Source organism: Nicotiana sylvestris, chromosome 10, assembly GCF_000393655.2.
Source record: "Nicotiana sylvestris chromosome 10, ASM39365v2, whole genome shotgun sequence".
Classification (NCBI taxonomy): Eukaryota; Viridiplantae; Streptophyta; class Magnoliopsida; order Solanales; family Solanaceae; genus Nicotiana; species Nicotiana sylvestris.
Window position 1 is genome coordinate 37,122,083 of NC_091066.1, and position 72,089 is coordinate 37,194,171.

Consider the following 72,089-nt stretch of genomic DNA (forward strand, 5'->3'; position numbering starts at 1 on the left):
AATGAGCTCGAGTCCAAACCCGACTCGGAGACTGAACCCAAAATAGTTAACTAAATATGCCTAAGGGCAAGACGTAAGAGCCATTATCGCCATCCCACATAAAAGGTCGCTTCAACTCAAGGCGAAAGAGCCATTGTCGCTAGCCCACATAAAAGTTCGCTTTGACCCAAGGAGTAAGAGCTATTGTCGCAGCCCACTCAAATCTAAAAACTTGAGGGTCGAATGACCTCGAGTCGAAACCCGACTCGGAGACTAAACCCAAAATAGTTAACTAAATATGCCTAAGGGCAAGGCGTAAGAGCCATTGTCACCAGCCCATGTATAAGGTCACTTCGACCCAACGCGTAAGAGCCTAAGGGCCAGCTCGAAATCTTAAAACTTGAAGGTCAAATGAACCCAAGTCAAAAACTGACTCAGAAACTGAGCCCAAACTATTGAAAATACCTAAGAGCAAAAGCATAAGAGCTCAAATGCCAGCTTACACTAAAAGGGCATACCGACCCAATATGTACGAATCGCTGTCACCAGCGCTAAGATCAAAGGCTATGCCGGCCGAATACATAAAAGCCAGGTCGTTCGACAATAGCAAAGCCCGAGGGTCTAACCCGAGGTCTGGGACCTTGGGTTGAAAGTCAAAATACATCACATAGTATTTCCACAAAACAAAAGGGAAAGAAGGGATAGGAAATAAAAAGCCTTCTTATGGCCCCTAGGGGGATGTTTACAAGTCTTGAAAAAACCCTTACAAAGAGAGGACCGAACAGAATCCTAATCTATCATCGAGCCTACGTCTTCTATATCTCCATCAAAGGTTGCACCCTAACAACTATGGGTCCTTTAGAGACCCCTCTTCGACGGCCTCTTCCCCCCTGGGAGCTTTGCCTTCATTTTAATCACCTTTTGAGCCACTGCCCGGCGCACCTCCGAAAGCAAGCAAGACAACATCTCTCTTCTCTAGGGTCTTCACCCTCTCGAGCTCGGTAGGCAAAATGACATCTCCCGCATTATGTCCCCAAAAGTCTGCCTCTGAGATCCCAATCGAGCATGCTCCATAGCCCGAGTCATTTTGGCTTGGCCCCCTCAGGCGCCCTCCCGTATTGAGCGCTTGTCGCAATGACATCCTCCCCATGCAAAGAAAAAAACGTCTCGACTTCAGTTTTGATCCCGGATAATGCAGCTACCAACTCAAAATAGAGACCTTTGTACTTGTCACCATCCTCCCTCACGTCACAAAGCTGACGCTCAACTAAGGTCACCTTCTCCTGGAGGGCATCCCTCTCGGAAGTTATCTCTCTCTCACGCCGTTTGAGTTCGGACACTTCGGAGTCCCTGGCCCGGAGCTCCTCCCTCAGCAGGGCACCTTCCTTCTCAAACTGCACAAATCAGATCCAAGATGTTAAAACACTGGGATATGGCAAATCATGCAGATAATGACAGACGAGGACTAGATAACTTGTTCAGTAAGAAGAGCCTTCTCGCGCTCATGACGGGTCACCTCGGCCTGATACCGAGAGAAAGTCTGATTGTAAAGCACCTTGGCCTAAAGCCATGAAAAAAGACAAGTTAGAAAGGCAAATGTCAGAGCAACCGAAGCCTAAGCAAAATGCAGGGTTCGAAAAGATTACCTTCTCGCAAAGCCTGATCATCTCGCCAAAGACGAGGGAAGCATTGATCTCAGGGGTTCCCTTAGGAACGGTTGGAATCCTTTCGAGCACATCTCCACCTTTGATAGGCATCCATACATTGAAAGATTCTTCGTGCGGGGCATCTTGCACTCCCTTGGGAGGTAGGGTTGTTCCCTGAGGGGAATCAACCACGACCACGGCACTAGCAGGGTTAGTCAGGACCATTCCTTGTCCATTTGGGGCCCAGGACTAGGCCCCTCCGAACCACCTAACAAAGGCACCCCCCAGATAGAGGGGAACTCTGGCCACCAGCCAGCTTAGGGGTAGATCTCGGTACTCCCTCAGTTGTTTTTCCGCTATGAAGTTGGACCGTAATGATGTCAGGCTCCGACTCGGAAGCCACCATCTCTACGGCCCAAGGATCGGTCAGGTTTATCCCTCCCTCGAGCACTGTAAAGAAGCTATTTTCCCCCTCACCTTTAACTCGAGGGTTTCCCGCCATTTTTGGAGTTAGGCCTGCCGGGTCGGCCTTAGTTCCTCCGCCTTAACCTTCTTGGACTTCGAAGGTCTGTCCGACGGATCCCTTTGTTTTTTCTTCCCTTCATCGGGTGACAAATCATTCTCCTCGCCGGGTAATGCTCCTTTCAACAAGGGGACCTCCCCCAGACCTACATAAATACAAGAGGTAAGCATAGGAAACGAGAGCTCTACCATTAGCGATTTAGGTCAAAAAGGATGACTACAGCAGGGGTAGAGGCTCACCATGATCCTTCCCTTCCCACCGAGCTCGGGATAAATCACGCCACACTCGCTCAACATACGGACAAATCGAGTCCAGACGGCCGATCCAACTCGGGAGGTCCACAATCGTGCCAGGATAAATTGCTGCGACTGCATTAGCAAGAAAAATTAAGGAGAAGAATGTACTCAAAGAGAAGCAAGGGGATGCTAAATAACGTGTCTACTTACGTTCCACATTCCACCTCTCGGAAAACGACATCCTTTTTGCCGGGATCAGGTCAGAAGTCTTTACTCGGACAAAGTGGCTTATCCATCCCCCATTCCTAAGCTCCTCGGTATAGGCGAAGAGGGCCCTCGAGGCTCAATAGCGGAGTTTGATTAGACCTCCGCGAAAGAGACGGGGGCTGTACATCCTGATCAGATGATCGAGGGTGAAGGGCATCTCCTCGATTATGTTCGCGTAGTATCTGATCATGTAAATAACACGCCAGAATGAAGGATGAATTTTGCTAAGGGTCACTTGATACTGTTGGCAGAAGTCAAGAATCACGGGGTCGATCGGGGGGCGAAGATGGCCCTACCGGCCCAAAGGTAAATGGATAAGTATACACATTGAGAAAATCGGCTTTATATGTCATAATATCCTCCTCCCAAGAAGGGATCTCCACAAGCACCACGTCCCCCCAGTGACAATCAGCTCTCACTCTTCCGACATCTGTTATCGAGCTAATATACTGAGTCATGCGCCCCGACTTCGAAGAAGGCCTCTTGACCTTAAAATCAGAATCCATCGCGAAAAATCCTGGAACATATTCCTCAACACGAGGAGGCATTGCCGATTCACCTTGAGATAAAAGAGAAGAGGATGAGGCCACATTCTCCTAAGAAACAGAGGCGGAAGTTTTTGCCATTACTGGAAAATTGCGGAAGAAAAAGGGGAGTCACGTTCCTAGGAAATAACAAGGGTAAAGGTAGAAGGAACCTTTTTTGGGGTTTGGAAATGTAGTAAGTTGGAAAGAACGAGAAGTTGAGTATTTATGGAAGCCCCGCATGCCCGTTGAAGGAGGCCAAGGGGTAGCTAACTGCCATAATCAATGCGGAAGCCTTCAAGGGCTACGTGTGCGTCGCCTTTTGGCACCTTATGACTGCCATCGTTACGAGAATATCGGAGGGGGAAAAGATTTAAGGGCGTTTCTTATCACTTTCACTCTAAGAAACGCGGAAACTATCTGTGCACTGTCAAAATCAAAGGGTCCAATTTCCTCGTCATTATGATGCCCCGCGAACATACTTCCCAAGGCTCAAGACTAGGATCGAGGTTCACCTTCGAGGGTTGTCGATGCTCGATCTCGGGGCAACGCAGACCAACGACTATATTGGAAAAGAGGGGAGTTCCAAAGGGTACAGCTAGAGCCGACAAAGTCTGTCAGGCTAGTCTGAGCCCGCATCATGACGTCGACTAGCTGTCCCATCTCCATATCTTTATAATAAATGCGTTTGTACTATGATAAGATCTTCATTTTCTATATAAAGGGGGTCCTTACCGCATTGTAAGGATGGTTTTTGCTCCATATTAAATAAACTAAAACATTTTGCTCTCTAACACATTCTTTGATATTATTGCTTCCATTTATTATCTTCATTATTGTTCTTCATTTATTGCTTATCATTGGCCATAAAGAGCCTTTGTTGATTTTATTATAACTGCTAGCCATATCTCGATCACCTTCAATAGCTCACAGCTGGGCTCCAGAATCGACCTCGAGGCCCCCGAATCGACAAGCTCGAGACCCTGATAATTAACCTACTGGTTTGGTTATCACCCTATCCTTAACTCTCATTCCGTTTCTAAGTCTCGCGTACATAGCATCATCTGCCTAACAACTAGCATAAAAATAGATCACGTATTTTTAGAGTCTCATAATTAAATTTAATTGTTGTTACCGTTTTCATGGTAAACAAGTAACAAAAATATTCTAGATAAGGGTGTGTTTGGTAACGAAGGAAAATATTTTTTTGAAAAATAAGTAGTTTTCTTACTTATTTTCGGTGAAAATATTTATGAAAAATATATTATTTAGGCAAATACTATATGAGACGAAATGAGTAAGGGCGAGGGAAGGTAGTAGGTTGGGTTCTAAGGGTCGGAGTGGAGGTGGTGATGTTTGGGGGTCGGGGGAAGGGGTTGGGTGGTGGGTGGGGGTGGAGATAGGAAATATTGTGGAGAATGTTGAGAAATAATTTTAAAAAATATTTTATCTACTTTTGATAGGAAAGTTATTTTATTTCCATTGGAGTAAAATAGTTCATGAGAAAAATATTTTCTTAATATTTGCAATTTATGTACAAAGGAAAAAACTCAAAAATAAGACAAAACTAAATAAATCAATACAAAAAACATGGTTTATTTTAAAAAATGAAATCAAATAAAAAAGAATATAGTGCTGTATGGGAAGAACAGGAGAGGAAAGCCCGAAAAGGAGGGGACGAAGAAGAAAAAAAGCGAGAAAAAAACAAAAGGCGTGTCCGAGATTTGGCGGACTGGATTCTCTCTTTTTGGTTTCATCTGACCTAAAAGTAAAACACAGTCCGTCCACATGGACTTTTTTCACTATTTCCTGCCCTAAATTAATTAAATTTTCCCTGTCACTGCACGCAGTAGCTGCGTCTACGCGGTTACTCCTCCATCCTTACATTTAATTTTCTCCATTAATGTTCCATTCTCTACAATTTGAAATTTGAAAATTGAAATAGCTATATGTCAGTGTAGATATTACTCATATTTCAGAAGTGAATTTACTTACTGAAAAAAACAATGGGCGGCTATCGAGCTGTTGCTGCCGCAGTCAGCGGCGATTCTTCTAAATCCTCGGCTGAATCTAGCTTCCGAGAACTTGATGATGTCTTTTTGCAGGTCAAATTCACTAGATTATAGAGAAGCTGCTGTCATTTTTTTCCTTTTTTAAAAAAAAAATTTCTTTGTGAAATTCAATTCTCACATGTCAGCGTGTGTGTTATGTTGATAATAATGATGTATATTTCAGACTCAAACAAGAATATGGCTTGGCGAAGTTCTGAAGATGAGGTTTGATGAGCACCTACATATTTCTGATTTGCTTGCCGATGGGGATCTTCTGTAAGTTTGACTAGTTGTTGTTCTAGTTCTTGCACCTTCACACTGTTACATTTCCTTTCCAACTTGTTGGCTTACATTTGATGTTTACTTGTATCCTCTTTGGCTCCGAAGAATATTGTAGCTTACTAGATGGTCAAGGGGATATGACCTTGTATATGTTATGACCTCAATATTTCAATTCAACCAAGCTGGTAATTTCACTTCAATTTAACTAGACAAAAAAATCAAAATTATGATGGAATTATGTAAATAACAAGGAAACAGATTAACGGCTACTAGAATTAAGGAAACTAGATAACAATTACTGAAATATCAACTTATCTACTGCGAATCGCAGCTTCAGCTTAGCAACTCCAATTCCTCAAAACTTCAGTCACCAACATCAATTGCATTCGTTATTTCAATAACCCTGCAATAAGAACTTGAGTGAGAAATTAATGGAGATACACTTTCAGAGAAGAAGAGGAGAGAATAACCGAGAAGGGGAAGGATTCAGAGAGAAGAGAGAGAGGGAGAGCTAAGAGAGAAATGCACGAGGAAGGAGAGTGATTTTTCCAGAATTCATTATGCCCAATCCCACATCGATTAGAGTTATTTATATCCTTTCTGGGGATCTTCTGTAAGTTTGACTAGTTGTTGTTCTAGTTCTTGCACCTTCACACTGTTACATTTCCTTTCCAACTTGTTGGCTTACATTTGATGTTTACTTGTATCCTCTTTGGCTCCGAAGAATATTGTAGCTTACTAGATGGTCAAGGGGATATGACCTTGTATATGTTATGACCTCAATATTTCAATTCAACCAAGCTGGTAATTTCACTTCAATTTAACTAGACAAAAAAATCAAAATTACGATGGAATTATGTAAATAACAAGGAAACAGATTAACGGCTACTAGAATTAAGGAAACTAGATAACAATTACTGAAATATCAACTTATCTACTGCGAATCGCAGCTTCAGCTTAGCAACTCCAATTCCTCAAAACTTCAGTCACCAACATCAATTGCATTCGTTATTTCAATAACCCTGCAATAAGAACTTGAGTGAGAAATTAATGGAGATACACTTTCAGAGAAGAAGAGGAGAGAATAACCGAGAAGGGGAAGGATTCAGAGAGAAGAGAGAGAGGGAGAGCTAAGAGAGAAATGCACGAGGAAGGAAAGTGATTTTTCCAGAATTCATTATGCCCAATCCCACATCGATTAGAGTTATTTATATCCTTTCTGAGAGTCGATCTAGGCCGTAGGTTGCAATGAATCCTAGCCATCCACGTCAGATTAACTAATTTTTGAATTAGCTGTTAATCTTGTTTAGCTGCTAGCCTTTCCAACTGAATCGTTTCTCTTTTCCTTTCCGTCTCTTTATTTCACGAATATAACAGTATTAACATTTGGAAGTGATAACCTGTGTAGGTTTGAAGTCTCCAAAGTATTATGGAATATGCTATTGGCAAAGTGTGGCGAGCTAAGACATTTGAAGTATGAACCACTTAGTTCACGGAGATGCAGTGGGAGATATATGCCTTACTCTAATGTTGACTCATTCTTGAAGGTAAGTCATAGCTGCATTCTTATCTGATTTGGCACTATTTCAATGGCCGATAATGCTACTTAAGAGGGGAAAAACCCTTAATGAGACCCGACAAAAGGGGATAGCCTTGTAATCCCTTGTTTTGGCAGATCTGCAAAATACTGGGATTAAATGGTATCGATCTCTTCTCCCCATCAGATGTTGTTGAGAAAAAGAACATTCGTAAAGTTTGTATTTGCATTAGGGCACTTTCAAATAAGGCCCGTTCCAAACAATTGAAGGTAAGAATCTTTTCCCAGAGGCTATTCACTTCCTTCTGAAGAAGTTCTGCTTCTTTGTCTAGTTCTTATGTTCTCTGGGTTGCTAGTTATACTTCCTTACAGAAACCTGTTTGTATCCATCCCTTAGGTTCCTGACTTTGACTTGGTGACCTATACGGTAGTCATGCCAAAAGATATGGTAGGTGGCATTCGAAGAAGCTTAGAGACATCAAGCAGCCTTTCAAGTTCTTCTGGTTATTACTCGTATAAAGAACCAAGATCAAAACATATGGAGGTAGGGTTAAATGCACCATTAGTAGAAAATATTGTACGCTATTTTGTTTCTTCTTTTGTTCTACTTATAACAGAAATGCTTAAACCCTTGTTGTAGAGATGCTAATGTATCCATATGTATGATATAGAGAAATAAAACCAGAGAATCTGAAGGAAACTATGATTCCTTATCTGAAGAGTCTGATGAGGCTGAGAGCAAGTTTGTGGGAGAAGAGTCTTGTTGCTCATTTATGAATCAGCTTGAAGATGATAACACCACAGATTCAGATGCAGACAATTCTATTGACGAACATTCAGCTGTTAGAAAGAATGGCAGAGAGAAAATTGGTGTACTCTCATGTTCTCATGGCCACCATGTTTATAAATGTGATTTCTGCAAGTACGGATCAAAATTATCTAAAACTCTTCCATCTCAGTGTGCTAGGAATGACCGTACAGAAGATAGCTGTTCATCAATTTGCACCAATTCTCAATCAAGATCACTAACTTCTCGAGGAAATGGAGGGAAATATAGTACTGCCAATGATAGTATACACTTTGATTATAGGGACCTTAATGTGGTAAATGACGAGTCAGTTGTTGGAGATTCTATGTTTGACAATGAAGTGGAAAGTAGTTATATATCTAACTACTTAGCATTCTCAGATTCAGTTATTGGTGGCACTGATGGAAGTACTCCTGTACCGCGGAAAGGTGAAGATAATATTTTGAACCTTTTTATGGATATTGATTCTCATGAACCAAATTTAAGTGAAAGGACTTCCCAAAACGGACTTCAGAATAAATTTTCTGATACTGAAGATGCAGAAGTTTCATCAACCACTAGCATGAGCTCTGTATTATGTCGGGTGCGTGCTTTGGATTTCGATGATCAATTTGATGCAGATGATTGTTTAACAGCAGAAACTCCTTGTGCCTTGCTGGAAAATGATGCTGATAGGCAGTATAAGTATGCATCTGCAGGTCATAACGCATTGAATGTTGCAACCAACGAGCTCATGTTTCATGATACTAAAGAACCTTCTATAGTAAAACCTAAAATTTCTGCTAGTCTCAGTGAACTGACATATTCCTGTCCAGATGAATTGCAGCCTCTTACTGATAAAATTGTCTCATCGCACGGAAATAGCTCAAATTATTTTGATGAAGAACTGGAGGCTGCAAGAAGTAAAGATAAGTTTGTTGATACTGCATGCAGAAATAATCTTAAGAATGTGTCTTTAGTTAACACTAGTGAAGGATGTGATGGCGATTCACAGTATCTGAAATTTGTTTCTGATGAAGTCAGTAGTACATGTGAACCATCCATGACTTTGGATGGTGTTAACATGGATCAGAATTCTGTTATTTCTGCAAATTGTTGTGAGCATATTGAAAAAGAGCATTCCTGTCCCTGCTCCTCTGTCTACGATTTAGGAGATGCAAGTGAAGTATGTGAACCAACAGTTCCAGGAGATGATGTAAGTATTCCTCATTGCAAATTTTCTTGAACTAACTCTTTTTAATTACAATTTCAAGGCTTTGCCTTTCAATCACATTAGTAATTTCTGTTTTCTTTTTGTTAAATAGGATGATACAAAACATAAAGTTTCATATGTGTTGGAAGAAAATGCTTCACAGAGGCGGCAAGAAACAGATTCTGGTCAATTAAATGACAAACATAGACAGAGGCCATTACTGAAAACAGTTGCCAGAGGCACTGCACTTGTTGGTGTATTGTGTCTGTTGCTGCATTTCAGGTTTGTATTTCACTAATTCTTAAGATTTCTGGTCCTATTTCATTTATTATTTTCTTTCCTCTCTCGATTAGTCGCAATCTTCTCTATTTGGTCAATCACCATAAATCTTGTGCCATTTACATTGACAGTCGTAGGAGAAACAAACAGGAAAGCAGTGAAGCCGGCAGTAGACCAACTCAAAGTAAGAAGTTCCGTGGCAGAGATTTCTCATATGGGGATGGACAAAATGGACGTCGAGTAGATAGAGTTTATCCTTCTGAAAAACTCAAGTTCAAGAATTAGATTCTGGATCTGTGAGACTTAGTAAGAAGCATGGCTGGTTTTTCATATGTTCAGCCCATTTCATTTTAGTGTAGAATAAGCATGAGGTATGGTCCATACGCTAGTAGCTCGTTGAATGGTAAATTTTAGGTTTCCCTATGCTGCTTAAAGAAGAAAAAAAAAAGTAAATAGCTGCTTACTTCCATGAGTTAATGTAATCTTGAAGGAGTTAATGGCTACAATCTCTGTAGTAGGCACAAAGCAAGTAATGATGGGAAACTAGCATCTTGTACCCCGTAGATTACTATTTGTATACTTCATCTTTTTATTTTTATTTTTTGTGATGTCATCTGAGGAATATTTATTTCTTTTATTTCATATTTTATCTTTTGAATCATTAAAGAAAAAGTTTCTAACAGGACACCTCATGAAAAGGGAAAAAAGAAAAGAAAAGAAAAAGATACTGCCCTTCTCCTAGAAATAAGATCATATTTCCTTAAGATATGCATTTATATCAGAGCCATCGTAATCAGTTGAATCAATCAAAACACTAGGATTGTTTCACGTTGTATATGTATGATCCCTTGGAGGCCGTTGGGGTTGATTTGAGGAGGATTCGAATGAAGGTAGAGGCTGAAAATTTGTAGAAGGCCTCGTCTGCCTGAGGAATGCTGCAAACGCAAACACCGGAAAACTTGCATGAATCGCGAAGGCGGCCTGCATTTCGCGAAAGCGAAAGAAGGTTGCCCAGAAATTGTAGAACTCAAATTGACTCCAATTATTACACAGGTATTTCTGCACTACTGAAAATTTCTGCAGTCGGTGATTGAACTTAGAGTTGTGTTGCTGAAGTTTGAAAAATTTGAAGCAAAAAGCTTTGCTAAAACTTAGTTGCAGCTATCGTCTAATTCCTGACACGAATTTCCCAAGCTTTTAAAATTAATTGTGTTCAGCTGGTTCTAGTCGAACTGATTGGTATTTGCTGTAGTAATTTTCTTTCTGGAGTTTGGAAATTGATTTGAAAAGTTCAGCTGGGGACTGTTTAAACTTTAAAGATGGATTAAGATCAGAAAAACCAGCTGAACTTGGCGAGGTGCTGAAGAAGGGACTATTCTGCAAAGACGATATTCATTCTTAAGTTTCCATTTCTTTTTTCAGTTTTCTTTAACAAAAGTTCAGTACAGTTTCATTATATTCATTCTTAAGTTTCCATTTCTTTTTCAGTTTTCTTTAACAAAAGTTCAATACAGTTTCATTCTTTAATTTTTTGCAGAAATTTCAGATTGCAATTTTTTGGTCCAGATTTTGCCCAGTTTAATATTTCAGAACCTGCTGTTTTTTCTTAGCTGAAATCTGTTGAATAACTTGAAATCTGAGTTTTAAACTGAGTTCTTCTTTGTTAGCTGCTGTTAGAATCGAATTAGCTGTTAGAAGATTCAATTCTGGGTTTGAGGATTTGTTCCAAAATTCTGGTATTCTGAGTACCCTATTGAGTTTATATTTTGGAAACTTGAATTTGAAGTTTGGATTTGGAGCTTTATTGAAAGGGTTTGTGATTGAATACGGTGTCTGCTGTGTAATATACTAGTATTGTTTGGACGAGAATCAGTTTTGAAGGTTTGAAACTGATTACAGTGTATTGAAACCAAAGTTCACCAAAGTGGGTGGAAAATATCATCTGAATTTCAATTCCTCTTTACTAAAGTCTTTTTGGAATGAAGGATATTTGTAGTCGTAAAAAAAGCAACTTGATTTTTCTGGGAATTGGGACAGTCTGGTGCGAATTGAATCAACTTGGGTTAAATTTGAGCTGCAAATCTGCAGCAAAACAGCAACTCAAGAAGCCATCCGGAAAAGTTCAGAATTCCATCGACTTCCATGCACAGCTGATTTCAGCACTGATTTAAGAATTCTGCACAGTCCAGTTTCGCACAGTTATTTCTGCACAGTTCAGTTTCTGCACTGTTCAAATTTCTGCAGTTTGGTTCAGTTGGGGTGTCGCCAAACTATTCTGGAAATTGGTTTTGGCTGGAAGTTATTGAAGTTATTGGGTGAATAACTCTTACTGTATAAGTTTATATATATATGTGCACACTGCTTGAGGACTGGTTCGAATTCTGGATCAGGAGAACTGGAAGGACTTTATCTTCTGGTGTCATTGGAAGTTTTGGAGCTGTTTTGAAGAAGGCTTTGGAGCAGATTGTAACAGTTTCAGTTGGAACAAAAAAGTTTGACATAGGCTTTTCATTACTGTACAGTTTTAACAACCTGCGACTGTGATTGTCTTATTTTTTGCATCAATTCTGAAATTGTACTTTTCATTCCCTGATGAATGTAACAGAAGAAATGTTCAGAGAAGTGTCCAGTTTCTTTAATTAGTGTAACTTGTTTTCTTCTAATGTTTCAAATCTAAACTTGATAATTGTTCTTATTAAATAGTATTAATCTAGTTTCTTCTGTGTTTTACTTTCAGTTCGTGTTAATTTGTTCGTGTTTTTCTCTTTTATTTTATTGTTTGTGATTTGATTCATAATCCGTTAGCTTTGTTATCCTTCTTCGTTATTGACATAAGCTTCCACTCCAAACCGGAACTTGGTTACCTACTGTATTGAGAAGTTGGTTTGTGTAGAGAATTGTAGACAACCCTTGTGAGGGAAAAGGCTAGAGTGATAAGTTCAATTGAACGGGGTAACAAAAGCCTTTGAGATTTGAGTGTAAAATTACCTTCTAAACTCGTATCTCTCAGTTTAGGTCTCACATATCTTTAAATTACCTTATTGTTTCAATCAGTAAAGTATTGACTAAATGTGATGGTTAAGGAAAGATACAAGATACTTTAGACAAATGGTCATATAGTAATTAGGAATATTAAATACTTTTATTAAAAGGTTTGCTCTAATATAATCTCAAAAAATACTTAATATGAACCTGACACGTTCATCATTTGAAAATTGATACTTCTTCCGTTTCAATTTAAATGACACACTTTGTTTATCGAGAGTCAAAATGTGTCAAGTTTGAACAATATTTTAAAATATTTTTTTTAATCATATTGACATGAGAAAAATTACAACTTATAGTACTTTTCGTATAGTTATTGAATATCTAAAATTTTAATTTTAAAATACTAAGTTGAACTAATTCAATTTAACTTTAAAATTTAGTCAAATTGACTCTCGACAAGCGAAATGTGTCATTTAAATTGAAAAAGAGGGAGTACATTACGGCAGCCCGTTCTTTCATTGGACAGATACGTTGAAGGATCAAAGGAAACATATCACAAAACTTGGTTTCTTATTCCCTTTCTTTTCTTGAATTTCTGAGTATATGTCAAACACTTTTAACAAGCTTTGGCAAGTTGAAAGACCTCACACTTCACCATCTCCCAATTGAATAACAACGTTCCCCGAATTAAATTAGACCAGGAATTCAAATAAAAAAAAGAATTAACAGTTCCACAAGATTAGGAAGGAAAAGAAGATAATAGTTCTTCAGTGTCTGATGTGGTTGGAGCTAAAAGATCGTCCCCAATAAACGGGCTTGTGTCTTGATCCCAAATTAGATAGCTTGGACAATATTGTTGTGTTTCCACCTCCCATTCATTTAGTTGATTTCTTCCCATCTGCCCTGACACATCCAAGATGTTGTTAGTACGACAAACTGAAGGTATTTCCATGGGTGGCTCTATGCTCTCTATCAAAGGAGGCAAATAATTCGAATTCATTCCCGATGTTTGAGCTTCATGTTTTTGTTGTTCATGAGTTTGCCAGAATTCGGAGGTCAAAGACAATGTGTCTTGAAACAATGAGCTGGTACTAATAGCTCTACTAGTCGCATGACCTCCATATGCAATGGTTTCAAGTGAACAAGTAGTGCCGAAAACGAATGAATTTGGTGAATAACATAGGGATTCTTGTTGGACTTGGGGCTTTGCTCCAAAATCTTGACTATTGAAGATTTCGTGCTGCTGCTTTGTTGTGTTATAAGTAAATCGGGATTGTATTTGTTGCTGCTGGTGATGATGATGGTGCGGGTTCTTATTACTGGAAGTTGTATTTGTTGAATGCAATTGAGAAGGATTTTTTAACTTCTTTTTAATCCAAGAATTCCAAGAATTCTTTATCTCATTGTCTGTCCGTCCAGGTAAGCGACTTGCTATATGAGCCCACCTGCAATTAGTCCACATTAAAAAACTGAAATATGAGAAACGATACTCTGGGATAAGCCCGGTGCACTAAGCTCCCGCAATGCGCGGGATCCGGGTAAGGATGAGATCACAAGGGTCTATTATATGCAGGCATACCCTGCATTTCTGCAAAAGGCTGTTTTCACGGCTCGAACCTGTGGCCTCCTGGTCACATGACAATAACTTTACCAGTTACGCCAAGGCTTCCTTTCAAATATGAAAAAGAATAGAACATGCAGTTCTTTTAAGTATAATATATTCAATTACCGGACTTGCAGTGAACTCTAGTGTATTCTTACTCGGAATTCCAAAAAAAAAAAAAAAAACCAACAGGAGCTGTTTAATTTAGTAATAAAATCAAATGACAAAAACGTATGATGTTGTCTCCTTAACGTCCTTCAAAAGAAATCTGATGAAATGGGGATTACATGAGTTGTTGGTGATCGGTTAATTGGCTGTTAATGTTAATACGCAGGGGGAGATTATTATTAGTGTAATTAGTTAATTAGCACACATAATTGTACACGTGTGTATTAGTTAGGCGGTTAGTAGGATATGTGTGTATAACTAGTTAGTTAGGGAATGTAAGTAAGACTCTATTTTTCATTTTCTACTGAAATACAGAGCTGAGCTCTTCTTTCTCTTCTCTCTCAATTCTGCTCCCTAGGGTTTCACATTGGACTTGTGTGATTTGTTCAGGGCATCAGAGCGCAATCGCGATTGCGAATTGAATCAGAAGATCCTGTTGAATTTGCAATAATCTCAATTCTGAATTACAGCTGAGAGTGAGATTCAACAATGGCAGAAAAGACAGATCTAGACCACAACCATCCTTTGTTTCTTCACCCATCGGATACTACCGGAGCTCCGATCATCTCAATTCAGTTGACTGGTTTAGAAAATTACTCCATCTGGAGTCGTGCGATGGAGATCCAACTGTTAGGAAAGAACAAGCTAGGTCTAATTGACGGTACTCTAAAGAAAGGAGATTTTGCTATAGGACTAGGTCATCAATGGGATAGATGTAATGCTATTATCCTAGGGTGGATTATGAGTTCAGGTTCAAAGGAATTGATTACTGGAATTCTATATGCGAAGGATGCGAGAAAAGTGTGGGAAGATCTGAAAGAAAGATTTGATAAGGTAAACACATCACGAGTTTATCAGTTGCAGAAGGCCATAGCGACGATTACTCAAGGAACATACAATGTCTCAGTTTATTTTTCTAAACTTAAAAATTTGTAGGACGAATTTGATAGTATGGTTCCTCCACCATGTGACTGTGCTAGATCAAAGAGTTTCATCGAGTTTATGGAAAAATAGAAAGTGTTGAAGTTTCTAATGGGTTTGAATGACAATTTTGAACAGGCTCGTAGTCAATTTCTCGTGACTTGCCCAACACCTAGCATCAATAAAGCATATGAATGCTTATTGAAAGAGAAAGTCAAAGATCAATGACTAATGCTTCTACTGTGGGTGAAGGAATTGACTTAACTACCTTACTAGCTAGCAAAGGAGGTAATCACCAGAATTATCAAAGGCCAAAGAGGAACTGGAATGTACAATGTGATTGTAAAGCCCCAGAAAAATTTTACTTAGTAATTTAAGATTTCGTGGTGCCAAGGTAGGCCAAATATTTTATCTTGTGTGCAAATGAGGATTTAGGGATATTATGGATATCAATTGGATATGTTAATAAGTGTATAAGTCATAGTATAAGTGAATTGGGGTATAAAGAGAGGTCTAAGTCTAAGCCAAGTTGGAAAATTTCATAAGAGACAAAAGTTGCAAATGAGTGCGCACAAGACCTCACTTTGGACAATCATATCTCCAGTTATATAAGGATTTGTGTGATTCACAACCTATCAAATAAAAGATCTTTGAGTCTAGTTTCCAACTCTTCAAACCGTTCGTCATTCGGACACTCCTTCCAAAAGTTATGACCAAATTACCAAAAGTAGCGCATAATTTTATACTACCGGCGGCTGTGTAAATTATCAGAGCACCTCCAATTTCGTTTCTAAACACATTTTCATTACCACGCCGCCCCATGCGGCGCGGCAATACAAAATCGGGGTTTTTGTTATAAAACGACCTTATTTCGTCAAATAGATTCAAGGGACCATTTCTTGAGCAAAAATGAGATATTTTTAGAGTACGAGGGTGCCCTAGAGTGAGAAAGTATCCCTCATCAATTCTTCTACAACTCTTGCTCAAATCTTAAAGGATTAACAAGGAAAACCACACTAGGCCTTCATCCTTGAGGTAAGACTCTATACCCTAACCTTTAATTTTGAATTTAGATAAAGATGGGTAATTATAAAGAATGTTTGTGGGTATTGGAGTTGTTATCTTGCTTGCATGTATTGTCAAAGGTTGTAGAAATATTGTTGAGCTAAAGATGGTAAAGTATGGGTTGTGGGTTGATGAAATCCTCTATAAAAAGACCATAAAGATTTAACGTACATATGATGTTTGATAAAATGCTCGAATGAGCTAGAATTATGAATATCTTCCTAATTTGTGTTTAATTTTGTTATGTCTTTTGCTAGAATTTCCGGAACATTGTAGTAACTTAAGGAAAAACTATTTGAGGTATGTATGACTAACTTTAACTCTTTTAGAATCCCCTTGGTGTGACGAGCATACGGTATGTGTACCTTGTATGAAAATACGTGTACTGATTGTCTTAGTTGATTTCCACGCCACCGTGTTATATGTGATTGTGAAAAGTGATTTGATGTGGCTACCTTATTATGTGTTAAGCTTGTAAATGCTTGAGGATGACGATATGGGAGTATGTGTTAACGAATGAAAGAACGTTAATGTGTCCAAATGTGGGAATATGTATAATGGCTAAAACCCTGCGTGGTAAGTAATGAAAGATGGTATTGTCAAATGACGTAAATGAGTTGAACGATTACGACAACACCTTGTACATGAATTACTGCTTGGTGACATCTATAGTGTCTTGGGCCCATATGTATGAATTGTTGATATGAACTCGTGCTTCCTTGAAATGATGATTCTTGTGATTAATATGCTTTGAACGTTGTTGGTTAAGTCTCGCGATATAATGGTGTAAGTAAATGGCAATAAATCAAGTGTGTGAGTGTGAATGTGTTCATGTGATAAGAACTGTGTAACAAATGATGGAAAGAAATCATAATTGATGCAATTAAAACAACTGTGGTAATATCATACGTGACTTGTCGCGGGCAATTATCGTTGTGACTTAAATTGTATACGGGCTGTTGCATATGATGGAAATGGTATTGATGTTATGAAAATTCCTTGTGAATTATTATTGTTGTCGTGTGAAATTTGATTGTCCGGTGGGATCGGGTTGCGCGCCGCAACACGAAGTTATAAGGTGCGGGTTGTGGTGATAAGGGTGGCCGAGGTAATAAGGGTGGCTTTGGTAATAAGGGTAAAAAAGTGATCGAAATCACTATTGAAATGAAAATATGTGAAAGTTGTGAAACCATTGATGTAATGAAATAATGTTGAAGGGGAAAAGGAGAGATTGTGGAACTTGTTTGGCTTTGGTTGTTCCTTTCATGTGCATTGGATTGTTGATTCTATTACTGTTTGTTACCTGTATATTTCTTGATTTTACTTGGGGTAAAGTTTGTTCATACATACCAGTACAATTCAAATGTACTGGCATCCCTTTTGCCGGGGGCGCTGCATTCGTGTTATGATTGTAGGTGGTTCTATAGCGGGTACTCCAGTCCACCAACAATAACACTCCTTCACTTTCCGTCAGCTGTATTGATGAGCCCCTTTTTCCTCTCGGGGCCCTGCGTGGCTCATGCCGCTTTTCCTCTCGAAAATCTTATTTTGGTATTTGCGTAAGGTATAGCCGGAGCCTTGTTATCGGCAAGTATTATAACACTCTTTTGTATTCGTAGAGGCTCCGTAGACAGGAAATGTGGGTTATGTACTTATGTATTTTGTATTTGGGCAGTGTAACTTGTAAACCACGCTAAGTAACCATGTATATTATGTAAATCTCGTAAGAATATGTTTAAATCATAAATGGCTATTTCACTTGGTTAACAGATAATGAAAACGCGGGGTAACACGTGGGATAGGAAAGACACCCAAGTCCGCTTGACTGGGGTTACCCGATCGAGCGTTGGTCGCGCCCCTTGGTTTTTGGGGCGTGACAAACTTGGTATCAGAGCCTAAAGTTTTAAAGTGTCCTAGGATGTCTCGGAGCCGTGTCTAGTAGAGCCCTTCTTATCGGTGTGTTGTCGACCACATCTATAAGTTGGAGTCTACATGGACATTTAGAAATGTTACCCTTCTTCAACACTCCAGATCGTGCGATAAAGCTTTACTATAAGATTTTCTTATAACTCGTGCGTTGAGATTCAAGGTAAGTTTAGACGCTCTTTCGTCTATTTCAAGTAATGTTGTCATACGGAATGACCAGTGGGCAAAGGCCTGAATATTAAGGAGATGGAATATATGTTATGTTGAACGAATGGTACAAATATATGAGGTACGTACATAGTACCAGAAGCATACTTTATTCGACAAAATGTTAAAAATGATTGTAACCTCCAAAGATATTGAATTGATAGGTGCTGTATAAGCTTGAATAACACATGTGGGTAGTGTGAGAAGTATGTAAATGATCCTAAGGTGTGAAAGAAAACTGGTTATATAAGCACGTGATATATGGGTAGTTAGCTCACTTGGAGATATATCAAAGGGCGTTGGCCAGGGAGGTTCACCAGTTGGCTAGTCTAGGAGTTCGTCTTGCGGACTCTAGTGAAGGGAGAGTAATTGTGTAGAATAAGGCTGAATCGTTGCTTCTAGCGGAGGTCAGAGAAAAGCAATACAACGATCCATTGTTGGTACAGCTGAAGGAGGGAATTCATAAACACAATATCACATCTTTTCTTTTGGCATTGATGATTGTACCCTACGGTGCTAAGAGCGCCTATGTGTTCTAGATATTGATAGTCTTCGGGAAAGGATTTTTGCAAAAGATCACATTTCTAGGTATTCCGTACACCCAGGTTCTACTAAAATGTATCATGATCTCAAAGAAGTTTATTGGTGGAATAACATGAAAAGAGATGTGGCGGACTTTGTGGCAAAATGTCCGAACTGTCAGCAAGTGAAGGATGAACATCAAAGGCCCAGTGGATTGACTCAAAGAATAGAAATTTCAATGTGGAAATGGGAGATGATCAATATGGATTTTGTAGTAGGGCTGACGCGCACTCCGCGCAGGTTCGACTCAATTTGGGTGATCGTTGACGACACACAAAATCACCACACTTCTTTCCAGTTAAATCTACCGACACAGTGGAACAATATGCTCAGTTTATATCAAAGAAATAGTCAGGTTGCATGGCACTCCAGTCTCAATCATTTCAGATCGAGAGGCTCAGTTCACGACCAACTTTTGGATGAAATTTCAGCAAGGCTTGGGTACGCAGGTAAACCTTAGCACAACTTTTCATCCACAAACCGATGGGAAAGCAGAGCGGATTATTCAGCCGCTTGAACACATGTTGCGTGCTTGTACTATTGATTTCAAAGGTATTTGAGATGACCATTTTCCGCTTGTTGAGTTTGCTTATAATAACAACTTTCACGTTAGTATTTAGATGGCCCCATTTGAGGCATTGTATGGAAGGAGGTGTAGAACTCCGATTGGGTGGTTCGAGGTTGGTGAAGCAGAACTGTTAGGTCCAGATCTTGTGCATCATGCTATGGAAAAAGTTAAAGTCATTCATGAGAGGATGAAAACTGCTCAGAGTCGTCAGAAATCCTATGCAGACGTGCGTCGAATAGAATTGGAATTCCAAGTAGATGATTGGGTGTTCTTGAAAGTATCTCCCATGAAGGGAGTCATACTATTGGGTAAGAAAGGGAAGTTAAGTCCGAGGTATGTTGGACCGTATAGAATCATTCAAAGGATTGGTCAGGTGGCATACAAGCTCAAGCTGCCACCCGAGATGTCGTTGGTACATCCGGTCTTCCATGTGTCTATGTTGAAGAAGGTAGTGGGAGATCCGTCCACTATTGTGCCAGTTGAAACTATTGAGGTTAATGAAAAACTATCTTATGAAGTAATTCCAGTTGCCATTCTTGATAGGCAAGTCCGAAAATTGAGAAATAAGGAAATTGCCTCTCTAAAAGTGTTATGGCGAAATCAACAGGTCAAGGAAGCCACTTGGGAAGCCGAGGAATAAATGAGAAAGAAGTACCCACATTTGTTTGAATAGTCATGTAATAGCTTTTATGCATTTGGTTCCTATGAACTCTTATCTTTTGATTTGATCCATGTTAAACTATTCCATTTTGATTATATGTGTTGCCTATGCGGCCATGTTTGGTGTTGTACAAGTTATGTTATATCTATAAAACATGTATATGCTGTTATAATATGTATCTGGGGCCCTCTGACAGGTGGATAGGTCTAGTTACAAAGAAAACTCTGGCAAAATTTTCGGAAATTTAAGGAGTTAGCCAAATTCGGGGCTGTTGATATATTTCATGATGTGAACAAGCTGAAGTTACATAAGGATGGATAGTGAATGAAACTTGATCCTCATTCGAGGACGAATGATCTTAAACAGGGGAGAATGTAAAGCCCCAGAAAAATTTTGCTTAGTAATTTAAGATTTCGTGGTGCCAAGGTAGGCCAAATATTTTATCTTGCGTGCAAATGAGAATTTAGGGATATTATGGATATCAATTAGATATTTTAATAAGTGCATAAGTCATAGTAGAAGTGAATTGGGGTTTAAAGAGAGGCCTAAGTCTAAGCCAAGTTGGAAAATTTCATAAGAGACGAAAGTTGCAAATGAGTGCGCACAAGACCTCACTTTGGACAATCATATCTCCAGTTATATAATGATTTGTGTGATGAAAAACCTATCAAATAAAATTTCTTTGAGTCTAGTTTCTAACGCTTCAAATCGTTCATCATTCAACACTCCTACCTAAAGTTATGACCAAATTATCAAAACCAGCGCAGAATTTTACACTACCGCGCCGCCCCATGCGCCGCCCTATGCGGTGCGGCTGTTTAAATTATCAGAGCACCTCCAATTTCGTTTCTAAACATATTTTCATTACCACGCCGCCCCATGCGGCGTGGCTATACAAAATCGGGGGTTTTGTTATAAAACAACCTCATTTCGCCAAATAGATTCAAGGGACCATTTCTTGAGTAAAAATCAGATATTTTTAGAGTGAGAGAGTGCCATAGAGTGAGAAAGTATCCCTCATCAATTCTTCTACAACTCTTGCTCAAATCTTAAAGGATTAACAAGGAACACCACACTAGGCCTTCATCCTTGAAGTAAGATTCTATACCCTAACCTTTAATTTTGAATTTAGCTAAAGATGGGTAATTATAAAGAATGTTTGTGGGTATTGGAGTTGTTATCTTGCTTGCATGTGTTGTCAAAGGTTGTAGAAATATTGTTGAGCTAAAGATGGTAAAGTATGGGTTTTGGGTTGATGAGATCCTCTATAAAAGGACCATAAAGATTTAACACACATATGGTGTTTGATAAAATGCTCGAATGAGCTAGAATTATGAATATCTTCCTAATTTGTGTTCAATTTTGTTATGTCTCGAAGTAGATTGGCATTGCTAGAATTTCCGGAACGTTGTAGTAACTTAAGTAAAAGCTCTTTGAAGTATGTATGGCTAACTTTAACTCTTGTAGAATCCTCTTGTTGTGACGAGCATACGGTATGTGTACCTTGTATGAAAATATGTGTATTGATTGTCTTAGTTGATTTCCACACCACCGTGTTATATGTGATTGTGAAAAGTGATTTGATGTGCCTACCTTATTATGTGCTAAGCTTGTAAATGCTTGAGGATGACGATATGGGAGTATGTGTTAACGAATGAAAGAACGTTAATGTGTCCAAATGTGGGAATGTGTATAATGGCTAAAACCCTGCGTGGTAAGTAATGAAAGATGGTATTGTGAAATGACGTAAATGAGTTGAACGATTACGACAACACCTTGTACATGAATTACTGCTTGGTGACATCTATGGTGTCTTGGGCCCAAATATATGAATTGTTGATATGAACTTGTGCTTCCTTGAAATGATGATTCTTGTGATTAATATGCTTTGAACGCTGTTGGTTAAGTCTCGCGATATAATGGTGTAAGTAAATGGCAACAAACCAAGTGTGTGAGTGTAAATGTGTTCATGTGGTAAGAACTGTGTAACAAATTTTGGAAAGAAATCGTAATTGATGCAATTGAAACAACTGTGGTAATATCATACGTGACTTATCACAGGCAATTATCGTTGTGACATAATTGTATACGGGGTGTTGTATATGATGGAAATGGTATTGATGTTATGATAATTCTTCGTGAATTATTGTTGTTGTCGTGTGAAATTTGATTGTCCGGTGGGATCGGGTTGCATGTCGCAACATGAAGTTATAAGGTGCGGGTTGTGGTGATAAGGGTGGCCGAGGTAATAAGGGTGGAAAAGTGATCGAAATCACTATTGAAATGAAATATGTGAAAGTTGTGAAACCATTGATGTGATGAAATAATGTTGAAAGGGAAAAATGAGAGATTGTGGAACTTGTTTGGCTTTGGTTGTTCCTTTCATGTGCATTGGATTGTTGATTCTATTACTGTTTGTTACCTGTATATTTCTTGATTTTACTTGGGGTAAAGTTTGTTCATACATACCAGTACAATTCAAATGTACTGACGCCCCTTTTGCCGGGGGCGCTACATTCGTGTTATGATTGTAGGTGGTTCTATAGCAGGTACTCCAGTCCACCAACTGTAGCACTCCTTCACTTTCCATCAACTGTATTGATGAGCCCCTTTTTCCTCTCGGGGCCCTGCGTGGCTCATGCCGCTTTTCCTCCCGGAAATCTTATTTTGGTATTTGCGTAAGGTATAGCCGGAGCCTTATTACCGACAAGTATTGTAACACTCTTTTGTATCCCTGGAGGCTCCGTAGACAGGAAATGTGGGTTATGTAATTATGTATTTGGACAGTGTAACTTATAAACCACGCTAAGTAACCATGTATATTATGTAAATCTCGTAAGAATTTATTAAATCATAAATGGCTATTTCACTTGGTTAACGGATAATGAAAATGCGGGGTAACACGTGGGATAGGAAAGGCACCCAGGTCCGCTTGACTAGGGTTACCCGGTCACGCCCCTTGGTTTTTGGGGCGTGACAGTGATTTCGGTCATATGAAGGGTCATACGAAAGAAGGATGTTACGAGATAATTGGCTACCCTCAAGACTTCAAAAACAAGAAGAATGATGCATATAATGTACATGTAGAAAATCTTAATCCCAATCTTGCAGGTATGGATGATAGAAAAGGTGACATACCGAAAGCAATGAAGAAAAGAGACTGGCAGAGGGCACCTCAACTTACAGCTGATCAATATGACCAGATTATGAAGTTACTCAACAAAGACAACCCCAAGGGTGCAATGGCAAACATGGCAGGTACAACCTATTCTTTTATGGCTAAGGTGTCAAAAGGAAATTGGATAGTTGATACAGGAGCAACTAATTTTATGGTAGCTGATTTAGGGATGTTAACAAATGTTAAAAATATTATCCCCACTAGAGACAAGAGAGTTCACTTACCTAATGGAGAACGTACTATTGTGTCACATGTTGGAAACTATAAGATCACAAAAACAAGGGAGATGCAGGATGTATTGTATGTCCCAGAGTTTGCATATAATCTTCTTTATCTATCAAAAATAACAAGGGACTTACATTGTTTTGTCTCTTTCTATCCTGATTTTTGCTATTCCATGACCTCTCAAGTGGGAAAGTGAGGGGGATTGGTAAAGAGAAGGATGGGCTCTACCTACTAGTTCCAAGAGCTTGCTTAAACACTAATAAAAGCATACCAACAATCAAAGGGTTAAATATATAGACAACAAATGAGGACATAACTATATGGCAAAAAAGATTAGGACATGCATCTGGAGGATCCTTGAAAGAGATTCTAGGATATAAGCTGGAGGATTGCAAATCTGTAATAGATAACTGTGATGTATGTCCAATGGCTAGGCATGTGAGACAGTATTTTCCATTGAGTAGTCCTAGAACTATTAATGTTTTTCAGCTATTACATTTAGATGTGTGGGGACCTTGCAGTGTGTCCACTTTTGATGGTAATAGGTTCTTTCTCACAATTGTAGATGATTACTCTCGTGTGACTTGGATTTTTCTCTTGCAATTCAAAAGTGATATCATGATTGTTTTTAAATCATTTCTTAAGCTGATACAAACACAATTCAATAGAAAAGTGCAAACAATTAGAACTGACAATGGTGGAGAGTTTGTAAATTCAGCTATGCAGGAGTTATGCACATCCATGGGGATAGTTCATCAGAAAATATGTGTTTATTCACCATAGCAAAATGGTATAGTAGAGAGAAAACATATACATTTGCTTGAAGTTGCAAGGGCATTCAAATTTCAAGGGCATATCCCTATGAAATTCTGGGGACACTGTATTTTAGCAGCATCATAAGTCTCCATATGAGGTGTTCTTTAATAGGAAACCATCAGTTTCTCACTTGAAAATATTAGGCTGTCTTTGTTTTGCAAGTGTGCTACCTAGAACTGATAAGTTTGCTAGTAGAGCAGTTAGAGTTGTTTTTATGGGATATTCTGATGTTACTAAAGGATATATCCTATATGACTTGGATAGGGATAGATTCTTTGTCAACAGAGATGTGGTGTTCAAGGAATCTACATTTCCTTTTCAAGATACAACTGGTGATCTTAAGAACCAAGTCAAGCCTGTTATTACTGATGTTTTTAGTCTTGAAAGTACAGATGCAGATGAGCCTGGTGTTCTAATTGTTGAGCAGCTACATGTTCAAGATAATCCTACATATGATATTACATAGCCCTCAAACAACTTTGAACCAATATCTGCACAACACAATACCTTCTGAAATTCAACATCACACAACCACCGGTAGTTCTTCACCTATAGTCATTGACTCAGTGGGCATATTTTCAGAAGCGCCATCTACATCACTTCATAATCATCATGGAGGATAGACACATCATGATACCTTAAGAAGGTCACAAAGGGAGTCAAACGAGCCAGTCTGGTTGATAGATTATGTGACCACAAGAAAGTCAGGGAACACTGTCTTATATCCCATACACAATCATGTCACTTATACTAAGCTATCATCTTCCTATCAGGCATACCTGGGAGTATTTTCTTCAATTGTTGAGCCTACAACTTTTCAGGAAGCTTCTAAGGACCCTAGATGGGTAGAAGCCATAAAAACTGAAATTCAAGCTCTACAAGACAACAACACTTGGGAACTAGTTCATCTACCTCAAGGAAAGACAGCTATAGGCTGTAAATGGGTGTACAAAGTCAAAGAGAAGGTCTTGATTACAATGAGACCTTTTCTCCTGTAGTGAAGATCACCACTGTTAGAACTGCTCTTTCCTTAGTAGCCATGCATAATTGGACAGTCCAACAACTTGATGTCTAAAATGCCTTCTTGCAGGGAGATCTACATGATGAAGTGTAAATGAATCTGCCACAAGGTTTTATAAGTCAGGAGGAGTCTGGATTGGTGTGTAGACTTGTAAAATCTCTCTATGGTCTGAAACAAGCATGCAAACAGTGGAACTTAAAAGGCATTGCTACAGGTTGATTTTAAGCAGAATAACCTAGATCATTCCTTATTCATCAAGAAGAAAGGAACATATATAGTGATAATACTAACATATGTTGATGATATGCTAGTGATAGAAAACAACTTGTAGCTGATTGAAGCCACCAAAATCTTCTTGCAACAAGCCTTCAAGATCAAAGATTTAGGTGACCTAAAGTTCTTCCTTGGCATGGAGTTCAGCAGATCTACCAAAGGCATTCTGATCAATCAGAGGAAGTATGCATTGGAGATAATATCAGACTTGGGATTGAGTGGAGCAAAACCAGCCTGGACTCTATTAGAGACAAATGTTAAATTGACAGTTACAGAACTAGACAGACTTATGGGGACAACCGAGGACCGAATGCTGGAGGATGTAAGCCAATATCATAGGCTGATTGGAAAGTTGTTATACTTAACCATGTCCAGGACAGACATTGCATTCTCAGTGCAAACTCTCAGCCAGTTCATGTAGTAGCCAAAAAGGTCTCATTGGGATGCAGCTATAAGAGTGATGAAGTATATTAAACTGGAACTAGGTCTAGGAATCTTGTCGAGCAGTCAAAACTCAAGTGAGATCAGTGTCTTTTGTAATGCTGACTGGGCCTCATGTCCTAACACTAGAAAGTTAGTGTCAGGATATCTAGTCAAATTTGGAGAGTCTCCAATCTCGTGGAAATCAAAGAAGCAGAATACAATTTCTAAGAGTTCAACAGAAGCTGAATATAGAAGCATGGCAAGTGGAGTTTCAGAGGTAGTATGGTTGACAACATTGCTAAGGGAGTTAGGAGCAGAAGTGAAATTTCTATTACACATATATAGTGACAGTAGGGCTGCAATGCAAATAGCAGCAAATCTTGTGTTTCACGAAAGAACAAAGCATATAGAGATCGATTATCACTTTATTAGACAGAAGATACAAGAAGGACTAGTAAAGACTCAGTACATCCCTTCAAAGGAGCAACTAGCAGATATCCTAACTAAAGGATTAGGAAGACCACATCATGAGTATCTAGTTGGCAAGTTGGGAGTTCTCAATGTCTTTGCACCCACCAACTTGAGAGGGAGTGATGAAATGGGGATTATATGAGCTGTTAGTAAGGCTGTATTGTGGTCTGGGCCCAAGCGGTCCTAGGAGCCCACTGTGGGCTAGTCCAATATGGAGAGACCGCGAGCCCGGGACCGTTTAGCCCTGGACCGGCTGGCAAGTCTGGGCCGGTTCAACCGGGCTTAATGGGCCCAATGGCTATTTTTCAAATTGGCCAACGGCTGGATGTTTAAAAACTAGCCGTTAGCCTGCCAATTTAGCCATTTGGCTTTTTTTAAAATAGTCATTTGTCTCCCAAACTTTATTTTAACCCCAAACTTTTTATAATTACACTTTTCCCTATTCTCAACTATAAATACCCTCTCATTCTTTTATTTTTACTCACAAAATGATCAATATCTCTCTAATTTTCTTCTATAATTGCTTACTTTATTATTGCAGTTTGTGAAAAAATGTGAAGTTGGTGAATTAAAGTATACAAGTCTTCAACGATATACAATTTTCAAGAAGTTGTACGTCAATTCGGTAAACTCGTTCCAACTCTTAAGTTTTAATATTATAGTTTTGTTTGTTTTAGTTTGTATAATTATAATTAATATGGCCTTTTCTTTGAAAAAAATATTTGGTGGTAAGGGAAAATCTAAAATTGGTGAATCTAGTGACCAAGCTACTACTGCTCCCTCGGCTCCCCAACCCAGTCCTGTTATCCGTCCTCCTCCACCTGTTATTCTTGATAGTGATAACCCTTGTTTTTAATTTACCGATCGTCAATTTTACCATGATATTGCACCAGGTCAACAATTAAATGATGAATATATGAATGCTCTTTATGGTAATTCAACTATCGATGAAAATGATGATTTAGGTGAAACCCAACCGGATTTAGACGATACACCTACTAGTCATGTTGTTAACCCAACTGATAATAATCCAAATGATGCCCCGCCTGACCCTCCTGTAGTAACCCCTACTTTTAATAGACAACCTTCTAGACGGTGCGAAACATCTCTTTTTTGGTACTTTTTTTATTCAATTAAGAGATCAAAATAAGGCTAAGTGTAAAACTTGTGGGACTTTGATGGCTCATAAATTTACTGGAGACCGTAGCGGTACGGGTAGTTTGACTAGACACATAAAGACACACCCTAAAGATAAAGCTAGATTTCTTCAAATGAAAGCTGCGCAAGAGGGGATAAGTGTAGGTACTCAGGTTAACTCTAATACCGGGTCAAATCTAGTTCAACCAGGAATTAATACTGTTACCAGTGGTATTTTATATTACGATCCAAATAAAGATCGTGAAGAATTGACAAAAATGGTTACTGTTATATGCTTACCCTATAGTTTTCTTTCTAACCCTCACTTTGTGCATTATATTAGAAGAGTTTTTAATCCTACTTATAAAGGATGGTCTCACACAACCATAAAGAGCAATATTATAAATATAAACATGAATATGAATAATATTTGCACTATTTATTTACTCATATAAATTGTCGCGTTGCTATTACTACCGATATTGGTAGAAGTGGTAATAACTGTGATTATCTTACTGTTACCACTCATTGGATTGATAAGGAATGGATAATGCAAAAGTGCATTATTGCTTATAGAATAATTAATTCACGTCACACAGGTAAGTTTATTGCTAACACAGTTGCAGATATTTGTAGATATTTTTGCATTAGAGATAAAATAATGTCAGTTTCAATGGATAATGCTTCTAGTAACACTAATGTCATAGGCTTGCTTACAACTACACTAAATCCTGCATTTAGTAATTTTTTCCATGTTAGATGTATTTGTCATATTTACTATTTAATCATCGGTGATGGTATGAAAATTTTAAATGTTGAAATTGAAAAGGTTAAAATGGCTCTTAATTGGCTTTTTTATTCAAACCGTAGAAGTAGACTTAGAGAATATTTTAAAAAATGTGATGAATTTGGCCTTAGAGAAAGAAAGGTTCCTAAACCTTGTCCGACTAGATGGAATTACATGTATGAAAGTTTAGTTGTTGCATATGAATATAGAAACCCAATAAACACAACGTTTAATGCTCGTGTTGGTGGTACTGATGATGATGAGAACCTTACAAATCAGGATTGGACTAATGTTAAAATTCTTGTAGGATTTTTAGAACAATTTCATATTTCTACAAATGAATTATCTGGGCAATATTATCCTACTATTTTTAACTGTTTAGTTTATATTGCAGAACTTGCAAATTTGTTTACTCAATTTTCAGAGGGTGGGGTAATTTATCAACTTGCTATTGATTCTATGAAAGATAAGTTTAAAAAATATTTTTTCCCTATCCCCCATATTTATGGTGTTGCTGCCATGTTAAATCCTACCATAAAATTAGGAGGTCCTCACTTTTGGTATACAAATATTTATAAGGCTTTATCACTTTCAGATGAGAAATTTGCTACACTTGCAGATGCAAAAGCCTCAATTAAAATAAATGCTCAAACAATTTATAATGATTATCAACTTGCCTTAGATCATGCTAGACCAAATGTTCCAACTCCTACATCGTATAGTTCACAATCATCTAAAAGAACTGAGGGCATAAAATCACTTAGTTCTTGGACGGGGTTCAGAGGTTCTCAAGGTGATAATATTGGTGATAGTTCACAACTAAATGATATTGCCATTTTTTGCGGGGAGGAAGACTAAGAAAGATATTGTCATTTTTTGTTAATGTTGTAATAATAAAAATTATATGGCATTCCCTTGAATATTTCTTTACAATTTTTTTATGTTTAAATTTGAATTAGAAGATTTAAGTCACAATTATATAATATAATTTATAAGAAATTGCCTTAGATAAAAAAATTTCAAAAAAATAAATAGCCTGGAACACTTAGGCCCGTGGGCCCGACCCACTTAGCCATGGCCCATGTGGGCTTAGGCCCACAGTGGGCCGGTTCCACCCTCCAGGACCGTTAAGCCCATGACCGTTTGGCCCGGCCCGTTTAGCCCATTTACGCCCGGGCCTGGACTACATAACAGCCTTAGCCGTTAGTGATAGGTTAGTTGGCTATTAATGTTAATGTTGATATGCAGGGAGAGATTATTATTCGTATAATTAGTTAATTAGCACACATGAGTGTACACGTGTGTATTAGTTAGGCGGTTAGAAGGATATGTGTATATGTTAGGGAATGTAAGTAAGACTCTATTTTTTATTTTCTACTGAAATTCAGAGTTGAGCTCTTCTTTCTCTTCTCTCTCAATTCTGCTCTCTAGGGCTTCACATTGTACTTGTGTGATTTGCTCAAGATCAGTAAGCTAACAATGCCTCATGTAGAAACTACTTTGATAATGAAATTGTCTGGATGAGTTTTGTGTGTGCTATACGCTATCAATAATAAGTTACGTGATTTCTTAGATATATTGAGACTTGCTTAGAAAGTGAAACCAAAATTAAAAATGGGAAACAGAAACTTTGAAGGGCATTGCTTCATGTTGCTTCGAAATGAATATACTCGGAATTCATTTTTTGCATATGCATACCAAATGTTTCTTTCAAAATGTGAACGACCAAAATCAGAATTATGCAATTGGCTGTCCAACAAAGAAGAAGATGAAGATATTATTAGCTAGCATAGCACATGACCAAGCTAGCCTACAAATATTTACGAGTTTTACACTCTTTTGGATTCTTACACTCTTTTGAAATCTGTCATTGATACTTGCATTAGGATAGCTAGGCTGCCCAATGGGATTGTTACTCTTCCCAAAATCCTATGTGAACTTAGAATGCTTCGTACACCTTTTAACTTGGGGGCGGCAGGTAGAAGGATCCTTTTCCTCTGAAAAACATAAGGAAATGGATATACATCGGATAGGGCTCGACTAGGGATTCAAGAATAGGGTATAGGGGATCCTGTCTTTAAGATTCAGACAAAAAGAGTTCACACACTTTTATGCATGAACCTCCGTTTAAGTGCTGCATACAAGTTCCAGTTAGGATGATTTACGAGGTGGTTCCTATGTTAGAGCCTCCAGAAACAAGAAACAAGTTTTCATACCTGTTGCCTACAGCAGCATGGAGATTGATAATCAACTTTTCTTCGTCGGGGGAAAATCTTCCCCTTCTTATATCAGGCCTCAAATAGTTGATCCACCTCAACCGACAGCTCTTCCCACTCCTTTGTAGACCTGAAATCAAATACACCAAATGCTTTCAGTCCGGCAAACGTGGTTTTTACACATGGAAATTCATATCATGTACAAAAATAAGAGATCAACAATTACATATTCTTTGCATAAATGTCAGTAAAGTAGTGTTAAGAAGTAATAAGAAGAGAGGACCAGCTTTGTCAGGAACTTCACTCCAACAGCCATAGCCATGAGTGGTAATGTATGTGATGAGCTTTTCATCTTCTTCAGGAGACCAAAGCCCTCTCTTAACCTTTTGCTGGTTGCAGCACGTATGCTGCCCCATTTTTTTTTTCAGTATTTTGTTTTCTTGCAGTCTCTTGTGATTTGGTAAAAGCAAGTTCTATCTCCCTCCCTTCCTTTAAATACTCCATGAATGGATTTCAAAAAAATATATAAGCCGACATTAGAATTGTGGATAGGGCCCTCGCTGCTTCGCCTCTTGTTTCCCCATCTAACCCTGAAATGACGTTCCATCAACTTCCTGTATCAATTTTTTTTTCCAATTCATCAATTATTTCATCATCTACGTACATGCAATGTGTATTATCATGCCGCCATGTTAGCAGAATCTCTCTCCCCTCTTTCAAAATATATACTGATCCCCATATATTACATTAGATGATATTGTAATATATTTTTACCGCTTAACCATGGTTTTTGTTTCGTAAAAAGAAACTGCAAAGATTAAATGTTCAAAATCTTGGCCAACGTTTTGTTCGGTTTCTAGTCCTAGCTAGTTAGGAATTCCCTGAACAAATCTGTTTATTCAGATAATCAAAGAAATCGAGGAGATATGCTATATTGATTCGCAAATTAAAATACTGATTATTACTCCCAGCAATCTGATGTATGAACGAATTTGAAACTGTATGATTTTATAAAGATGTTAAAAGGAAAAACCAAGTCGGACTACTGGCAACTTGACCAACTAATTAGGATCAAAATAATCAGGTGTCATGCGGAAGCTAGTAAAGCAAATATTGAACGACGACAAATCAGACAACAAAAATGAAATTACTTAAAAAGACACAAACATTTAACGTGGTTCAATCAATTGATCTACATCCAAATGCGGAGATGACAATCCACTATATAAAAGAGAGTGCAAAATACCGAGAAAACAACCTCACAAAGAGGCAAACACAAGTGACATGCCAACACTCCCCCCTCCCCCCTAAACAAAACTCTCAAACCCCTTATGGCTACATTGTGGATGCTGTTAAATGAGAAGGGAAGATCATTAATTCATAGAAGTTAAAACTTTTTCCTCTGATAAAAAGAATTAGCCAAATATGAAAGAATTATATTTTCCTTTTCCTAAAAGGTAAAAGCAATTATGCTAAATATGTTTCACTTCCTTCTAGGAATAGAAAAACCAAATGTAGTAAGAAAATCAGGACAAACACTTAACACTAACTGGCTCAATACTTCAACCATACTAGCTGTCACAGGGGCGTTTTCAGTCCGCCGAAAATGCTGCCCGCTGTGCGGCAGTCAAGTCCCCACTTGACCTCAGCCTTACCCAATTTTCGTTCGCTTTCGAGGTTCAACACTTAGAATAGATTTAAGGCAACAGGAATAAACAAAGGCAACACAGATTTACGGGAACCCCTTCCCAATCTTTTATAATAAATCAATTACAAAGGAAAATCTCGAGTTAGGCAAGGTGCTGCCACCCTTGGCAGGCACCAACTCACAAAAATGGCCTACACTTGCACGAATCTGCCCTATAAAAGCCCCTGCTTAAGGCCGCTCGTGCTGCCACTCGTTTGGCAAGGCAATAGCACATATTTTGCCATGCTCAAGCCATAAAATAGACAACCCTATGCCTATCTTTCAGACCATTTCCCTCCCTAGGTACTTAGCCCGTTTTTAAGGCTGCTAACACACACATATATATAGTGTAGTCAGCCCAAAAGTGTTTCCTATGTTCAGTTGACATCCCCCAACTGATAGGACATGATCCCCATGATCAAAACGTGTGGAACATGATAGAACATGCTCCAAAAACATGCAAAGACTTAGCCATATAATCAGCAACTCCTGGACATGGGTAGTTGTAACCGTCCAACTGCATCATGTGCACCACATGTGCGCATTTTCTTGGCCAACTGCTGCCCAATTTCGTGTCTAGTCTTGGACCGGCCCAATGCCATTATATCCAGCTGCATTGCGCCAAGCTCCAACGCCATTATATCCAGCTGCGTTGTGCTATAAATTTCCTTGACATCGCCACGAACTTGTTTGTTGCACGCCGCCTGCTGTCACAGTTGATTGTTCTTGTCAAGTCGCCCCTACTTGATCAAGTCTGCCCGTTGTCAATGCTGATCTTAGCATCAAGTCACCAAGCCTTGATGCCCTTCCCTTTGCCAAGTCGTTTGCCCACAAATAACTTAGGTGCTAGCCCGCTCACCTAAGTCATGGCAACATCACATTGCCAATGCCAATGCCTTGGCACTAAGCTGCCTCACTTTAGCGCCGAGGTCTTTCCCGTTTAGCCTTATCAAGCTCCCATTCAGCCCGCCTAGTTCCGTCAAGGTCTTGGCCTTGCTTGTACGCAGCCCACTCTTGCTTTGGTGTAGTCCGTCACACCTTAGCCCTAATACAAGTGTAGTCCGTCTCACTTGCCTTAGCAACAGTTTGTTGCCATCGACAACACCCCCGCATTGTCTTGCATGTTGATTTTCCCCCGCACATAGGCCAATGGCAAGACCATCATGCCAAAATCCTCGCCACTGCCGTGCCGCTTGCCGATCAGCTTTGTTAGGGGTCTAACACTAGCCTTACCAATAGAAATATTTGTATTATTTCTAATGTTGTGCTGCATATCATGTATAAGTATTGTTAACTCCAGCGTTGATTTTCAAAAAATAATCCAAATATGATTGTATCGAAAATCAATTAACTCACGAGTCACGACCTTGCTTTCTCGACAAGAATTAATTTTAAGACCTGGGCAAACGTCACTAGGTAGCATGATTTACGTCATTAGATTTCATTTCTTTCAAATTTACATCATTTTCTTGATGAGATTCCGATCCTAGACTTTTTCCCTTCATTTCATTTTCTCCAAATTTCATCAGATTGTTGCTTCCTATGAAAGGCATTCAGTTTTCAGGCACTCATTCTTTTAGCCACTAAATATATCTAAAGCTCTTGTAAAACATTGTTGGTAGTTGTATCATATGTTAGCCCTTATTAATGTCTTTTAAGTACAAATATATTTCAACACACACTCTTTTGAAGAAAACCCAAATATATCTTCTCCTCACTACGTCTTCTTTCATTATTTTTTTTAAATTTGCGATGCCGATATAGACAACTATAAACATGAATACATGAACCCACACTTTCAGTATATTAATTAATGGCGTTTCATTTTGGTCTTTTTTTGGACCTTCGTCTTAAATTTTTTATTAGCTTTTGTCCACCTCTTATGGTGCTAAAATGGACAAACTCATACCAATAATTAAGAATTTGGACCTAACTCTACGTCAAAAACTAAACTAACTTAATAAGATAGTGAATCTTTTGTTAGTTACTCTATTCGAAAACATAAATAAAATAGAATAGACAGAACTTTAGTATTCCGAGCCCACTTGTGTCCTTATAAGGAGTTTAATCCCCTCAAAATATTCGAGGTATTGGATTATTTCATCCCAGAAATAGATATACCTTTGATGGAATTGCGATAGTATTTCAAATTCCAGCAAACTTTAATTTGGATGTTAGGACAGGAACAAATCACACGACACAAACTCTTTTTCTTATTTTGGAAATATACAGAAGAGTTCGAAAAATCGATGGGAAATCTGAGGCCACACCTCTGTATTTATAGCCAACGAACGGGTGAGAAGAAAAGGTGTAATTCGAAGCAGGTGTCATTTCTGGAAAAAACAAAACAGAAACCACTTAATTTGTATTTGCAACTGTCAAGAAAATTAAACTTCCTTAATCAGCAACAATTAACTTGTCCCTAATGAAGGATTAGTTAGAGAGTCAAAATGGAAACGTACTCCAATATATTCGTATGGAAATTAAGACATATTTGCATGTGTAAATACGTAGAAATTTTATAAACTGTCAAAATAATAGGCAAATATACTAATGAAAAAGAGAGGATCTTGTTGGGGTCATGACGCAAATCATTCACCAATATCATAGGAAGACACCAGACAAGTTACATTTGCTTGAGATAGATCGGAAGCTGAATTTGAAAGTAATAAGCAAATCATTAAGAAAATAAAAAGATGCTTATTAGGAGGAGGTGAAAAGAAAAGAATGATTAAATTTTAGCTTTAAGGGAAGGGGGTGTGGCTACCTTGAGATTAAGAAATGATAAGTGAGAAAAGACATGAGGGTTTGCCATATTAGGGCATGGTTGAGTCGTACTACGTTAGAGATGAATTCAGAATTTAAATTTGAAGGTTTGATCATTGTAACTTATTGTTCTTTTAAAATTATGGATTTAAGTTTAGTATTTATTAATTTTGGAAATTTTTTACATTATGTTCGAATGATGTGTCAAAATTAATGAGTTCGGTTGACCCGGCAGTACAAAGGCGGCATCCGCCGCTGTGGATGGTATGTCTCTACTAGAGGTGACAAAACTAACCCAAACCCATTTGACCCGCCCAAGTTTAAATGGGTTTGGGCAAGAACGATTTTGAAATGGGTTGTCTTGGGCTAGCCTAAGTTAATCCATTAAAAATCATCAGTCCAAATACAACCCAAACGATCCATTTGTTACCCATAATAATCTCTACCACTAGCTCTTTTACTTAAATATGGACTTTATGATATTAGGCTTACTGCTTTTAACAGTAATTAATCTGTTTTATTATAATATCAATAATAGTAGTAGTAAATAAACTATCACAAATATTGGTCTCACATCAGACCCGTCGAAATCCTTCCTATGGATCCTTATATATTTCCATCATTAGAAGTATTCCCTGTAGCCTGTTGCTCTCATTCTAGACCTTATTTCTTTCTTTGAAACCTTCTATTTTAATATAGGTATGGTTCACAACTAATTCCACTTATGCTCATAGAACTCTTAAAGTGGAATGTACAACACAGGAAATTATGATCTTGCCTTTGCTGGTAGAGATGTTGGTGCCCTACTGATTATGAATTTTTGATAATAAAAATATGATCTTAGAGGAACTTTCCAAAGCACTAGACTGTTTCATTTAGGACAAGTACAAATTAAACGTCTGATTTAAAGAAAATGTTACTAACTAGTTGAATGAGCGGCGCCAATATATTCCAATACTGAATGGCACCAAAGGTTGCAGGACTGCCACACTTGTTGAAAGTATGTGTACAATCGAAGAAAAGATGTGCCAGAGTCTCATATTCGATTCTCTTGTTAAAGAAGAAAAACTTCTTTTCCAGTGTAATGAATGTAGAAACAAAACAGAGAAAATTTTCTTTTTCAGTCCTCCTCACTGAACACATAATTTACAAAGATTCAGCTCGTGGAACCAAAAAGAAAAAAAAAAACTTTTTTTAAGGATAATCTTCTTAGAATTTTTCGATAAATACACAAAATCTTGCTCTCGATTTTTTCTCTGCGCTAAAACTAAGCTTGTATTCTTTACGGGGCAGAACTCATTGCCGACTACGTGCAAATTTATGAAACGAGATAAAAGGTAAAAATGATATTTGTATTAGCTATACGTGAATAAAAACATATAAAGATAGAAAGCTTCTATAATAGAAAAGAATTCAACTTTAAACTCTTCATTTTACCCATTTTATCCTTAATGAGAAGCTTTTATAACCACAGAAATATCATGGTCTCACAAAACTTTTACCCCTTAAGCTCTTAATACCACAAATTTCAAAAATATTATTTTTTTTTCTTAAACTCTATGCCGAGTCAAACTACCTCATCTAAATAAGAGTATTATTTATTCAACTTATAACAATTCGTGCATTAATTATTCTCCACTAGCAATCCATGTAGTAATTATTCTCTACATAATAATTTTTGCATTATTATTCACCATATAATAATCTATTATGTTACACCCCATATTTTCGTACATGGAAGTATGTCATAAGCAAATTGATAGAAGCTCGGAAATGAGATATTACATTTTGCGTTTTCGTACGCTAAAATTTCCTCGTAAGTTAATCGACGTAAGTTCGGGAATGAGATTTATTTTGGGATTATAAGTATTACGCTATTTCAAACAATTGATAAGTTAATTCACGAAGGTGAGAGGGTAAGCGAATCGAAGAAAATGAGTTCTGTCGAAGTTTGGCAATTTGGGGATAAAACTGTCCAAGCTATAATACCCCGTATTCATGGGCTAGTGCCATACAATGTACCACATGACCATGATAGTAAGGTATATAAAGTGTGTTAAAAGTGAGTGGTATTTTAAGTAATTTGAGATAATTCTTAATTATATGAATAATTTGATAATTAATAATTTTTAGTGGGAGATTAATTAAAATGTGGGTAATTAAAGAATTGAGTAGATAGGACCCTCCCCACGCGGCAACAAGCCACCCCAAAGAATTGTGACTCTTAAGTTATCATGTTATGTGGCAAGATTAGAAAGGTAAGATTTGGCAAGTACATTAAACCAAAGGATTGGAATGCATTGATTAGTGATCCAGATGTTGTAAGTTCTTTAGTTTCAGTAACATCCTTGTTCTATTTAATTATTAATTTGTCTATTCTTGAAGAATCTTATTTTGAATCTTAGACGTACTCAACTTTAGCCTGATCTTAAAATGCATCCGTTTCACTTCATATCCTTCGGTTGAGGAGATTAGAGTCATGCATATCCTAAATGATATCCTCTATTTTGATTTCATCTTCCACTTATTTGAACCATCATTTATGTATTGTAGCTCATACCTGTGAGAATTGCTCGGACTTGTTTTTTTTACCAACAGAATAGTATCCTTACCCACATTATTGAATCTCATTCAATATATAGTATTCGTTCAGGTATGTTAAGACAACCCTTTTTTTTTTCCTTTTGGCATGATCTATGCGATACAAACGAAACGAGAAAATTCACAACTTTCATAAATGATTCTATTCATAGAAGTATTAGAGTTGCCTATGTTCTTGAATTCCCATGTGTACTATTATTTTATCATCTGTTCATAGGTTTCAAAAAAATACGTAAGCTGAAAAAGTTTACTTCATGATATTACTTAAAGGCATAACAGTCTTATGACATTCTGAAAGATTTTATTGACGTACTTTTCATGCATTGCATTCATTTATACATATACATTGACCCATGACCAGATGACATTATATACGCATATATATGTATATTATATGTATATAGGATATGGAAAAAGGTTACATCGTTATATACACAATACCACCTGAGCAGCTGGTATACGTTAATAATTTTGCCCACAGTGGCCGAGATGATATGATGGGATGCCATTAGAGGCTTGATGATGTTATGAACATATGTACCTATGTACGACATGACATTCATACGTATATGCATGACACTATAAGTATTTCATGATTTACAGAGTTATTCAGACTTACATGTCGAGTCTTTTACTCCATATTTCTTTCATGTCTATTATTTACCGATTTTCATTCTTTACATACTCGGTACATTATTCGTACTGACGTCCCTTTTGCCTGGAGACGCTGCGTTTTATGCCCACAGGTCCCGATAGACAGGTTATGAGCCCTCCAAGTAAGCTATCAACTCAGTGAAAGGTGTTGGTGCGCTCCATTTGCTCTGGAGTTGCCTATTTGGTCAGTATGATTAGTACATGTATTGATTGGTATGGCGGGGCCCTATCCCAACCTTTATGATATTATGTATTTCTAGAGGCTTGTAGACAGATGTCATGTATACAAATACTTGTATGGTCTTGTCGGCCTATGTTTTGAGTATATAAAGGATCATGATAGCCTTATAGGCCCGTACGTCATATGTATGAGTTTGGATTACATGTTGGGTCGTCCAATGTTGAGTATTTTCCCCATGTTTTATTCTACTTATCTCACGACAGCCTCTTTATCTCATTTACCTATGATAGTATGATACAAAAGATACGTTACGTAGGTACTCGGTTGAGTAAGGTACCGGGTGTCCATCGCGGCCTATCAGTTTGGGTCGTGACAAAAGTGGTATCAGAGCAGTTCTATCCTAGGGAGTCTACAAGCCGTGTCTAGTAGAGTCTTGTTTATGGGTATGTCGTGGACCATACTTATAAGCATGAGGCTACATGGTATTTAGGACTGTCACTCTTTCTTCTTACTCTAGATCGTGTGGTAGAGCTCAGTTGTAAGAACTCAATTTCCTAAACTCTAGCTTACTCGTATTACAATGATGCCTACATTCAGAAAGACGGTTGGTAAGAGATATAGCTGTGGAAGTGTTGAGTTAGAGGAACTCGATTTTGCATCATGCTTATAATGAGTAAATGTGAGCTCTTCAACAGATTATGTGTTTATTAAAAGGTGTAAGCTTCTTGATAAGAAGCCCTAAGGCATGAATATCTATCCACCTATGCGGTAAAAAGTGACGAGAGAATCAAAAGGTACATGTTTCAATAAGTACAAGAAACAAGGTAAAAGAGGGTACGGGGTACCCAGTTAGTAAGGATGAATTTTATCTACAATTCCGGTAGAGAGATTTAAGCATTTTGAGTTATCTTCAACAACAACAACAAATGTATGTACAATTGGCCACACCTATCTCAATCATGCCCTATGAGAGCTGATAGATATGGTTTAAGAGAAGGACATGATATCAGGATCTGGCTGGGGTTAGAGTAAAACAAAATGATGGATGGATGGTTTGCGTTAGTTGACATTTTTGAAGGATATTACAAAGGTACTAATAGACCTCCTTGTGAGACACCTAAATGGTGCACTCTAAAATAGTACAGCTAGATATGAGTGCTACAAAGATAAGCACTGGAAGTCTGGAAAGGATAAATATTATCTTAATATTGCTCCTGTCTCTAGTAGGGAGATAATGCTAGGCAACCCGAAGAGCTAGTGGATGGAGCAAAGGGGAGCTAAAAGCAAAAGAATATCTTGTTGAAGTTTTCAGAATAAAGTGATAGATAGAAATATCAGCAGGAAATAAAAAGAGAGCTAATGAAGATTTGAAGCATTAAGAGTAAGATATGATACTTGGATGACAACGGTAGGTCCAAAAAGATGATAGTATTACAGAGTCTATAGTCAAGTGAAGGAAAAGAGGAGAGGTGACAGGCCTTGAGACAACAAAAGAGTATAGGCCATAAAGTCATATCCTCACTTCAAGAAATAAGTTCGTGACTCCAACGCAACTGCCGAAAGAAAAAGTTAGACCCCAGAATATTAGAAATCAGTATGGGCTGGTGAACAAGATAAACTAAAAGTGAATTAGGGACTGAGTGATTGGATAATAGTCGGCATGATAAAAGTTTCGAATTTTGTTCCACCAATAATAGAATGGACAACAGAAGAAGATTCATGAGAAATTCAAAGAATGGTCATTCAGGAAGACACTTCCCTAAAGCAAACAATGTGAGTAAAGTTAAGCTTAAGGGACTATGTGTGCCAATTATACTAAGTGCCACCCTCGCGAGTAAGGAATTTCGTTATCCTTGGTACAGAAGAATTACCGCAAGGTAAGTAAGGGTCAACGATAATGTGAGAAGACGCCAATGATGAAAAGGTAAAACATCTATTGGTAGATCATCGTAGCGCTAAATATTAGTACTTCCCTAAATGGGGAATATGGAGTGATGTGGTATTAAGTCAGGATTAAGTGGTTCTAGTAATTATGGAATGGTAAAGGAGGAATGCGATAAAATAATAAAGGGATGAGATTGCACTTATTCAAAGCCTACAGATATGCTATGATAACAATGCATTATGTAAACACAACGTCAAGGAGAGGAAGTAAGGGTTCCTGTCCGAGATATTATTGATTAATAAGGAGCCAGTGTGAGAGGTAAGTTAAGACAAAGGAACTAACCTAAGAAAGATTATGTGGAATATTGATACGGGAATGGGCCAACAAGTAGTTAGTAGTTGATTTAGAAACAACCTAGCTATGGCTCGAATAGAGGATACAGACAAATGAATAGATCGTGCAAGATAAACATAGGGAACCCCAATATGGGGAATTCAACCTCGCAGTTATGACATCGTGATCCTTGAGAAATATTCGGATAGGAGTTAGGTAGATAAAGATACCGCATGAGTGTTACGGAAATAAAAGAGAGTACCACTAGGAAGTCAGTCAAAATATTAGTTCATAAGCAACCCTACAAGCACAAGGGCGTGGAGACAAGTAACTATGGGTAATTATAGGCGAGGAAGAACGTCAAAAATTTTGTAAGGCATACGATATGATAAGCTCACAACCTTACAAGAGTCAGAGGATCCCCCCTAAGTACTACAATGAAAAACTAGTTGAGAAAATAAGGAAGAAGGCTTCAACCAAAGCACAATGACCTAAAGAGGAAATGGTTGTGTAACAACCGTCTCACTACAAAATTGTATGCACTCAAAAAGAAAGTGGCACCTACCATGGCTAATGAGCGGGGATCAAAACCAAAAGTAAATATTCGAGACCATATGATATGCACAAAATTTTTGGCATGCGTGAGAACTCAGATAAGCTAAATAAGCACGCAATAAGGGGCAAAAAGACCAGGAAAAGTAATTGCTTACGTTTGAAGAAAGCTGAAATAGAATGAAAGATTTATTTAATTAATGATCAGCCAAGAAGACTCCGGTATAAGTTAAAAGAAGGAACTGGGTCCAGGTCCTAGACAAAGGATTGAATCATTAGAAGATTGTATCATGGTTTTCCATAGCGTCCATGAAAGGCTAAAGTAATAACTAAATGCTATGAGCCGCAGATCGGAAGATAGCTTAAGCCTACGTAAAGGCTGATCAGAAGGAAGAGGAAACTAAAGATTTACATCAACTAAGTAAATTAGGATTCTACTTATTGGACCCAGGAAGTTATAGACATCATGATTGAGAACATTGTAGAACCGCTCTTAATATCAGAGGTACAAGAGAGATAGTACAGTAGCCATATTCTATAACGACTCTACGATAAAGCCAATTAAAAGTGTCCCAACCTCATAAGAAGATAGTATAAAGATCTCACGAGATTGTGTAAAGAGGTGCATGTATTATAATAGAAGTTTAAGACGTGGATGTGAATTATACCTATGTCGTGGGGAGGTCATGAAAGAGATAGAAGATGTGATGTGAGACTTTAAGGTAAGTAAGGTAAAGGTGAACAACATACGAGATACTCAAAAGCAGAAGGTTGAGAATAGTCTATACTTCGAATAAAAGGCTAGAAGCAGGGGGATTCAATATCCAGGAACGGTAACGGCATCGTTAGTGGCATATCTTCCAGCCTATAGTTTCTAGGTACCAAGAGAGTAAAGAAGAGTTAGAGACAATGTGATGTCTCGCTTGATGTTCTAGAATAACATAAGGGAATCTATGGTGCAAGAAAGTTGAAGGAAGGTTGCGAATAGTATAAATAGATACGTAGAGGTTGCAAGATAAAGTATAGTAAAACGGCAAGGTTTTATGACAGGAGTAAGGATGAGAAAAGGCAAGTAAGAAGGTGACGAGAATGGATAAATCCTCGAGATTAAGCCCATGAAAACAAGAGGGCTAATGGTTTCTCTAAGTTATAGAAAGTTCAATATAGCCCGAATGAACTCAAAGGAATCAAAAACTAATAGCATCTAGAGTGGAATGATGGTGTGATTGTGATAGATAAAGGATGACATTTGGGCCTTCAATTGAGTAATGACTTGAAGAGGACTTAATGAATTGTACAAGATTAAAATACCCATGTAAGGTGAGTCATATTGGGATTCTATAAAATATGGTTATGGAAGTATAGTATCGCTCATAGGTGGATCAATATAATTACTCCAGATGTCCCTGATGAGATGTAAGCCCTAGCAGCAGCGTTACATAAGAGATCAAGTTATCAGTGGTAGATGATAGATCAACATTAATGTGTATCAACAATGGATGGACTAAAGTCACAAAGTATGAGGTGATATTAGACCGTCATTCTTAAGATGAACAAGTAATGAGGAAGCATTAAAGGACTTAGATTTATATGTATGGGATAAGCAACGAAAGTAACCTGGAGTTCGGTAGCATAGCTCAGTAACGATAAATCGAAGTAAGAGTTATGGTATAGTATGACCTACCTAGATGAAGTAAAGTCATACGAATAGATAAGTGGATCTTTGAAATAAGGTACAACAATATTCGTAAGTTCGACAAAGTACCGAGCGAAGAACTTCAGTATACCTACAGATGCCCATAGGGACATGTTATCAAGCTCTGTATATATTCCCAAAGAGAGGCCTAGAGATTGGCGCACATACAAGGAAAAAGTCGTACAGGCTGCATAACCGAAGGTAGCAACAGTAACGAGATTGAAAGAATTCCGACCAAAAGTCATAGTGTGAGAAAGAGACCTAAAAGGGGAAATGCCTTGGCCTTTGGATTTATTATAGAACAGTTCCCTAAATGGCAAGAAGAGTATTAAAGTATTTGCAAGAGCTATGAGTCATGAGAGTGATAAGTGCATCAGACAACATTCGAGGACGAATGTTCCAAAGGGGGGAATGATGTTACACCCCATGTTTTCGTACATGGAAGTACACCATAAGTAAATTGATATAAGGTCAGAAATGAGATGTTAAATTTCGGATTTTCGTACGTTAAGATTTCGTCGTAAGTTAATCGACGTGTGTTCGGGAATGAGATTTATTTTGGGATTATAAGTATTACGCTATTTCAAATAAGTGATAAGTTAATTCGTGAAGATGAGAGGGTAAACGAACTGAAGAAAATGAGTTCCGCTGAAGTTTGGCAATTTGGGGATAAAATATGGTCCAAGCTATAATACCCCTTATTCATAAACTAGTATCATACAAGGTACCACATGACCATGATAGTAAGGTATATAAAGTGTGTTAAAAGTGAGTAGTATTTTAAGTAATTTGAGATAATTCTTAATTATGTGGATAATTGGGTAATTAATGATTTTTAGTGGGAGATTAATTAAAATGTGGATAATTAAAGAATTGGGTAAGATAAGACCCCCCACCCCCATGTGGCAACAAGGTACCCCAAAGAATTGTAACTCTTAAGTTATCATGTTATGTGGCAAGATTAGAAAGGTAAGATTTGGCAAGTACATTAAACCAACGGATTGGAATGCATTGATTAGTGATCCAGATGTTGTAAGTTCTTTAGTTTCGGTAACATCCTTGTTCTATTTAATTATTAATTTGTCTATTCTTGAAGAATCTTATTTTGAATCTTAGACTTACTCAACTTCAGCTTGATCTTAAAATTCATCCAATTCACTTCATGTCCTTCGGTTGAGGAGATTAGAGTCATGCATATCCTAAATGATATCCTCTATTTTGATTTCATCTTCCACTTATTTAAGCGAGAACTGAGCACCCCAACTGTACTTGGGTAAATTATCTAGCAACTGGAAATGATGTAGAAATCGCAAACTCATAGATTTCCCGAAGTGTTCGGGAACAAGACCCCCCAAAAATAAGGAGCAGCACCAACCTCGTATACCGGTGAATATGTAGATCATCTGTCTCGCCGGTGATGTCAGGGTGCAATATCTCCAAATGTTATTAAGCTGTCAAACTCGTGCGACTGGCCCCTGAATTGACAGTCTCATCCTATGGCCTAAAACCAGTAAGCTACTGTAGCAAGTCCAAATACTGCACACGCATCATATATCATATACCCTGAGGCATTGCAATGGGCAGTCCATCAACATGTATCCCATATAACCATCATTTATGTACTGTAGCTCATACCTATGAGAATTGCTCGGACTTGTTTTTTCTGCTAAAAGAGTAGCATCCTTAGATTTGCCACATTATTGAATCTTATCTAGTATATAGTATTCGTTCAGGCATGTTAAGGTTATCCCTTCTTTCCTTTTGGCATGATCTATACAACACAAACGAAACGAAAAAATGCACAACTTTCATAAATGACTCTATTCATAGAAGTATTAGAGGTGCCTATGTTCTTGAATTCCCATGTGTACTATTATTTTATTATCTGTTCATGGGTCTCAGAAAAATACATAAATTGAAAAAGTTTACTTCATGATATTACTCAAAGGCATAATAGTCTTATGACATTCTGAAAGATTTTATTGACGTACTTTTCATGCATTGCATTTATTTATACATATACATTGACCCATGACCAGATGACGTTATATACACGTATATATGTATATGGGATATGGAAAAAGGTTACGGCGTTATATACGCACCACCACTTGATCAGCTGGTATACGTTGATGATTTTGCCCATAGTGGCTGAGATGATGTGATAGGATGCCCTCAAAGACTTGATGATGTTATGAATACATGTACCTATGTACTACATGAGATTCATACGCATATGCATGACACTATAAGTATTTCATGATTTACAAAGTTTTTCAGACTTACATGTCGAGTCTTTTACTCCATATTTCTTTCATGTTTATTATTTAGTGATTTTCATTCTTTACATACTCGGTACATTATTTGTACTGATATCCCTTTTGTCTGGAGATGCTGCGCTTCATGCTCGCAGGTCCTGATAGACAGGTTATGAGCCCTTCAAGTAAACTATCAGCTCAGCAAAAGGTGTTGGTGCACTCCATTTGCTCTGGAGTTGCCTATTTGGTCAGTATGATTAGTACATGTATTGATTGGTACGGCGGGGCCCTATCCCGCACTTTATGATATTATGTATTCCTAGCGGCTTGTAGACAGATGTCATGTATACAGATACTTTTATGGCCTTGTCGACCTATGTTTTGAGTATATAAGGAATCGTGGCGGCCTTATAGGCCCGTACGTCATATGTATGAGTTTGGATTACATGTTGGGTCATCCAATGTCGAGTATTTTTCCCATGTTTTTTACTTATCTCACGACAGCCTCTCTGGATCATTTACCTATGATAGTATGACACAAAATATACGTTATGTAGGTACTCGGTTGAGTAAGGTACCGGGTTCCTGTCGCGGCCCATCGGTTTGGGTCGTGATATATTATTATTATTCTTGTATAACTAAACCATCAACCAAACATCACCGTTCATCAATATGTATAATACCAGGTCTGACTTTGCAAAAGACTCTCTCCATAATATTACTAGCGTTGGCCCTTAACGATAACATATTAGACGCGTCAACCCTACGCTCCGCCTCATGGCGCCGTCAAACGGTGTCCAAAGGGAGCGTACTGACAGCCAATATGAACCTCCAAATATGACGACTCCACCTACTGAAGCAATTGCAGGAAATTAACTTATGCCACCACAGTATCTACCGCAACAGTTACTCCAACGACCACCGTTCGACACCCTCGAGAATCAGTGATTGCTCGACAAACTACTCACAATAAGATGCCGTTGGTGAATTTTAAAGCTAAATACTATTACAGAATCATGGCTGAAGAATGCAAATTAACTATTATTGGTAGGTTTCTGAAGCCCTATCCTTAAATCGAAAGGATAAGATCCAGTTTTAGAGAGCTTTTTTCAATTAAAGGTCTGCTAAGATTGGAGTCTATGACAACTACAATGTTTTAATAGACTTCACCAATGAAGATGACTTCAACTATGCATGGTATAGGAGGATGATCAAAATTGAAGGATTACAAATGTGGCTACAAAAATGGTCACCGGATTTGAAGCTGGATGAAGACATTCCAATTGTTCCGGCATGGGTACTTCTTCCATGTATATCATTCAATATGCATACATGACATTATGTTAGGCAAATTGTTAGTAATATTGGCACTCCTTTAGCCTTGGATGCTGCTACTAAAATAGACCTAACGAAACCCTAGCCTAGTAGTGTATGGGTGGGCTTTAAGGATGAGAATTCACCTCTGAGAGGGTATAGGCAAAAAATTGAATAAGAAAATATTCCTAAGTACTGCAAGCATTGTAAAAGAATGGGGCACAATATGATAAATTATAGAGTTCTTGAGAAAATAAGAACTGTAGAAGTCAATGAAGGCAAAATGAATGCTGAAAATATGATTCTATTGCAAATAGAAGAAAGAAGTAGTAAAAATCAGGAAGAGAACAATGAAGGAAATAGAGGCCAAAAGAAGGATATGGCAAAGCAGAATGCTACAGAAGTTGTTAAGGGTGTGGCATAGTAGAATGTTAATATTAATGTTAAGAAAGGAGAGGTGCCTACCAATAAAGAAGTTGCTAAATCATCTAAAAAATATTATTGAGGAAAAAATTGAGGCAACCAGTTCTATTATAAAAGGGGAGTACAAATGGTAAAGTTGAAGCTAATAAGAAGAAGCATCATATGAACCAACAAAGAACAGAGATAGCACAACTTAACACTAACAATGTGACTATATTTTCAGCTGAACGTACAGATAGACTATGCAGGAGGAAGAAAAAAAGAGAAGAAAGTTAATAAAATGCCAAAAAAGAAGCAAAGTGATATTCAAACCAATACAACTACAGGAAATAGCAAAAGAAGGATAGCAAAAGCCATTAATTCTATTCAAAGTGACCAATCCCTATCAGAAATCAAAGAGAGTATCCAAAGTCAGGGTGATCAAGGAAAATAAAGTCACCAACACCGGGTACAAACAATTATTATGGATAATAATCTTATTACAAATATGGTAGAAGCTCCAAACATTTCTAAAGAAGATAGAAGGCATGATAAAGGTAAGCAAGGGGAGATTCACACCAACACAAGGGTTGATCAAGAACATCAGCTAGCAATTCTGGGTTCTAATACGGTTAATGATAGCTCTAGTTCATCCACTTTACCATAAGATATTATTAATCAACCGGGAGTGAATTTGGTTGTTGAACTGAATATTCCCAAATGTATTCATCCGACAGAGAACATCGATGAGGCTACTAATGATCTTCCTAGATAGACAACTTCTAATTGCCACAAGGAAACCAAATTAAATACTCAGGAGATTAACAGAAGTCTCCAAAACAAGTTGAATAACAAATATCAAACATGTATCACCGAGGAAAGAGTAAGAACCCAAACTAGGAAAAAAAGGCACATGAAGAAAGATGCTTCTTTACAGAAAAGGAAACAACAAGAGGATCTACCCCCAACAAATTCTAATGATTAGTATAATTTTTTGGAACATTAGAGTGGTGAGATCAAAGAAATTTATTCATAGGCTTAAACACTTGATCAACATAAACAAGATATAATTTGTGGCCATCTTTGAGCCTTTTGTGAATAACTAAAAGCTTGATGGTTAAAAGAAGTTTCTTGGATTTCAACATTGTATCTCCAACTGCAATGGTCAAATTTGGTGCTTCTATAACATCAACTGTCACTCTGTATTGATAGCTGAGGATGAGAAACATATTACCATGAAGTTTAAAGATGGTATTAACAACCATAGTTCTTATATTTCAACAGTTTATGCAAAATGCACTTCAACTAAAAGAAAAGGACTTTGGGACAACCTTGAACAAGACAATCTTAGCATTGATAGTCCTTCATGTATTGGAGGAGACTTTAGTATCATTATCGATCTAGATGAAAAGCTAGGAGGAAGGCCTCATAGGGTTCATAGACGCTTGGATTTTATTAATTGTATGGACAATTGTGGGGTGACTGATGTTGGTTTTTCTAGTTTTTGGTTTACAAGGTGTAATAATAGAAGGCCTAGCAAGAGAATTTAGAAAATATTTGACAGGAAATTTATTAATGACATGTGGGCTCAGAAGTTCCAGATCACTATTGTGAGACACTTGACGAGAACTAACTCTGATAATAGGTTTTTACTCATGAAGTGCTTTAACACTAACCAAAGCCACATCAGTTACTTTAAGTTTTTTAATTTCTGGGCTAATGAAGAGGGCCTCCTAAACATCGTTAAAGAAGTCTGGTAGTCCAATATAATTGACAAATCATATGTGGATCTTACAATCTAAATTGAAGCTTCTTAGCAGGAAATTGAGCCTGTGGTCTAGAGAACAGATTGGGGACATCAATGATCTGGTTATAAAATGGGAGGACAAATTTCAAATATTTGAGGATATGGATGCTGCTACCATCTTTGATAATAGCAGGGAAAATATATTAAATGGTTGAGTATGGATGAATCTCTCCTTAAATAAAAAATTCAGAATAAATGGTTTGACGAAGAGAAATACCAGGTACTTCCATAGTCTTCTCAGGGAAAGGGGAAGGAAACAACAGTTGAACATGATTAAGTACCATAGGGGAAAATAGATTAAGAAAGACAAGAACATTGGCAAGGCTATTGTGCATCATTTTGAGTCTTTCTTCAATATTCCAAAGCCAACTCTCAACCCCGGTATCCTTAACTACATCTATAATTAAATTTCTAAAGAAGACAACATCAATCTGACTGCAATTCGTAGTGAAGAAGAGATCAAAAGAGCAGTCTTTAACTTAAGTTCTGATAGCACTGCTGGCCCAAACGGATACAATGGTACTTTCTTTCAACATTGTTGGGATATTATCAAGTATGATATTGCCTTTGTTAGAGAATTTTTTCATTGAAAAGAAGCTCACCAAGTTCTATTCTCACTTTTGTCTTGTCTTGATTCCTAAAGTTGATGCCTCTACCACTTTTTTTTGAATTTAGACCTATTAGCCCCTCTAAATTAACCAACAAGATAATTTCCAAAGTCATCTCTCTTAAACTTAAACCCCTTATGACTAAGCTTATCTCCAACAATAAAACTGATTTTGTGGAGGATAGGTTGATTACAGAGAATATTCTTCTTGATCAGGAAATCTTTCAAAGTATTTCCCAGAATAATCGAGGCGGTTACATTGTTATTAAGCTGAACATGGCCAAAGCGTATGATAGAATATCTTTATTATTTATCACATCAGTTCTTAGGAGATATGGCTTCTCCGAACTATGGATAGAGTTAGCCCAAAACCTTATTTTTGGTGTTTGGTACTCTATAATTATTAATGGCTCTAGAAATGGCTTCTTCACTTCTTCTCAAAGCTTAAAACAAGGGGCTCCTCTTTTCCCTTCCTTTCTTATTCTTGCTGTTGAAATTTTATCTAGATCCCTGAATAATCTCAACCGGAACAACAACTTGATTCCTTTCTTCATGCCTTTAAAGGTCCTATTATTAATCATCTAGCTTATGTTGATGGTGTTGTTATCTTTAGCAGTGGAAGTAGCATTTCAATTAATATGATTATGAAGGTGATAAGGGATTATGAGGAGTGCTATGGTCAGCTTGTCAATAGGGATAAGAGCTTCTTCTTAATAGCCCCTAAGACCTGTGCCTCCAGGATCAATGGGACGAGACAATGCACAGGCTTTCTTGACAAGGTCTTCCCTATTACTTACCTTGGATGCTCTCTATATGTTGGTTGAAAGAAAATTGCTTATGGTTGAAAGAAAATTTCTTACTTTGATAATATGGTTCACAAGGTAATAAAAAGACTCAATGGTTGGTAGGATAATATGTTTTCTCCTGGAGGCAGAATGGTGTTAATCAAGAATGTTCTACAATCTCTGCCTACATACACTCTCTCTTTTATGTCCCTCCTAAATCTACCTTTCATCTTATTGAAAAATATTTTGCCAATTTTTTCTAGGATAGTAGTAGGGATCAAAGGAAGTACCACTGGAGGTCTTGGAAAAATCTTTAATTTCCTACAGATGAAGGAGGAATAGGCATAAGAATGAAAGATATCAGTGAAGTATTAGCCACCAAAAGATGGTGGAGATTTAGAGCCATTTCTTCTCTATGAGCCAACTTCATCAAACACAAGTATTGCATTAGAGCTCACTCGATTGCTAAACAATGGGCTTCTAGGAGCTCACATTCCTGGAAACATATGACCAAGGTTAGAAAGAATGCTGAAAATCAGATGCTACGACATGTTAATTGAGGTGATTGTAGCTTCTGGTAGGATAACTGGGCTAATAAAGGTCCCCTAGCAGCTCTAGTCCCCATGACTAACAAAAGCCCTAAGATTCTAGTGAATAATTACATACAAAATGGGGAGTGGAATATTCACAAACTAAAGAGCATACTACCAGAATCTTTGGTTCATCATATTATTGGAATTCATATTGAGAAGAGGACAATTCTAGACAAATTTTTTGGAACTTGTCAGAGGATATAAACTACTCCCAAAGGTGAAAGAAGGAGAGGCAACTAGCTATATTTGGAAACTAATAGGTTCCCTATTGGGCATAACGCATCAGCAGAGGTTAGTTAGATTTACCATTAATAGCTGGTGGCAAGTAAATGCCTTGAATGATGTACTTAAACTTGTGCTACAAATCAGTCCAACTATCATCTGCTGGACTATTTGGAAAGAAAGATGCTCATGTAAATATGACAATCAAAAGAAGTTAAACTTAATCAAAATGGGCCAACAAGTTTGTTGGATAGTTGGATCAGCTATATTCAAAGCCTTTCCGATCTGCAAGCTCTCTCTCCCATGGAATAATCTTTGTGACAACCTAATGAAGCTACATCCTATCCCAAGGATCACAATAGTTCTTTGGAACAAACTTGGAATAGGAACTTTCAAGCTAAATACTAATGGTAGATTCCTAAAGGCGAATAACATGGCTTGAATGGGAGGGATTTTAAGGAATGATGATGGCGATATAGTTATGGCCTCCTATAACGATCCGACCGGTCGTTTTGAGCATTTATGCTTTGCTCGCCAGTTCTCAGGCATGACTATCCCCGTATGATATATTATGTCTTATGTAAATCGTCGGTTTTGGTTTTTAGGTTAATCAGAATAGATATGGAAGAATGATTTTTAGCTTGAAGCTTTAAATTTAAAAGGTTTGGCCAAGTTTCGACTTTTTAGTATTCAATCTCGGATTTGGATTTTTATGATTTGGTTAGCTCCATTAGGTTATTTTGTACTTGAGGGCTCATACGGAATGTGATTTGGAGGTCTGTGGTAGAGTTAGGCTTGAATCAATGAAATTGGAAATTTGGCGTTTCTCAGTCTGTAGTGGGAATTTTGATATCGGGGTTGGAATGGAATTCTGAAAATTGGAGTAGGTCCGTAGTGTCATTTGTAATATATGTGCAAAATTTCAGGTCATTCGGAGGTGATTTGATAGGTTTCGGCATTGTTTGTGGAATTTGAAAGTTTACAAGTTCTTAGGCTTGAATCCGAGGTGGATTTGGTATTTTGGCGTTGCTTTGAGTGATTCGAAGGCTCGACTAAGTTTGAATGATGTTATAGGATGAGTTGGCATGTTTGGGTAAGGTCCCGAGGGCCTCGAGTGTGTTTCGAATGGCCAACCGGGCATTTTTGGACTTGAAAGATTGGCAGATTTTGCTGGTATTTCTGTTGTAGAAGGTCTTTCGTCGCGATCGCGTGAGGAGGCTCGCGATCGCATAGAGTATTTTTGGAGACCAATCAAGTTGTTCATCATGTTCGCGGAGTTAGAGATGTGATCACGTAGGTTGATCATGTGGTGCATCGCGTTCTAGTGGGAAGAGTCGCGTTCATGTAAGGTTAAGTGGGACAAAGCTGGGGCCAGTCATTTGTTCATCGCGAGTGAGATCATTGGCCCGTGATCGCGTATAAGAGAGTGACAGAATATTGCATTCACATGGAGATTAACGCATTCGCATAGGGTTAAGCCAGGAGCTAGCGAAGTTGTTCTTCGCGATCACAAGGGTGTTTCCGCGATCGCGATTAAGGAAATGTCTGGGCAGAATGTTTAAGTTCAAAAATGAGGGTTTGGGTTCATAATTCCAAAATTCAATAGAGAGCTCGGGAGAAGGGATTTTGGAGGGAATTTTCATAGAAGTGATTGGGATAAGTGTTGTTTACTCAAATTTAGTTAAATTCCATGATTGTGTATTAATCTTTATCCTCTAAATTGGGAATTTGGGGTGAAAATTGGGGAAAATGGAAGAAAATTTGGAGAGTTGATTTTGGGGATTTGAATGGTCGTTTGATGTCGGATTTTGATGAATTTGATGTGGGTAAACCCGTGAATGAATGAGCTTTCTAGTTTTGTGATTTTTTCGGATTCCGAGACGTTGGCCCGGGGGTCGGGTTTTAGCAAATTTGGGATTTCTTTTTTTTATCTAATTTGATAATTTTCATATGGGTTTTATTCCTTTAGCGTATATTGATGGTAATATACTAATTTTCGTTAAATTCGGAGCATTTGGAGGCCAAATCGAGAGGCAAGGGCATCGCAAGTTATAGTTTTGGCTTGGTTTGAGGTAAGTAACGCTTCCAAACTTGGTTCTGAGAGTTTGAAACCCCGAACATTGTGCTATATGATTTGTATTAAGGTGACGCAAGTGACAAGTGATGGGTGAGTGGGCGTGCATCGTAAGAATTGTGGCATATATCATTCCACGATACCACTTAGTGACTCTTTCTTATTGATATCTGTGTTGTGATTATATGATTAAGGAAATGAACTGTAAATCATGCTAATTATCATGTTAGGGCTTCATGCCAATGATGTTGAGACCCGAGTGGTCATTTCTTATTGTCATCTCATTTGTTTCATTGATATTCTGTACTCTGTATTGTTCATGTATATCATATCATATCTCAGTCTCTGTTGTTATTTGGCACATCATATCATTGTTTCGGCTAGTTTCATGGTATAGTGAGCCCGTGTGTGTGAGATTAGAGAGTGATGACTGAGTGAGGCAGAGAACTTGATTATGAGTGATAGTTATGGGATCGGGCTGCACATCGCAGCAGATTATTAATTATGCCTTCGTTGGCTTGTTATACCGCTTGGGCCGAAAGGAGCCCCTCCGGAGTCTATACACCACCAGTGAGCGCAATTGATTATAGTCAGGGATGGATCTTCCCTTGGTATGGAGATGGATCTTCTCTATGAGGATGGATTGGGTTGTTCCTTGGTACTGGAGACTATTGGTCTGTGAGATGTATATATGCCGAGATGGATCTTCCCTGGTCCTTGTGAGCTATATACAGTAACGAGTGGTTGTGAGGTTGTTTATTATTATTTGGAGATGGATCTTTTCCATAGGCTGGCCTTCCTCAGTACTGAGTGACTGCTGTCAGAGATGTATATATTCCGGGATGGATCTTCCCTGGGCCGTATGAGCCATATACAACACTGAGTGGACGAGTAATTGAGATTGTGGGCACATGAGTCACTCAGCATGGTGCATTTCATATAGCATGTGTATCGCTATGTAGATGTAGTAGAGTTACACTTTTTTACTCTGTTCATACTTGCTTTGTTTTACTATTCGAGCTGTTTATTTAACTGAAAGCATGCCTATGTTTCTATACGTTATTTCTATTATCTTTGATGAGGGTGAGTTCGTCACTACCTATCAGTCCAAAGGTTGGACTTGTTACTTACTGAGATGGTGTACTCACGTTACCCCCTACACCTTGTGTGCAGATCCAGGTACTTTTGGACCCAGTGGCAGTCGTTGATTGAGGTTGCAGGCTGTGGAGTTTGTTGAGGTATCTACATGGCGTTCGCAGGCTTTGGCTCTCCTTCTCATTTTCCAATTGTATTACAATTGCCTCTTTAGACACTTTAATAGACTATGTATTCACCTTAGACGCTCATGTACTCCATGACACCCTAGTTTTGGGATGGTTGTATTGTAATATGAATCTTTATTTTATGTCTTAATCAATTTATTTTAAATGATAAAAGTTTTTTTGCAAATGATTTGGTTTTAGTATTGTGGTTTTGGGTTGCGTTGAGTTGAGACTAGCCTAGTTCCACGATAGGCGCCATCACGACGTGATGAGTTTTTGGTCGTGACAAGTTGGTATAAGAGCCTAGGTTACATAGGTCTCACGAGTCATGAGCAGGTTTAGTAGAGTCTTGCGGATCGGTACGGAGACGTCTGTACTTATCTTCGAGAGGCTGCAGAACCTTTAGGAAATCCCACATTCTTGAATTCTAATCGTGCGACGTTGATTCAGCTTGAAATGTAACTCTTTGAATTCTTCCACACATTCGTGTGCGCATATGTGCGTTTGGTCAGCTGTGCATCGACGACTTGTGCTTCCATGAACGAGGGGCGAGATGTGATTTCTATGTGTTGATATTGGGCCAGTCTGGAGGACTTGAGGCCGGGCTTTTCCTGTAGCTGAGCACTGAGGTGTTGGTTGTGTGAGCACGTGCTTTTGGATTTATATGTTTAATAGTATCCCTATTAGTGGAAGTGATGATTAGATGGCTACGTGATGAGTATGTTGTGACTGCGAGATGTGTTCATACGATTTAAATGTGTCGAGAAGGGTCTGCTTGAGGGTAGAAAGAACTATCTGGTGTTTGATTTCCATCGTGATTTGATATATAGCCTCGAGTTGTTGGTGTGTTGAAGGATCTTTTCATGTTGTCTAGTTGAGGAGTGAAGTAGATTTTATGTTGTGATATGAGTTCAGACTTAGGAAGATTAAGTGATTGCATGATGTTTATGATGGTGGAAAGGTATGAAGAGATGTTAGTTTGAGGCAAAACAGGTGAGTTATCTCCTGCGGGGTGTTCTGAGGTTTGTGTGATCCCTATGTTGTTTGTTGGGAGCCCTCTTTTACTAGTGGAATATGTGTGTTGCAATTTGAGTTTGTATCACTTATGAGAGTGGGCATGACTGTTACGAAGGTGAATGCGAGATTGCAGATGATTTGAAGTACTAGATGATTGTGTTGCACGAGCTTATGGAGGATTTAGTTTTATTCCCCTATAGTATTATGGCGGTAATAGAGTATGGGCATTGCGAGTTTTTATGTATTTTGACTTATGGCTTTGAGCCAAGTGGGGGAGTTTGCTATTGATAAGTTTATTGCACGGCTAATTGTCGTATTAGTTTCAATTTGTGTTATGCCGACGAATCAATTGTGGCTTACAGAGGTTGAGATCGAGGATGACTTGAGTAAAGAAATTTTTTGGATAAGGGTTGTGTTATTCTTTATGAGTATATGAGAAACGTTGGATGGATTAGTTGTTGTAGTAAGGAATGTAACAGGTATAGAGTAGGATAGCACTCGGCTGCTTAGAAGGATGGGTTATTTCCATAGGTATTGCTGTTCTAATGGGGCACATGTCGTTCGGTTCATTTGATCAGACTAATTGAAACCTGAGTAGAGTGGATGACTCCCGAGAATGGTTTTGAAGGATTCAAGATTTACATATAGTAATTGGAGATCTTCAGGATGTATATTTGGCTAGAAACGGGGGTTCACATTGGAGGGTATCAAAACTTGTGGTATGATCGTATTGGCGAGAACTAATCTGATCATAGGCCTTTACTCATGAAGTGCTTTAACACTAACCAATGTCACATCAGTTACTTCAAGTTTCTTCATTTCTAGGCTAATGAAGAGGGCCTCCTACACATCGTTAAAGAAGTCTGCTAGTCCAATATAATTGACAAATCGCATGTGGGTCTTACAATCTAATTTGAAGCTTCTTAGCAGGAAATTGAGCCAGTGATCTGGAGAACAGATTGGGGACATCAATGATCTAGTTATAAAATGGGAGGAAAAAGTTCAAATATTTGAGGATATGGATGCTGCAACCATCTTTGATAATAGCAGGGAAGAATCGAATAAAGCACAGGCAAAATATATTAAATGGTTGAGTATGCATGAATCTCTCCTTAAACAGAAAACTTAGACTAGATGGTTTGACGAAGAGCAATACCAGGTACTTCCATAGTCTTCTCAGGGAAAGGAGAAGTAAACAACAGTTGAACATGATTAAGTACCATAGAGGGAAATAGATTAAGAAAGGGAAGAACATTGCCAAGGCTGTTGTGCATCATTTTTTGTCTTTCTTCAATCTTCCAATGCCTACTCTCAACCACGGTCTCCTTAACTACATCTCTAATTATATTTCTGAAGAAGACAACATCAATCTGACTGCAATTTCTAGTAAAGAAGAGATCAAAGAAGCGGTCTTTATCTTAAGTTCTGATAGCACTGCTGGCCAAGATGGTTACAATGGTACTTTCTTTCAACATTTTTGGGATATTATCAAGTATGATATTATTGCCTTTATTAGAAAAATTTTTATTGGAAAGAAGCACACCAAGTTATATTCTCACTTTTTTCTTGTCTTGATTCCTAAAGTCGATTCCCCTACCACATTTTTTTGAATTTAGACCATTTAGCCTCTCTAAATTAACCAACAAGATAATCTCCAAAGTCCTCTCTCTTAAACTTAAACCCCTTTTGACTAAGCTTATCTCCAACAATTAAACTGGTTTTGTAGAGGATAGGCTGATCATAGAGAATGTTCTTCTTGGTCAGGAAATCATTCAAAGTATTTCATAGAATAATCGAGGCGGTAACATTGTTATTAAGCTGAATATGGCGAAAACGTATAATAGAATGTCTTGATTATTTGTCACATCAGTTCTTAGGAGATATGGCTTCTCTGAACTATGGATAGAGTTAGTCCAAAACCTTATTTTTGGGGTTTGGTACTCTATAATTATTAATGGCTCTAGAAATGGCTTCTTCACTTCTTTTCAAGGCTTAAAGCAAGGGGGGGGTCCTATTTCCCCTTCCCTTCTTATTCTTGCTGCTGAACCTTTATCTAGATCCCTGAATAATCTTAACTAGAAGAACAACTTGATGCCTTTCTTCATGCCTTCTAGATGTCCTATTATTAGTCATCTAGCTTATATTGATGGTGTTGTTATCTTTAGAATTGGAAGTAGTATATCAATTAATATGATTATCAAGGTAATAAAAGATTATGAGGAGTGCTATGGTCAGCTTGTCAATAGGGATAAGAGCTTCTTCTTAATAGCCCCTAAGACCTGTGCCTCCAGGATCAATGGAACGAGACAATGCACAGGCTTTCTTGACAAGGTCTTCCCTATTACTTAGCTTGGATGCCCTCTATATGTTGGTAGAAATAAAATTGCTTACTTTGATAATATGGTTCACAAGGTAATAAAAAGACTCAATGGTTGGTAAGGTAACATGCTTTCTCCTTGAGGTAGAATGGTGTTAATCAAGAATGTTCTACAATCTCTGCCTATATACACTCTCTCCTATATGTCCCTCCTAAATCTACCTTTCATCTTATTGAAAAATATCTTGCTAATTTTTTCTAGGATAGTAGTAAGGATCAAAGGATGTACCACTGGAGGTCTTGAAAAAATCTTTAATTTCCTATAGATGAAGGAGGAATAGGCATAAGAAAAATGAAAGATATCAGTGAAGTATTAGCCACCAAAAGATGGTGGAGATTTAGAGCCATTTCTTCTCTATGGGCCAACTTCATCAAACATAAGTATTGCATTAGAGCTCATCGATTGCTAAACAAGTGGCTTCTAGGAGCTCACATTCCTGGAAACATATGACCAAGGTTAGAAAGAATGCTAAAAATCTCATGCTACGACATATTAATTGAGGTTATTATTGCTTCTGGTGGGATAACTGGACTAATAAAAGTCCCCTAGCAGCTCTAGTCCCCATGACTAACAAAAGCCCCAAGATTCTAGTGAAGAATTTCATACAAAATGGGGAGTGGAATATTCACAAACTAAAGAGCATTCTTCCAGAATCTTTGGTTCATCATATTATTGGAATTCTTATTGGGAAGAGGACAATTCCAGACAAAGTTTTTTGGAACTTGTTAGAGGAATAAAACTACTCCAACAAAACTACACTTGAAATGATCAGAACTAGAAAACCTAAAGAGCTAATCTTAAGCATGGTATGACACTCCTCTATTCCTTTTAAAATTTCTTTTCTTACTTGGAGATTGTAGAACAAAAAACTACATTTTGATGATGTTATTGTCAACTTTGTTTTCTAGATGTAACTGCTACTTATCTCCCAAAAGTGAAACTTTTCAACATGTTTTCATGGAAGGAGAGCCAGCTAGTTATATTTGGAAACTAATAGGTTCCCTATTGGGCATAACGCATCAGCAGAGGTCTGTTAGATTTACCATTAATAACTGGTGGCAGGTAAATGCCTTGAATGATGTACTTAAACTTGTGCTACAAATCACTCCAACTATCATCTACTGGACTATTTGAAAAGAAAGATGCTCATGTAAATATGACAATCAAAAGAAGTTAAACTTATTCAAAATGGGCCAACACGTTTGTTGGATAGTTGGATCAGCTATATCTAAAGCCTTTCCGAACTGCAAGCTCTGTCTTCCCTGGAATAATCTTTGTGACAACCTAGTGAAGCTACATCCTATCCCAAGGATCACAATAGTTCTCTGGAACACACTTGAGACAGACACTTTCAAGCTAAATACTAATGGTAGCTTCCTAAAGGCGAATAACATAGCTGGAATGGGAGGGATTTTAAGGAATGATGATGGCGACATAGTTATGGCCTTCTCTATCCCACTCAGTGCAGTAGCAACAACTATGTAGAAGCTCAGGCGGCTTGTTTAGAGTAAATTGTTTTATTGAACATGGATACATAAATTTTACTCAAGAATTAGACTCCATGATTGTGACTAATATGCTGAAGAAGAAGAGAGCTTATAACTATAGAATACACTTCTCAGATGTTGGATCATGCTAATGTTAATATTATACATTGCTATAGGGAGGCCAATCAAGTTGCGGATTCCCTTTCTAAACTTGATACTACATCAACAGAGGGATCCTACTACTTCTCATTCCAACAACTTCTAAAAAGTTTCAAAGGGACATATCAATTAGACAAATACCAAATGCCTAGCATCAGAACTAAGTATAATAAGACAAGTTTTTTGTTAGTCTAATCTTTATTTTGGACTGGGTAAGGAATGCAAAAAATTCCCCTTCCCAGTTTTTGAAGGATAACTTTTTATCGTTATGTTGTATTATTGAGGTTAAGGATATATCATCCTCCTGTATTACTTGTTTTACTAAAATACAACTCTCCGGCCAACATGTTAAATCTTAATAAGTAAAAAAAATGATGTTGTTATGCACCTATGAACAATATTCTTGTACTATCCCTTTTCGTCTCCCTACTGACGAGCGCAGAACCGGTGTATAAAACTTAGGCTAGCTAGTCAAAGATAGTATAGTTATTAAATCGTCTCCACTGGGATTGGTTTAAATAATGTTCAAATGAATCTTCAGCTTAACACTATTCAGGAAAATAAACCTTTGATTTTGATTTATTAACGAACTAAGAATAAAAACTAAGATTATCAATTGTAAATGAATAATGAAAATTGAGTGACTAAGTAGCAACGATTGAATATCAATGTGAGAAATAAGGGCTTGACAAGATATGTGATCAACTATATTCGGGATAACTCTATGCTAAGTTCACTCTTAAATTCTATTGACACTTTCGATTTCAACAGATGATTAGGCTATATTAAGGATTCAAATTCTTCTTCCGAATGAATAAGAGTTCTGTTAAACAACCTAATGGCAAGTGCTATGAAACGTATGCACGAATACATTGAATGAATGTTCTTACGAGGAACGTCTCTCGACTATTACTCTAAATTTGGTCAGTTGATAACTCTACAAGCTCATTCGATTACCTATGAGAGTCATGAAATTAACCCAAACAGGATAACACAATGATAACTGCTGCCCACTTTTCTTCCGATTAAAGTGAAACCCCGTGTACCTTTGTAAATTAATTCAGAACTCGTTCGACAAATTCGAGAAACTAACAGCAATCAAACCCCCGATTAATAATCAATTCATAATATTTATCAATAACCCTAAGAAGGACTACTCCATAGTGGAGAAATTGTTCATCAAAGAGTAATAAGAGGACAAGAAATATTATAACCCGCAAATTCAAACCAACTTTCGTATTGAATGATTCAGATGAAGTATTCAAAAGTCTATGATCTTCCTTGCCTTCTTCTCTCCAAAGGTTACTCCATAAATCCGAAATGCCATGTTTTGGGACAATATTAGGCTTTATATAGGTTAAAAGGATGCCTCCCAATTTACAAAAATAGGCCTGACTAAAATTCCCGGAGACAGACGTGCGCAGCCGCGCATCTTGGTGTATAGGGGCGCATATGGCCACACACCTCTACCAGTTTTTCTATGACCCTTGTGAGTTTGTGGCTTCTAGTGCGCGTCTTGATAAGTGGGGATTTTGACTACTTATTAACATTTTTTTTCTTTCATTTTAGCCCAAAAGCGTTTAATTGTGTTCCCGTAAACTAATAAAATGTGCTTAATTGCAAGAATATCGGAAGATGATCTCCCAAGATGAAATCCAACTCAAGAAGGAGTGATCAGAACTCAAGGACAAAAACATGCACATAAGCTCAGAAGTGCGGACAACAGATTATCATCTACGGCTGCAGGATGTGAAGAAACACCCATTAGAGAAGTGTAAAAAGTGCGGCCGCAGAAATTGGGAAAGATTAAAAGTTTAGAGAACCTGCATCTCAAGTTCAACAAAAGTGCAGACCACACAATTATTGTGCGGCTGCAGAAGAACAACTACGTGGCTACTATCTCATTTGTGCGGACCGTAGAAGAGCAAGAAGCAGCCACAGACACATTTGTGTAGATCACAGAAAAAAAGGTATGCAGCCGCAGTTCAGAATGATGCGGCCGCATGTTTCCAATCCTGTTAGGCTGAAGCAAAGTGAGGACCGTACATGGAATTGTGCGGTCGCAGAACCTCCGAAAGGGCATTTTTGTCTGAAAATTTCAGCCTTGTATAAATAGAAGAGTTTCACTTTTTTAGGTCAAGTTTTGGACATCAGCTGCTACAGTAGACAATTTTCTTTACTCTCTTTAGTAGTTTTTGCTATTTTGAGCTTTTTGAACATAGATTTCATCATTTTAATTATCATGGGTTTAATTATCCTTTCTTCTTCTATTTCTTCTATATTAAGCATGAGTAGCTAGATTTTTACTAGGATTGTCACCCAACCCTAGAGTGTAATCTTAATGGGTATTTGATTTATTGTTTGTTTATGGTTGAGAGTTTATTATTTAGCCATGTTCTTGCTTTTAATTGTAGAATTAATGGTTACAAACATTAGTTCATGCCTATTTGACTTAGTCTCTACTTGAGAAAAAGAAACTTAGTCCAGAAAAACTTGGCTAACAAGATATTAGGTCAATCGAGAGATTGATAAGCCTAATTAAAGGGTTGAACCTAGAGATAGTAAAACCCGACTTGAGCTTTGTATCAGCCGTTTTGTTCAATACCTATTTGAAATTGGGAAAGTCAAATTGGGAAAAATTACTCTTTGACCGAGAGGTATTGAGTGGGTACTTGAGTGTTGATAGCTATAATACATCCCGACCAATAAAACAAGCATTAAAGTTTACAACTTATTAGGCAAAAACCCAGGTGAAGGTCATAGCCCTAGGCCTTTTATATCATTTGAAAAATAACAACAAAAACAGTTTCCTAATTTCAATTCTTAGTTTGTAATCTTAGATTAAATTAGACCTAGAAACAACCCAAGATTGTGGAAGTGCAATTTGAGATAACTCAATCTCACACACTATAATATATACCCCTAAGTCCCATTCATAGCTCCCTGTGGAAAATCGACCTCGATTCCTAATTGGGTATTACTATTGCATCGACCATTTCATAAACTTAAATAGAGGTGTGACTTGGACGAGATCAATTTTTGGCGTCGTTGCCGAGGAGCTAAAACGAATTTAGCTATATATTTAGTTTTATGTGTGAATTGTCTTCTTTTCCTTCCTTGTTACTGATTTTTGTGAATTAATTGTAGGTGTAACAATGGCCCTCAATAATGATCAACTCAGAAACATGCCTTTGGGGGATGTGGACGCTGAAGATGACCAAGTGTAAGAGGTTTCTCTTGAACCTCAAGCAAATAGAAGAGGCCGACCGCCTCAAGACAACGTCCTAGTTCTACACCCACCTCCACCAAAAGCGGCTCCACACTGGGTGTTGCCGAATGAAGGGTATGCAAGTGCCATAGTCCCGCCTCATATTAGGGTAGTCAACTTTCAAATCACGAATGTAATGCTTACATTGCAAGAGCAGCGGGGATTCTTCACGGGGCTCCTAGTCAAAATGCATACAAACACTTGAAGAGGTTTTTGGACATTTATTGGGGGAGTAAACAGACAAACATCTCCGATGATGCTTTAAGATTGAGGATATTTCTTTTCTCTCTACGGGGGAAAGACTTGGATTGGTTAGAGAGATTACCAAACCATTCCATCCATACATGGGATGAGTTGGCTGAGAATTTTATTTCCAAGTTATTTTCTCCCCGACATATGACTACTCTTAGAGATGAGATTCTAGCATTCAAACAAGAGCTCAATGAGCCGTTGCATGAAATATGAGATATGTACCAAACTATGGTCAAAGAGTTCCCCAGTAATGACATGACAGAGGCTATGATTCAACAAACCTTCTATCGGGGGATCAATACTACCAATCAGTGCATGGTCAATCAACTTGCTGGTGGAAATTTCATGACAACGCCGTATGTGCAAGCTTATAAGATTTTAATGAAATGGCGGACACTTTATAGGCATGGCAAAGTAGGGCAAATGTTCCTCAAGGTGATCCGAACGCTACATAAAGAATTGCATGATCATGGGCAAGCCATTGCCGAGTTGACCACCATAATGAATCAATTAGCCAAGGCTCAACTTCAACCAGTGCAAAGTCTTAAGCAAGTTAATGGCATGGACGGAGTTAGTATGATGGTGAACAAAAGAAGGCCCAAGGGTCCACAAGTGCAAAACCGTGTGGAGAATTATGTGCAAGAAGATAGTAGGTTTGATCAAGATGAATCTTACAATAAATAAGAGGAGGAAGTGCAATACGTGAACAACTTTCAAGGGCAAAGAAACAACTCTCAAGGCCTGAATCAACAACAATGGCGACCTCAAGGTAATCAAGGTAATAACAATTCTAACAACCAAGGTATTTGGAGTGGTGGCGACAAACAAGGGAATTCGAATAATAACAACAATCAAGGAAATTGGAGTGGTGGAAATAACCAAGGCAATTGGAGTGGCAACAACCAAGGATATTGGGGAGGCAACAACCAAGGGGGATGGAACATTAATCAAGGCAATTGGGGGTCGGATTTTCAAAGGCCCCCGATGTATCAACAACCGAGCAACCCACCTACTTATCCTTCCCATGGTCCTTGTTCTTCCAACAATGAGATGGGACAATTTGAGAATATGTTCAAACAAAGGATGGAGAAGAATTCCGACTCCGATGCCCAACTAGCCTCACACAACACATCAATTTGCAACTTGGAAGTTAAAATAGGGCAAATCTCTCACGCTCTAAACACTCGTCCTAAGAGGGAACTACCAAGTGACATGGTGGTGAACCCAAAGGGTGGGAACAACACGGGACATGCCATGGACATTACTACAAGGAGTGGAAAAGGTGGGGATTCACCCACCTCAAGTCAAAGGAAACTTATGGATGATGAGTAAGTGGTTCAAGAAGATGAGACCCCGAACCATGTGGTGCAAGAAAATGATGAAGTGCGGATTGATATTGATAACAATGTGGAAGAAGCTTAAGAGGAAGTGAACCCGTCTAGGGATCACATTGTTGACATACCGGAACCAGTAGTGTAAAAGGCTAAGGAACCAATGCCTAGGCCTCCTCCTCCATATCCTCAATGTCTTGCCAAGAAAAATGGCGAGAATCAATTCAAAAGGTTCATTGACATGATGAAGAGTCTATCAATCAATGTGTCATTGGTTGAAGCCTTGGAGCAAATGCCCAGTTATGCAAAGTTTATGAAGGATTTAGTGACAAAGAAGCGGTTGATGAATTTTGAAACTATAAAATTGACTCATCAAGTGAGTGCAATTGTGCATTCAATGGTTCTCAAGTTGGAGGATCCTGGCGCTTTCACGATTCCTTATACAATTGGAAGTGCTGAGTTTGCAAAAGCTCTTTGTGTTCTTGGGGCAAGTATCAATTTGATGCCCTAGTTAGTTTTCAAGACTTTGAGAATTGGGAAACCAAGACCCACATCTATAAGATTAAAAATGACCGATCGTACCATGAAGAGACCATTAGGAGTGATTGAAGATGTATTGGTTCGTGTTGATAAATTCATTCTTCTGGCGGATTTTGTCATTCTTGATAGTGAGGTTGATTATGAGGTGCCAGACCTTTCCTTGCTACGAGGAAGGCTCTACTTGATGTTGAAGCCAGAGAACTTACCTTCCGGCTTAGTGATGAAAACGTGATTTTCCATGTGTGTAAGTCCATGAGGCAACCCAATAGCAAAGAGGTGTGTTCTTTCATGGACTTGATGACCGATGTGATTGTAGATGAAACAAGTGTTGTGATGAATGTTAATGATACATTGGAGGCCATCTTGCTCAACTTTGATGATGATGAGATGGATGGATTCATGGAATGTGTGAACTCTTTGCAAGGAATGTGGTTGTACACTTATGAACCCCGCAAATTGTCCTTGGATCTTGAAAATAGGACAACTCCTCCTAGAAAACCTTCAATTGAAGAGACTCCTATCTTGGAGTTGAAGCCATTGACTCCACATATTCGGTATGAATTTCTTGGCCCTTCTTCTACTTTATCAGTTATTCTTTCCACTTGTTTGACTAACGTGCAGGTAGACTTTACACTGGCGGTGCTACAAAAGAGGAAGAAGGCTATTGGATGGACATTGGAGGATATACGAGGGATAAACCCTGTATTTTTCATGCACAAGATTAACTTGTAGGAATGTGGAAAACCATCTATTGAACATCAAAGGAAACTCAATAAAGCCATGCAAGAGGTTGTCAAAAAGGAGATTATCAAGTGGTTGGATGCCAGGATTGTCTACCCCATTTTCGATAGTTCGTGGACTTTTCCGGTTCAATGTGTCCCAAAGAAAAAGGGGTATGATGGTGGTCACCAATGATAAGAATGATTTGATTCCAACAAGAACGGTGACCGGGTGAAGATTGTGTATGGACAATCGTAAGCTCAACAAAGTCACAAAGAAGGACCATTTTCCACTTCCCTTCCTTAGATCAAATGCTTGATAGATTGGCCGGACGTGCTTCAAATTGTTTCCTTGATGGGTATTCCGGCTACAACCAAATTCGTATTGCTCCGGAGGATCAATAGAAGACTACCTTTACATGTCCTTATGGTACTTTTGCCTTCAAGCGGATGCCATTTAGGTTGTGCAATGTACCGACGACTTTTCAAAGGTGTATGATGGCAATCTTCATGGACATGGTGGAGGATTACCTTGAAGTCTTCATGGATGACTTCTCAGTGGTCGGGAATTCTTTTGATGATTGTCTCGCAAAGTTGGATAAAGTGTTGCCAAGATGTGAAAAAACAAACCTGGGGCTCAATTGGGAGAAATGGCATTTCATGGTCGAGGAAGGCATTGTCCTTGGCCACAAGATCTCAAATAATGGCATTGAAGTCGAAAAGGCAAAGATTGAGGTGATTTCTAAACTTCCACCTCCAACTTCGGTTAAAGGCGTGTGGAGTTTCTTAGGCCACGTGGGATTTTACCAGTGTTTCATCAAGGATTTCTCTAAAGCGGTGAACCCATTGTGCACGCTTTTGGAGAAATATGCTAAGTTCCACTTGATGAATGCATGAGAGACTTTGAATTTCTAAAGTTCAAGTTGAATACTACTCCCATAATCACCGCTCCAAATTGGAGTGTTCCTTTTGAGCTCATGTGCAATGCAAGCGATGTAGTGGTAGTGGCTATTTTGGGGCAGCGCATCAATAAGATTTTTCATCCGGTCTACTATGCTAGTAAGACCATGCATAGTTCCCAAGTCAAATACACCATTATGGAGAAAGAGCTCATTGCCATTGTGTTTGCTATTGAGAAGTTCCGCCCGTACTTGATGAGTGCAAAAGTCATTGTCCATACGGATCATGCGACACTTCATTATCTTATGAGCAAGAAAGATTCCAAAGCCCGATTGATGAGATGGGTGCTTTTGTTGCAAGAGTTTGGTATAGACATCCAAGATCGAAAAGGAAGTGAAAACCAAGTGGCGGACCACTTTTCTCGTTTGGAGGAGGAGGGGGACTACATGATGGCCTTGAAATCAATGACTCCTTCCTAGATGAATAACTCTTGGCTATTTCAATGAAAGAGGAGCCATGGTTCACGGATCTAGCAAATTTTCTTGTAAGTGGTATCATCTCGGATGAGTTCTCTTCAAACCAAAGGAAGAAGCTCAAACGGGCTTTTCAAGACTAACCGTACCTATTCCGGATTTATACGGATGGAGTGATTAGAAGATGTGTACTAGAGGAGGAACAATTTGAAATTCTTGGGGCTTGTCATTCTTCGCCGTAGGTGGTCACCATGGTGGAGCAAGAACGGTGGCCAAAGTGCTAAGTTGCGGTTTCTATTGGCCTACTCTTTACAAGTATGCAAGTGATCTAGTCAAGTGTTGTGATGAATGTCAAAGGGCCAGTGGAGTCTCAAAGAAAAATGAAATGCCCCTCACCACCATTTTTGAGATTGATATTTTCGATAGGTGGGCTACTGACTCCATGGGTCCTTGTGGAAATACCTACTTCTTGGTCGCGGTTGATTATGTGTCCAAATGGGTTGAGGCCGTTGCTTTACCCAACAATGAAGCAAGAAGTGTGGTGGAATTTTTGAAGAAGAATATTTTCACAAAGTTTGGTACTCCGCTGGCTATCATAAGCGGGGGGGGCATTCTTGCAACAAAGCTTTCGACACCTTACTCACCAAGTTTGGTGTCACTTATAAAGTCATGACTCCCTATCATCCACAAGCAAGTGGTCAAGTGGAAGTCTCTAACCGGGAGATACAGAGTATTTTGTCCAAAACTATGAATGCTAACAGGACGAATTGGTCCAAGAAACTTGATGATTCTTTATGGGCTTATAGGACGGCTTATAAAACACCTATAGGAATGTCTCCATACCGGTTGGTGTTCGGAAAAGCTTGTCATCTTTCGATGGAACTTGAGCACAAAGCCATGTGGGCTTTAAAGAAGTTGAATCTTGAGTGGGATGTCGCCACCAACTTAAGGGTGGCACATTTGAATGAGTTGGATGAGTTCCGGTACCATGGATATACAAGTTCGTCCTTATACAAAGAGAAGATGAAATATCTTCATGACAAGTACATTTGGAACAAAGAGCTTAAAGAGGGTGATCTTGTGTTATTGTTCAATTCACGGTTACAAATGTTTCTCGGAAAGTTAAAGTCTAAATGGAGTGGCCCGTTTGAGGTTGTGGGACTGACACCTTTTGGTGCATTGGACTTGAAGAATAAAAATGATGAGGTGTTTAGAGCCAATGGTCACCGGGTGAAGTATTATTTGGAAAGAGTTGGTGATGGCCACGTCGTGGAGGTATATTTCAAGTGATGGTAATTAGCATCATGCCGTGACATTAAATCAAGCGCTTCTTTGGAGGGAACCCATGTTTCTTTTTCTTTTCTTCTTCTTTAGATAGGTCTTATTTTATGCTAACTGGATTTGATGTGTGTTGCAGGAATGAGTGTGCTTTACAGGAACTATGCTCAGAAAAATTGGCGAAGTATAAAAAAAGTGCGGACCGCACATGTATTATGCGAACGTCATAATTTTAAATGCTACAGCAGAAGGCAACTGTAGTGCGGACCACACAAATTGGATGGGGAAAATGCAAACTCTCTGAATTTTGGTTTGTTAGAGAATTAGCCATTCTGCGGCCGCACACCAAATTATATGGTCTGTAGCCAAATTCTGCGGTCGCACTACAAATTGTGTGTACCGCAGATCAGCAAGGCTACTGAGCCTTCAGGTAACAGAGTGCGGACTGCAGAAGGAATTTTGCTGCCGCACTCCTCCTTTGTTTCCCAAAGTTTGCCTGCTAGTATAAATAGTATCCTTGGGCTACTGTACAAGGTTTTCCCTCTCTGAGCACTCTAAACTCTAACACTTTGAAATCATCTGTTCGATCATGTGCCACACTCCATCTACACCTGTGATCATTTAGTTGCACTCCTTCATAGCTGGTATGCTCAATTTCTCATGCAATTTTTAAATTTTCTTAGTTTAATTTACAATTTTTTAGGTAGTTTTAGGCCATTTGTCAATAGATTTCAATTCTAATACCATGTAGGGGTTAATCTGTAATAGGTCAACTCCTAATTTCTTTATGGGACTGGGTGAATTCATTTTCCTGCTTAATTTTTAATACCATGTTGAATCTGTGCAAAAACTTGAAAACCCTAAAAGTCTGCTTGTTTTGATTTTGAAATCTGCGGCCGCACAAGCAATTGTGCGGTATGCAGAAGATGCAATCTAGGGTCTTTGGTCAAGTCAATTATACGGTCGCACTTGAAATTTTGCGGACTACAAAAATTCCATCTCGGCCACAAAAAAGTGTGAGCGGGTGCAGATCAGGCAAATCTCAGTCATCAGAGAGTGGGAACTTTTGAAAAGTCTAATGTGTAGCTGCACTCAAAAATGTGCGGACCGCACTTCAATTCTGTGCTCGTACTTAAGATTGTGCGGACCGTAGTTTCATCTCTGCGGTCGCACTTTCAAGTGCGGTCCGCACAACCTAGTCTGTGGCCACACTTGCATTTGTGCGGTCCGCACTTCCCCACCCTGCAACATGTTTTGTTCTGTGAATGTCTGTTTTTCTGCACTTGAACTAGAACTAACTCATACTACTGTTTGTTACAGAAAATGGTTAGATCACGAGGTCGTGGCGATACATCAAAGGGGAAAGGTGAACCTTCCAGAGGCCGAGGCAAGAGTGCCTTACCCCTCGCCCTTCAAAGAGCTATATCCAAAAAGGCGACCGCTGATTGAGGTAGACCTGCAGAACTAGCCGAATCAAGCTCTTATGTCCCATATAGGGAAACATCGGTGGGCAAATTAGTGCAAGAGCAGCTTGTTGTTCAATCATAGTCACAACAGCTTCAGGGAAGATATCAACTCCAAGGCGAGCCTTCCACTTCTGAGAGCACTTCCAAGGGTTTGGAAGGTGACAGTCAGGCTTCAGAGCCCTCATCTACACATGCCCCCAACACACCAGCTACTACAGTGGATGTGATGATATGGCCGAGGGGGTGATACCAGAGTTGTTGGCCTTGAGAGGTCGAAGAATAAAGAGATGTGGGAAGATAGGTTTATTAGTCTAGATGCCTTCACAAGTTTCAAGATTGGTGGCAGGTGAGATTGCTCACTCTTGAGCTTCAGTTCATGTTGAAAGACCTAGGTAAATACAACCAAGCAGTGTTGAGACAGTTCCGGGAGCGGAAGGGGTGGATGTGGTTCAGCTAGAGTATGGTAGATGCTAAGGACTACCTGATCTGGGAATTTTATGCTAATGTGGTGCATATAAAGAAAGGGACCAAGGTAACAAAAGTGAGAAATCTAAAGGTGAGGTTCGATCAGAACACCCTAAACACGTATTTCGGGTTTGAGGATGTGGAGCCTGTGCAATATCGGGAAACGTTAGCACTGGGAGACGCAGCTCGCCTATGGCTAACTGAGATTCTTGCGGCCCCGGGTCCACCACCACCATAGATCACTACAAGGGTTCTTATTCAGCGGAACACCCTGAATGTTGAGGTAAAGGGATGACATACATTTGTGTGTAACAGACTAGACCTGTGCCAAAATGAAACCAATTTTCCAATTTTGCGGGCAATGCTAGTTGCATATATCATGGTCGGGTACCTAATCAATGTGTGTGCCTTGATGTCGGCCAATATGTTTGTGGTCGCCAGGCAAGGTGACACCTCCTACCCTTATCCCAATACTATCACGGAGTACCTTACAAATGCACGGGTAGAAAACAAGGATTTTGACACAAAGGTTCGGGCAAATAAGCCTTTCTCTTGGTATTCTCTGATGGACCTAAAGAACCTGAAGAAAAAGGGTCAGCCGACTACTACCATAGGCCAGTCTGATGCGCCTTCGGTGGTAGCTGCAAAGTCAGCATATATGCCTTCCACTTCAGCAGTGCCTTCTGTTAGTGCAGCTGCAATGCCTCCACCTTCAGCATCAACCTTCCACCTTGGCCTTGAAGCCGATACCTGTGCCCAATCAACCGTTATCTACATTGCGAGTCTCCCAGACACTGGCGGGCCTCAACAACTGGATGCAGACAACCACTACAAAATAGTCTGACATATCCAGTATTGTTGCAGCCACAATCATCCACTCTGGCACCCCAGATTACTCTAACAGTAGAGGAACATTGAAGAAGATCTTGGAGAACTAGACCACCATCATGAATACCTTGGTACACATGGAGTAATGATTGAGGAGCTGGAGAAGCAGGTAAAGAAAATGAAGAAATCCCAAGCGTCCAAGAAATTAGTTGACAGGCTGAGGAGAGAGGTGACCATGATAGCAACAGCTGGTGATCTCCCATTTGATATACTGATGGAGACAGATCCACCATCACCAGTAGATCCCAAAACACCATTAGTTTCAGTGGCACCAGCTGGTCAATCTGAGGAGCCAGACTTGGCTGCCGATGCTGCTGAGGTGGTGAGCCAAATGTTCACCAAACCAGTTACTCCCAGAGCCGAGGATAATGAGATCTAGTTAGAGGAGACTGAGGGCGGTGATGCTGCTATAGACACGGAGTTGTTCAAGGCCACATAGGGAGTCCTCTTCACTCTTACCCTTCTTTATTTTTTTTTTGTTAAGCATTGGGGACAACGCTTATTTTTATTCGGGGGAGGGGGGGAGGGGTGGAGTTTATTTGTTATTTGGATGATTTCTAGACATTTGATTTGTAATGACTGACAATAATTTTCTTCTTTCTCTTTATCATGTATATATTCTCTCCTTTCTCCCTCTCTCGCTGATGTATATATATTCTCTCTTTTCCTCTCTCATTATGTATATTCATTATGCTTTCAGTAGTTTGCTTTGTAGCTTCTTTATTCTATTTTCTTATTAGTCAATATTTAATTTAGTAGCTTCTATTTAATTTAGTAGCTTCTCTTTATGTTTGAGTGGACAATAAGCCTTTGGTTTTCTTAATACCATGGTTCTTTCCAAAGGTAGTTTTTGTGTGAACCGGGTAACTCTTCCCAACGATGGATGGCGTGACAACTTTCTTAAGGGATTGAGTCCATTTTTCGTATTTAGGTAAGAATAGTAGTAATAATGAATAAAAATACCTAATTGAGTCAGGCTCGAAGAGTCAAACATTCTTCACTCGGTACCAACACACTTAACTATATGCTTATGGTTAAAAATAAGCTTTTGGAAAGAAATAACTCTAGTTAGTAATATTTTGACTCTTGTGTTGACTTAAGCAATCATCGAGCGGTTTAGTCAAATCGTAATGATTTTCAATATTGATTCTAGTCTTTGTGGGCCCTCGACTCTATCCTCTTTAACAATCTAGCTACGTGAGAAGTAAGATATTTCTGTTGCAAGTCAA

The 72,089-nt window shown here is 38.5% G+C and overlaps 3 protein-coding genes across 3 annotated transcripts; 2 read left to right on the forward strand and 1 right to left on the reverse strand.

Moving 5' to 3' along the window:
- The first annotated feature begins 4,855 nt into the window (after window positions 1–4,855).
- LOC104210636 (uncharacterized) lies at window positions 4,856–9,922 on the forward strand. The gene is made up of 8 exons (XM_070160415.1): window positions 4,856–5,280; window positions 5,411–5,502; window positions 6,917–7,055; window positions 7,184–7,315; window positions 7,443–7,589; window positions 7,717–9,048; window positions 9,158–9,327; window positions 9,456–9,922. Exons 1-8 carry the CDS (start codon window positions 5,182–5,184, stop codon window positions 9,607–9,609), a joined length of 2,265 nt encoding a protein of 754 aa, XP_070016516.1. The 5' UTR covers window positions 4,856–5,181; the 3' UTR covers window positions 9,610–9,922.
- Window positions 9,923–13,000: 3,078 nt separating this feature from the next.
- On the reverse strand, window positions 13,001–30,976 carry LOC104210635 (transcription repressor MYB6-like). The gene is made up of 3 exons (XM_009759586.2): window positions 30,844–30,976; window positions 30,561–30,690; window positions 13,001–13,757 (listed from the first exon to the last, which is right to left on the reverse strand). The coding sequence occupies exons 1-3, from the start codon at window positions 30,974–30,976 to the stop codon at window positions 13,052–13,054; spliced, it is 969 nt and encodes a 322-aa protein (XP_009757888.1). The 3' UTR covers window positions 13,001–13,051.
- A 36,456-nt stretch (window positions 30,977–67,432) lies between these two features.
- Window positions 67,433–68,186, forward strand: LOC138879200 (uncharacterized). Its single transcript, XM_070158795.1, has 2 exons — window positions 67,433–68,038; window positions 68,181–68,186. The coding sequence occupies exons 1-2, from the start codon at window positions 67,433–67,435 to the stop codon at window positions 68,184–68,186; spliced, it is 612 nt and encodes a 203-aa protein (XP_070014896.1).
- Window positions 68,187–72,089: the final 3,903 nt, after the last annotated feature.

Coding starts and splice junctions, on each gene's coding strand:
- LOC104210635 (XM_009759586.2), bottom strand. CDS start 30,976: ATGGGGCAGCATACGTGCTGCAACCAGCAAAAGGTTAAGAGAGGGCTT. Junction 30,691..30,843: donor TGAAGTTCCTGACAAAGCTG/GTCCTCTCTTCT, acceptor ATTTGATTTCAG/GTCTACAAAGGAGTGGGAAG. Junction 13,758..30,560: donor CATGCTGCTGTAGGCAACAG/GTATGAAAACTT, acceptor GACTAATTGCAG/GTGGGCTCATATAGCAAGTC.
- LOC104210636 (XM_070160415.1), top strand. CDS start 5,182: ATGGGCGGCTATCGAGCTGTTGCTGCCGCAGTCAGCGGCGATTCTTCT. Junction 7,316..7,442: donor CCCGTTCCAAACAATTGAAG/GTAAGAATCTTT, acceptor TCCATCCCTTAG/GTTCCTGACTTTGACTTGGT. Junction 7,590..7,716: donor CAAGATCAAAACATATGGAG/GTAGGGTTAAAT, acceptor TGTATGATATAG/AGAAATAAAACCAGAGAATC.
- LOC138879200 (XM_070158795.1), top strand. CDS start 67,433: ATGACTCCCTATCATCCACAAGCAAGTGGTCAAGTGGAAGTCTCTAAC.